Source organism: Bubalus bubalis, chromosome 15 (genome assembly GCF_019923935.1).
Source record: "Bubalus bubalis isolate 160015118507 breed Murrah chromosome 15, NDDB_SH_1, whole genome shotgun sequence".
NCBI classification, from domain to species: domain Eukaryota; kingdom Metazoa; phylum Chordata; class Mammalia; order Artiodactyla; family Bovidae; genus Bubalus; species Bubalus bubalis.
The window spans coordinates 22,503,511-22,575,599 of NC_059171.1; the positions used below are offsets into that span (position 1 = coordinate 22,503,511).

At 39.3% G+C, this 72,089-nt stretch overlaps 2 long non-coding RNA genes across 3 annotated transcripts; both read left to right on the plus strand.

Moving 5' to 3' along the window:
• Positions 1–6,883: 6,883 nt before the first annotated feature.
• Positions 6,884–23,046, plus strand: LOC112579137. 2 transcript variants are annotated; one of them, XR_006544866.1, is made up of 3 exons: positions 6,884–7,102; positions 12,400–12,536; positions 22,992–23,046. It is a non-coding gene; the product is annotated as an uncharacterized LOC112579137 (long non-coding RNA). The 2 variants fall into 2 exon arrangements; XR_003103572.2 differs by lacking the exon at positions 6,884–7,102 and adding an exon at positions 10,964–11,041.
• Positions 23,038–60,041, plus strand: LOC123329443. The gene is made up of 3 exons (XR_006544865.2): positions 23,038–23,089; positions 43,499–43,597; positions 58,744–60,041. It is a non-coding gene; the product is annotated as an uncharacterized LOC123329443 (long non-coding RNA).
• The last annotated feature ends 12,048 nt before the right edge of the window (positions 60,042–72,089 follow it).

The window sequence follows — 72,089 nt, forward strand, 5'->3', positions numbered from 1 at the left end:
TCCCAGATGGATTTGAGAAAAATCACTGAGAACAGAGAGGAGAGTCTCATGGCTCCTCTCCCTGGAGCTCTGGCGGCTCCACAGAAATGTACTGAGATGTGACACAAGAACAACTGAGCAGGGATGTCTGTGGAGTCTGGTAGAGCCGATGAGCATCCCCTGGACAGCCCAGAGGTCCTGTGGCCTCAGGTGGATGAGGGACAGAGCATCAGCCTTCCCTGTGCTTGGGAGAAAGTGTTTGGAGATTAGCCAAGATGGAGAAATAGTGTGCTTGAGCAAATCTGAGTGCACCATGGGTGTGGGGAGGATCTCAGTATCCAGCCAGGGCGGCTCAGAGCAGAGGAAGCCAAGCTGGGGGTTGCTTTGTGGTGGTTGGTGGTTTAGTCTCTAAGTCATGTCTGACTCTTGTGGCCGACTCCTGGACTGTAGCCCACCAGGCTCTTCTGTCCATAGGATTCTCCAAGCAAGAATGCTGACATGGGTTACATTTTCCTTCTCCAGGGGGTTACTTTAGAATGTGGCTATTTGTCAAATGATTGCTACTGTGGGAGAGGACACGCATAAGGATTGGACTGGAGATGGAGGTCCGCATAGAGCTGACATAGACCAAGTCTGGAGAAACAGACAGAGAAGTCTCCCAAGGTCTGTGTTCACACAAATCACCAGAGCAGAGCACCAATTTCAAGTACAAGGTGGTGAGTTTGGGGAATACTGAATATAGATGAATTTTAAAGCCAAAATGACTGAAAAGACACTGAAGTTGATGAACCTATTTAGAAATGACTAGATTAAGTTTTCTGTATCAGACAAAAGAGGGGCTCAATTTCTCGAAAAATAAGGATTAAGAATTTTTTTTTTTTTGCAGATGTCAGTTTGTTGATTGTATGACTAGGAAATTCATACTCAACAAGCACGGATTAGTCCCATCTATATAAAGTCTCCTGCTGCTGCTGCTGCTGCTGCTGCTAAGTTGCTTCAGTCGTGTCTGACTCTGTGAGACCCCATAGACGGCAGCCCACCAGGCCCCGCCGTCCCTGGGATTCTCCAGGCCAGAATACTGGAGTGGGTTGCCATTTCCTCCTCCAATGCATGAAAGTGAAAAGTGAAAAGTGAAAGTGAAGGCGCTCAGTCATGTCTGACTCTTAGCGACCCCATGGACTGCAGCCTACCAGGCTCCTCCGTCCATGGGATTTTCCAGGCACCCTTCAAGTCTGGTGTTGACCCTTGGTGATGTCTCCAGTTCCTGCCTTAAACATTTGTGTGTTCACAGACGGCATATCACTTATGTAGATAGAATGCAAGTTGATGAGCTTCAGAGTGGCCCAGACGGTGGAGGTTAGGGCCCATAGACAAATAAGAGACAAAGCCATCAGGATTAGGTGAGGAATTTGGGAAGACCATCAAGTGACTCAGGGTCTTGGGAACCAGTTACAACAAAAATAAGCAGTGCCAGATACGTAGCAAGGACTCTGAGTAAGACAGGTAGAAGCAAGACAGCTAGGAACTTTAAAAGAAGTTTCTAAGAGGCTCTAGTTAGAGGTCTTTAGACAAGTGGCTTTTTCCACACTGGGCATCTCCACTAGAGATCTTGTGTTAAGATCTAATTTCATGAAAGGAACTTTGGACCTTGGGTGAACTTCCAGGGAAAGTAGTTTTAAGGCTATAGTTGGGGAGTGCAATAGACAAAGGTGCTGAGGGATGTGTCAGGGTGTGTCAGATAGCTGCCATCCAAAGACTAAGTAGCAAATTAGCTTAATGCTGTTATGGCTCCCTGCTTCCTTTATTTCCCCAGAGTAAGAATAAGATCTTAATAGCCTGGGATAGGGACCCCCGTTCTGTGATGGTCGGTGACTAAGTCCTCTATCTTATCAGCCACCATTGCCCTGTTTTGGTGATCCATATATCTTGGGTCATATACTTGAGAAAATGATGAAAACTGTAATATTGGGGTTGGCCAAAAAGTTCATTCAAGGGTGTCCATAACCCAAATGAACTTTTTGGCTAACCCAACATTTGGCTTACTTTAGCTTCAGAAAGAACCCTAGGAAAAAATGGATACTCTTAGACAATTTCTAGTCATGACCTCTGTTCTATCAAGTCTGTACCTATCATCAGCGTGCCCCTAGAAAGTCAAGCCTGCTCTTTATCAACCCCAAAGTCCCTAAAGGAATGTGAAGGAAGGCCCTGGTGGTTCATTTATGCAATAAGTTTTGCTTATTTTAAAAAAGTCTTCCTACTCTAGGTTCATTTTCCTAGTGTCATTGAGTGGCAATAGCTTAAAAAATTGTATTAATATCTTGACTGTCAATTACAAATGAAGCTTAGCAAGAGCTTTTGTTTAAAAGCTGTGCATTCCAGTGTTAATATGGTCCTTCCTGGAAAAGCAGTTGCCTTTTATGGATTTTAAAAAGCAAAACTGAGCTTTATCAAAGATTCCTCTTTCATGTTCTTCGATTGCTAAGCTATTTGAGTTAACCAAAAGATAACTAAGCATTAACCCATGTTGCCTTTTGTTTTTTATCTTCTTTTGAAATCCCATGAGTTTAGCTAAGTACATTAAATGAAGCATAAATCTTTAGGTTGTTTTTATTAAGCCACATATTTGGAATATATATCCAAGGCTATTTGATCAATTGTAAAATATTAGCTGCTACATTGAAGATTTGTGACATGGGTTTTAACAAGTGAACAAACATTTCAGGAGCGCAGTGAAAATCATTGGCTGGGGCATCATGAAAAAGTTATGACACTTGAGTTTAAGAACATTCAGAGAGTTTTTAACGCCATAATATTTTCAGATAGACTTTGCAATTTACAATACTAAATATGAACAAATTTGCGAAAGTTTAAAGATTTAGAAATAGTTTCCATTTTTTCTATTTTAATATTCTTGTGATGATTTCCTCTCAAATTAAATAAAAAGTCCTTGGATGATTATTAAAAGCCCTGGGTTATACTGTCACAAAAGCATCCATGTGTAGATTTATATACTCTACTCCTTTTATAGATCATAAATATAATCTCAACTATTTTCTGTGTCCCAGTTTTACTTTGTCATTTCTTGCTTCTGAGCTCTGATATTATCCTTTTGCCTAGAAACTTCAATCCTCAAAATCTCATTCATTCATTTACAATTATTAACCTCCTACTATGTGCTAGACACTCTGCTGCATGTCTTTCAAGGTATAGTTTAAAAGTCATTTAGTCTATAAAACTTTTCACAATTTTATCTCTTTTTAAAAAAGCCCCACATCTCTTTCTTCATTTTTTCAGTAGTAACACTTCACTTGTATCTCTATTCAATACATTAAATATGACCTTATATGGTTGCTTGCTTTTCCCTTCTTTCAACTCTGCAATGTTGAATTACTGAGGACAAAGGCTATTTTTTTTAATTGATCATCATAACTGATGTAGCATCTAGCTCTATGCCTGCATATAATAACTGCTCAATAAACATTTGTTCCATTAACACATGAACTCCTCTAGCTATCAAGTCAGATATTGAGAATATCAATCTAATCTGTTTCAAACATTTAGTATTTAAATTGGTTCAACATTGCATGGTGCCACTAAAAGGTCAGCTTTCATAATCAATTTTCTTAACAAGTGATCAGGACATTTAATTTATGTAATGACACTTTGGAAAAGAGAATTATTAATGGATATTTTAATTTACATTTTGGAAAAAGGAGTTAGGGCCTTTTGTTAAGTTGTCTAATATATATGAGTCATACAACTACAAGGTTAAAATTCTTTAACACAACTAAGAAATTCTATTATAACATTTTTAGATTTAGATTTATTCCAAGGAAGATGCTTTACAGAAAGTTTACCTTCAGAAGACAATGTTAACAATGTTCATGATTTGAATTCCATGTATTTGGTGTTTAACTCTTACCTCCCTTCCTACTCAGACGACAAGATACTAGTTTATTTTGCAGAGACAATGTCTTAAACCATAGTAGTTCAGCCTCTGACTGCCTGAAACTCCAATAACTTGAAATAACCCCCTTGATCCTAAAACGATAAGAAGAATTTGAAAAGAGAGAGTTAAAATTCCAATGGAGGAAAATCAACAACGTGGGGGAGAATGTTACCAAACCAAACTTGGCTTCACTTGCCCGTCCTCAGTCAATCCAATCTGCTGACACTGGATTGTGGTGAAGAAGAGTACAACATCTACTGCAGGGACGGCTAGTGCTGAAAATGCCCAGACTCCCTGACGGGGTTCAGGAAAGCAGTGTTTAAAGGCCAGATGAGGGTCGGAAAGGTCTTAGGATGGGTGACGAGCTCATGTCCAATTCTGATTGGTCAATGGTGAGGTAACAGGGTGATGTCATAGTGATTAACATTATCAAGCCTTAGGCTCCAGGAGGCCTAGGGGCTTTGTGCTGATGGTCATCAGGTGGTTAACATCTTCCATTTGGTGTGGGTTTTCAGATCTGTAAAGGGTTTCCCTTGTGGCTTAAATGGTAAAGAATCTGTCTGCTATATAGGAGACTCTGGGTTCGATCCCTGGGTCAGGAAGGTCCCCTGGAGAAGCAAATGGCAACCCACTCCAGTATTCTTGTCTGGAGAATTCCATGGACAGAGGAGACTGGTGGGCTACAGTCTATGAGGTCGAAGAGAGTCATACATGAATGAGTGACTAACATTTTCACATCTGTAAAACAACTCAGGAGATGTGCCTCAGATAATATTGTCTAGGTACCTCAGAGAGGAGCCAGTGCAGAGGATATGGGGGAGGGGTCTGCCCCTGGAAGACCCATAGGGTTCTGCCTGGTTACAAAAAGGTGTGAGGGATTTTGGAGCAAGTTAACAAATAATTCCTGAGCATCTACTCCATATACTTGGGAATATAGGTTTAAAAAAAAAAAAGAATGTTCAAAATTGATGTATCTAAAAGACACAATCTGTTTAGTAAAAAGTTTACATTTAGAAAGATTTTAAGTAAGGAGGCTTTATAGGCTTTTTAGAAAACATTCTCATGAATGGAAATGTTTGAAAATTGCTAGTGTATAAGAACCACTGCTGCTGCTGCTAAGTTGCTTCAGTCATGTCCTACTCTGTGTGACCCCATAGACGGCTGCCCACTAGGCTTCCCCGTCTCTGGGATTCTCCAGGCAAGGATACTGGAGTGAGTTGCCATGCCCTTCTACATTAGTACAAGTTACTATTACAACTAATAAGAACCATTAGTACAAGTTATTAGCATTTTGTGCATGGATTTAGCCTTGCCAACAAGGTATTTTGAGAAATTCTCCTCCAGCATGGCATCAACATGCCTGTATAGTAGAAAGTGACCTAAGGCTTTCTTAATGGAAGTAGTGGTCAGTATCTCTAGTTATCCTCTGAGAAGAGTCAAGCTTTCTCTGTCACTAGTGATAGACACCGTATCTCCAGGCACGAAGGCAGTTCATCAGTTGCCTGTGATCCACACATCTATCTCTGTTATGGCCATTGGATTGTGCTACTTAATCCTGTCTGAGTGGCTTCCCAGGAAGAGAAAACAATCTCTTTGTTCTAACAACCCTGCAAAGACAATATCTCCTTATTGATAGGAGAAAGGGCTCAGAACCTTTCCAAAGTGAGGGGTGTCTGGCAGAGACTTACAGGCAAAATCTGTCCTAGGTGGAGTCCATTTTCTCCCACATAAAGATGTAAGTTCAAGAAATTACTTAGAGAGATTACTTATAAAATACCTCTTCAGGTATCTTAGAACAATTTACTAAGCAAGCATTTGAGTCTAAAGACTGAGCTGATGTTTCCTAGAGGGACAATTATCATGTACTTCCAGTGTTCACTACAGCAAAGAAAATGAGGGACACAGGTTTCAATTTGAATTTACTTCCTGGGGTAAGTAACTCTTGTTCCATATAGTTTATAGATTCTTCATCCTGTCTTATATTTTGGGGCAGAATTTTGGTTTGTTAATAACATTCTATAACTAGAGGTTCTGTTTAGGAATGAAGTTAAATAAATACTGGGAAATATTAAAGGCCTTTCAACTTCCTCTCAACAGAGCTTGAATTAATTCATACCATGAATCTATGAAGTGAGATAGAAAACTTCAGATAAATAAATACATATATATATAATAAATAAACATATAAATATGTGTGTATATATACATATATATATATAAAATTGCACTGTGCAACTAAAAGTCAGCCCATATATACATATGGGTTTCCTTGGTGGCTCAAATAGTAAACAATCTGCCTGCAATGCAGGAGACCTGGGTTTGATCCCTGGGTCAGGAAGATTCCCTGGAGAAGTTAATGGCTACCCACTCCAGTATTCTTGCCTGGAGAATTCTATGGACAAAGGAGCCTGGAGGGCTACAGTCCATAGGGTCACAAAGAGTTGGACACGACTGAGCAACTAAAACTTATATATATATATATCTTTGGCATGCTCTAAGATTTGAGATCAATACAATTTAAGGGAGAGAAAACCCCATTTCAAATTTGCTAATGTGACAGAGTAATCATTTGAAACAGAGAGTCTAGAATACTGCTTGGTATGTGGTAGATAACTGCTGAATATTTGCTCAATGTCTATTAACTATTTTTTTCCCTTACCTCTCCAACCACGGCCATCATTTCTTTCTTTTTTAAGAGACATAGGTCTAATCATTAGCCCTGGCGGATAATTGTTGGAACTAAAACCTGAAATAATAGAAAAGGCCATTTTCTCCTTGTAAGGTTCAAATGTGTGATGGTTCATGATAAGTATCGATTTGTCTGAGCCACGGCGCTCAGACATTTGATCAAACATTATTCTGGATGTTTTTTTGAGGGTGATTTTGCATGAGATATACATTAAATTAGTGGATTTAAGTACAGTAGATTGGCCTCCATAATGTGGGTGGGCCTCACCCAATCAATTGAAGGCCTGAAAAGAGTAAGAGGTTGACCTCCTCCAAGCAAAAGAAGATTATTCAACAGACTTTATCTGCAACATCAGTATTTCCTGGTTTCACAGTATACTGCCTTCGGCTTGAACTGCAACTCTCCTGGGTGGCCAGCCTGCTGGCCTTTGTCATTAAATTATGAACTAGCCAAGCTTTCACAATCACGTGTGCCAACCCCTTACAGTAAGTCTCAGTATATATACACATCTCATTTCTTCTGTTTCTCTGGAGAGTCTTTTTTAAAAAAAAAAAAAGATTTTTTTTTTAGTGTATTTATTTTTGGCTGTGTCGGGTCTTAGTTGTGGCATGCAGAATCTTTCCTTGCAGAGCACAAGCTCCAGCGCATGTGGGCTCCGTAAATGTAGTGCCTGGGCTTAGTTGCCTTGCAGCATGTGGGATCTTAGTTCCCTGACCAGTGATCAAACCAGTGTTTCCTGCACTGGAAGGCAGATTCTTAACCGCTGAACCACCAGAGAAGTCCCTACAGAATCTTAACTAATACAAAAGGTAACAGATTCAAGGGTGCAGGAAGCGGTAAGAATGATCAAAATCAGATGTAATCCATGTCCACATACCTTCCATCCAAACTCATTATAGGCTGCTGCTGCTGCTAAGTCGCTTCAGTTGTGTCTGACTCTGTGCGACCCATAGACGGCAGCCCACCAGGCGTCTCGTCCCTGGGATTCTCAAGGCAAGAACACTGGAGTGGGTTGCCATTTCCTTCTCCAATGTATGAAAGTGAAAAGTGAAAGTGAAGTCGCTCAGTCGTGTCTGACTCTTAGCAACGCCATGGACTGCAGCCTACCAGGTTCCTCCGTCCATGGGATTTTCTAGGCAAAAGTACTGGAGTGGGGTGCCATTGCGCATTTGGGTGGAGAGGAGAGAGAAAAGATAGTCTGAATGCAACAGAGTTAATATGGGAGGTTCTCCATCCTGCCCGTCTCTCGATGTAGAATTTCCCCCTTGTACCGTGTGGGAAGTGTCATAGACATTCCAACCCTCAGTCCAAGAGGAGGGAGGATCTATTTCACCTGCTTTATAAGGCCCAGAGAGAAGGAAACCACAGTATAATTGCAAGTATCATATAATAAAACTGGTAGAATTAAGAGTCTGGAAAGAAGAAAGCAAGACACAGCCTTAAATTTCCCAGAGGTATGGAAGGCATTCCAAAATTTCTTGGGTACTGAAGCATGAGAATTGAATTAAAGAGAAAGCTAAAGTCTACAAGAGGTTCTAATGCCAGGCCTCTTTAGTAAAGTGTAGTGAGAATAATTATCAAATGGAGTCAGTTAGAGATTTGGCTATTACCTCTCCAGCTGACAAGGGCTTCCCAGTGGCTCCATGCTAATGAATCCACCTGCCAGTGCAGGAGACACAGCAGATGTGGATTTAGTCCCTGGGTTGGGAAGATCCTCCTCTGGAGGAAATGGCAACCCATTGCAATATTCTTGTAGGGAAAATCCCATGGAAAAAGGAGCCTGGCGGGCTACAGTCCATGGGGTCACAAAGAGTGGGCCACGACTGAGTGACTGAGCATGCATGCACGCACACTCCAACTGGCAAAGACTCTGAAGTGCAAGTCCACTGAATTGGTATCAAAAGTTTCATGGATCTGTATTATTAATAGCAAGCCTGTCACTGCCTGAGCCACAGCCAGCAGAAGAGTGAGAACAGTCTCTCAACAGCGTCTTGTCAGCATCCTTGACTGTCTTTCAGAAATGGCATTTGCTTGCATCCTGCTGTTGTGTTCATTTCCCTCCATGATCTATTCTGAATGGACACCTTCATTAGTCTCAGACCAGTGTTCAAGGTTCTGGATGAAAAGGGAGGTGGTAGGAACAAAAGAGGAATATCCCCACACCTGGGCAAGCTGGGGTGAGAAGGGACCAGATGAAGCTACTCCAGTGAACAAAGACATGATTAGAACACATCCCTCACTCAAGAAAGAATTTTGATAAAACTAATACTTCATGTGATCAAAATGTGGGCACGCCTAGATGCCAATATTAACAGCTAAAACAGTTGAAGGAACATCTGCTTTTTCTCAGAGAATTTCCCCCTTTAGCATAGCTTCAATACTGTTTGATATCATGTAACTCAGTTTCTAATAATGGTATGTTATTATTATTATTATAAGCTGGGAAAATCATTCAACTATTTTATACTTGAGCATCACCCATCTCATAATCAAACAAGTCCTTCTTGAGTGCTTCACATTTTTAAAATATGTATTTCCTCTCCCATTAGTTTTTTTTTTTTCCAATGAGGGAGAAAGACTTGAAGTGTTTAAGCTACTTCCCCATTTTCTGATTATCTGCTCCATAATCATTTTGGAAGTAGATAGGGATATAAAACACAAAATATTAAATATAATATTTTTTCACATTGTTTTTCACATGCAGAAAGATGGTTCTCATTTTCAAGTTATTTTTAAAGGCATGTATTAAAATAAACTAAAGCCATAAAAGTGAAGTGCTAGAACCTTGTGGAGGACTGAAATTTTAGACATATGTTGATGCATAATTGGTGCAGTAGTTGGGTGAAAGTGAAAGTCGCTTAGTCACGTCTGAATCTTTGCACCCCATGAACTGTAGCCTACTAGAATCCTCTGTCCATGGGATTCTTCAGGCCAGAATACTGGTGTGGGTTGCCATGCCCTCCTCCAGGGGATCTTCCGAACCCAGGGATCGAACCCACGTCTCCTGAATTGCAGGTGGATTCTTTACTGTCTGAGTCACCCTGGAAACCCTAGAGTACTGGAGTGGGTAGTCTATCCCATCTTCAGCAGATCTTTCCAACCCAGGAATTGAACTGGGGTCTCCTGCATCTCAGGAGGATTCATCATCAGCTCAGCTACCAGGGAAGAAGTAGCTGGATGGGCAAGTGTTAATAGGGCTTCCTTTCCTGGTCACATCTTTAGAGGTCCCAGATAAAGAGGCATATATTGGGTCTGATATTTTGGGTCAATCAGCTGTTTTGCTTAGAGCAACAGGCTTCCAACTTACTTGGCAGAGGAATCATTCTTGGAAAACAGACTGCAAATTCTTGGAAAATAAAAGTCGAGATTTTTTACTTGAAGGGCAAGTGAGAAACCTAGCATCTGCCCTGATCCACTTTCTTTGATGGTCCTTGACGCATCTCAGGGAACCCAGGGTTCTAGCAGGACCAATGACAGAGGAGATTCCTGGAGATTAGGATTCAACAGGAAACTCCATAGAAGAAAAATGGCTCTGCTGATTTTCTGTTTGGTGCTGGACAGAGATTTATAGTCACATAATTGCCAACTCAATGGACATGAGTTTGAGCAGACTCCAAGAGATGGTGAAGGGCAGGAAAGCCTGATGTGCGTCAGTCCATGGTATCCCACATATAATATCTCAAGTCTCTAGAAAACAATGGTCAAGTTTTACAGAATCATTTTTATTTGAAGGTGATTTACCCTTTCTTTGCCTTAAGAGACCTCTCTCATGCAGTATAAACCAGTGGGGTTGTGTACTTTCAGAGTAAATAGGATGAGAGATTTTTCACTCAACACTATGCCTTACCCTGCCTTCTGATGTATTCTCCAGAAAGCAAATGTGTCACATGGTGGCACTTAAGTTTTCCCTGCACATCAAAGTTCCAGATGGAGAATCTTTACCCAGTGTGATATTTACTTTGCATCAGCCTGGGGAATTTTCAGTGTTTACATTTGTACTGTTTAACTCTACTAGAAAAAAAAAGGAATTCCTCTTCTGTTAATGTGCATTGCTTTAAGCACTGCAACAGAATGATCACAGTCAAATTGTTTTATAATCAGTAACACGCCATTTGGGAATCAGAAACCTACTGTTAATAAATTGTGTACAACCATCCTTCTTTGGAGATGTAGTAAGCCTTTGGAGTTAATGTACACTATATAGTCCTTCTTGTTTTAACTAAGTTGTACATTAAGAAGATAGCCTAGGTTAGTACTTAGTGATGAATTATGTGTGTTGATTAGTAATCTGAAATCTGTATGAGTCTTCTATATGTTTTTTGTTAATGCTGTGGCTAAAATGTATTCCACAGATAAAAGTCGTAAGACTTGAAAGAAAAGTGAAGACCGATAACCTTCATAGGAGAGGACTAGGCCATTAGTAAGTAAGTTGCTTAGCAGCCTAGTAAACCCTTGATTTGCTTTTTGATTATTATTGATTTATAGGGTGATATTTGAAAAATGGACAAGGAGTATGGGGTGTCTATTAGTAATTTTACTGTATAAGTACCATATAGTTACATTTTTACAAAGATTTAGACTCATCCAATGCTATTAGAAGTTGAGACTCTTTGAGAACTTCTTCAGTAAGCCTCGACTCAGTGAGGTCTTCAAACTTTTCATTAACCAATCACAGAACAAGAGTTATAAAACTGTCACCTTAACATTAACTATCACCTTAACCATCCCTGTGCTAAATATAGACAATTACCCGACATAAGTAAAACCCCATGCTTTTCATTACTTGAATAAAACATGCTACAAAATTTATGAAAAATGATGATGATAAGTCCCATGCATACTAAAGCAAATAGTAAAGAAGAAGGAAGAAGGGAATAAATAGTAGAGAAATTTTGAGGTGTAAGTGGCTGAATTGCTCTCAGAGAATCTTGCCACTCAGTGCTGGGGTGACTTTGGATTTTAAGGTAGAACAGGACCTGGAAAACAGGAAAGGGTTATCCGCTTGATTATTGACAAGGAGAGCTTAGCCAGCTTACCTGAAACTAAATGAAACTGATTTTGGCAACTTTTGTCTGTGGTCTACCTTGATGATCGTTGTGTCCCTGACCTCTGAGGAGTCCCTCATACTTATAGTAAAGAAACTTTATGATCTGGAGTCAACTTGGAAATATGCTAGTGATATGCCTTTATTAGTAAGAACAGATTTTGGATACAAAAATCAAACTGGGAACAGTCTCATCCTAGAGATGACAAACATGATAAAAAAGGGAGAAAACCAAAATATATTATAATGAATGTAAAGAAAACCCATTCATTTATAGTTTATAAAGTTCTTTCATATATTTGATTTGACTGGAACCTCTCCTGAGTCTGATATTACTGTTATCATCATTTATCTCCTTATGAAATAGAAGAGGAAACTGAGGCTCTGACTGAGAGATTTGTCCCAGGATGATTATGAGTTTGTCTTTGTGTACCCAGCATAGCACCGGACACGTAGAAGACACTCAAAAATGTTTGTTAAAGAATGAAAGTGGTTGAAGCTTATAAGATCTGAAACTATACCCAATTATTTTCTTATTATTTAAGGCTCTTTTGGTTGCAGGCAACAGAAATAAACAAAATGTAGAGGTATTATTATAAATATGTAGAACCTAAAGTCATGAAAGTTGTTCAGGTCTTGAAAAATGAAAACAGAAAAGCATTGGTCAACTAAAACAATATTTCTCTCTCTCTCTCTTTTTCTGTGTGTTTGCTTCATTTTTTATAACCTGTTTCTCAGGCCAGCTTTGTCTGAGTTCCAAACCTGTGTTCTGAAAATACAGCTGTTCTACAACTCCTTGAGTTCATGTGTTACAGATTAAGTCTCCATCTCAATTGCAGATTCTTAGGGAAGAGATCTCAATTGGCTCCACTCTGGTAAGATTCCCACTTTTGAAGTAATCAACCAAGAGATGAGGTAATGCCCTACACACATGGCTACTAGGATCTCATCCCTTTGGTGATGTAGGTAGGGGTAATTAAAGAGAACAGAAGAAGGCATTGATTTATATGCCAGGAAAACATACCAAAGCTGTTCATTACAATTTCTTTTACTCAAATCCCATGTCCTCTTTTCCATTTTTTGCATTAATGCCACTATGAAGGAAAATTCTTTGAAATATAATATTCTTTATAATTTCCTCTCCTGCATGAGAGGAAAGCCCTTAATAATTCACTGCCTTGGTATTTTTGCAGAGCAGAAAATAGAAGCTACTGGGAATGAACAGTTATTGTTGTCTTTGTAAAAATCTAACTTCCTTGTTGATATTATGCTGCCTATCTTGGAGACAGAGGGGACTAGACAGCTTTTTAAAAATTATTTATTGATTGATTTTAATTTTATTAGCAGAGTATAATTGCTTTACAGTGTTGTGTTGGTTTCTGCTGTACAACATGGTGAATCAGCTATATGCATACATATATCCCCTCTCCCTAGAGCCTCCCTCCCGTCCTTTCCCTAAGCACCTTTAAAAGAAGCTAAAGTTGAAATAGTGATTGTACTATATTATTGGTCTACAAACTGCATTAGTAGTCTTCTTTGCCAGTTGGGACTTAAGTCTGAGTCAGTCTTAAAGGATAAACCCAAACTATGCAGGTAAAAGAAGAGGATGAAGTATACTCCATTAAAAGAAACAAATATTTGAAGCAAGATATTTCCAGGAGCACATATACTCTAGAATAGTTGCATTGTAGATAATTAAGTGGAGAGGTAGCAAATGTCACTGGAAAATAGGGACCACTGGGTGATGTCTTGAGGAGGCGAACTTTATTTTGTGAGCAGTAAAAGCCATTGAAGGAGGCTAAGGAGTACTCAGAGTTTAAAATATGTTGGAAGCTTAAAACCTCAGTCTGGAAAGAAAAACACTGGACCAGAAATAAGGAAGGAAGAGCAAGAGGAGACTGTTGCAGTTATAGATATAATACAGATGTGGAAAATAAGGGCTTGAATCAAAGTGGTAGCAGTGAGAATAAAGAGAATAGGATTCAATAAGACACAATAATAAGGATGTCAGATCTTTAATTGTTGCTGAGAATGTGGGAAATAGGGAACATTTTTTACTTTCAGGTATAGTGGGACCATTCACAGAAAAAGCACAGGAAGATGGTTGAGTTCAGACATGGAAATGACATGATCATTATCCTTGACTTCAGTGAGTTCTGATGTTTATGAAACATCTAAGTGGAAATGTTCAATAGCTAACTGAAGATACAAGTCTAGAGTTTAGGGAAGAAGTTGTAACTAGAGATGATTAATTTAGCAGAAAGTATTAAAAATCATACACAGTTTGGGGAATTTCACATTTAACTTTTCATATATTCAGGCTCCAATTGTAATATAAATAGAATAAAAATTCAGTTGACATATGAATTTATAGAGCCTTCACCAGATTCTTTTGCCTTCCATAGTCTGTCTTTGTTATAACAAATTTGTTTCTTTTATCAGTGCTGTTGAAACTGAGCTTTATAAAACCTTCATTTCTAAAAATGCATTTTCCAAGGAGCAGTTCCAAAGATAGAAAAGTGTATTGGATGGATTCTATTCTGACCTAATATGGTGTTTAAAAAAATATGTTTGCATTGCTACATGTATTTTTTCAATGGTTGTAGTTTATAAATTCTTTGAATAGGATAAAATACTAGTTACTTAGTGCTCACAAGTAAACTTACTCTTAATTGGTTTTCTGACTTTTATAACGTAGGAACCATATTCAATTGCAGAGATAATCTTTAGTGTTGATTTTTTTTTTTGGTGTGAACATTTTGAAGGTCTACAGAATTTAAAGCTTCCTTCTTCTAGTCTATCAGGATTCCCCTGATACTTTATGTCAGCTCACCTCCCTCTGTGTGTGTGTGTGCATGCACGCATGTGTGCACACTCACTCATCTCCAACTCTTTGCGGCCCCATAGACTTTAGCTCGCTAGGCTCCTCTGTTGAGCTCTGGTTGGGAAGATCCCCTGGAGTAGGAAATGGCAGCTCACTTCAGTATTCTTGCCTGGAAAATTCCAGACTCCTCTGTCCATGGCATTTGTCAACCACTTGTTTAATTGATAGTTTAAAACGTCACTCTAGATCTTGCCTGTTTCTAAGTTATCTGAACACAGTTGTATCTTACAGTCTAGGCTTCCTCCCAAGGTTTGTCTACAGGGCCTGCTGCCTCTTGGTGGGCTAGTAACGTTGCAGGCTGAACCCTTCATGACTGACCCACCCTGAAACATGTATCTGGATACCATCCATGTTCTTAACCAGCAAGAGAATCAGAAGGGTGGCAGGTCTAGAAAGCAGTTGATATGTAGAAAGGCAAAACAGAATTGTCATCTTCAGTCAGATGCAATCTAGGAAAGACCTGAAGGATAGCTTCATATAATTGAAACTCTGTGATACAGAAGAAAGAGGCTTTAAATTCTGCAGACCTTCTGAAAGTAGTACAAAGACCAGTGGTTTAAAGCTAGGGACAGATTCAGGTTTCCTGTAAAAAGAAATTGCTAATATTTAGTGAAATGGAATGAAAAGTTGCAAAAGGTGAAACATATCAATCGCTGTGTATGCTATACAGAGGATATATGTTTATCTGTGCAGTGACTGAAAACAAGATTTGGGTGTCCGTCAGAGCTGAATTGAAACCTTACTCCACAGTTTTCTTAGCCTGTGGCCTCCTAAATTTTATCATCCCCATCTTTTATAAAAATCATTGTGACAGGACGAACTTGACACCAATCCTGTTGCCTTCACTATTCAGAGCATTCTCCATAAACTGCCTGTACTCCAATCTATATCCCAGGGTCTGTTTCCTGGGGGACCCTACTTAAATCATTAGTATTTTCATCTTCGTCATCTAATTCTAGCAAATTGTCAGCACCTTCAGGGCACAGAATCAGCTTTATTCTTCTTTGTATTCCAAGAGCTGTGATTATTCAATAAATGTTTTCATATCTTACCTTGTGAGAGCTTTAAATAGACTCTTATCAAGTTACCCATCTTCCCTCCAGTTGAGCAGTGCATAACACATGTCCATAAAATGCCTCTGTATGTGATAGTGTTTGCGTACTAAGTCACTTCAGTCATGCCTGACTCTGTGTGACCCTATGGACTGTATGTAGCTCCCCAGGATCCTCTGACTACCTCCTCTTATTTTCACTGAATGCTCTTCAGCATACCCTACATGCTCAAGAACATGGATTTCTAAATGCACAGGTACTTCTTGAAACAAAATGCCACTTCCTCTTGTATATTTTCAGTTAATTACTAGGTTAAAATTAAGCAACTACTATAGCCTACATTAATCTGTGTTGGCAGCATAATTTAGTAATTGAAACAAGATTTGGGTGTCAGACAGACCTGAGTTGAAGCCTTATCCCACCATTTCCTAAGTTTCATTGTCCACATCTTTAGAGGAAGGGGAGGATATTAATACCTACCTCTTTGGGTTGTGGGGAGAATCAAAGAAAATGTATGCAGAATGCCAGACATACAGCAAATACTCAAAGCAAGTCAGCTATTTTCTGTGATATTATTTTATTAATATTTCAAGTTCACTTTATTATTCATTCTCTGTAAATTTGTTTTCATACAGATCAAAATACTTACTAATTTCCCCTGTAATTTCTTCTTTGACCTATGGGTTATTTAAAAATCTGTTGTTTAATTTGCAAATATTTGCAGATATCCAAATTTCCTTCTGTTGTTGATTTCTAATTTCAACCCACTGTAGTTAGAAAACTTACTTTGTATGATTTCAATCCTTTTAAATTTATTGACAGATTCTGTGGCCTAGCTCATTTTTGTAAATTTGATAAAAGGTATATGAAATCTAAATATTGCTCCGCATCTCCTGTTCTGAATTATTCTCTTGAAAATGGACTTGTAGCCTTTCTAATATTATTGCATTTTCTCTACAAAGTTTTGACCTGCATGATAGTAGTTTTAGGGCTTCCCAGGTGGCACTAGCGGTAAAGAACTTGCTTGCCAATGCAGGAGATGTAAGAAACGCTGGTTCAATCCCTGGGTTGGGAAGATCCCCTGAGTAGGAAATGGCAACCCAATCCAGTATCCCATTCCAGGGATCCTGGAAAATCCCATGGACAGAGGAGCCTGGTGGGCTACAGTCCACAGGGTTGCAAAGAGTCGGACACGACTGTGGTGACTTAGCATGCATGCATGATAGTAGTTTTCGAGTGTTATCAGTGAATTTTTCTCCTTTGCCCCTTCTGATCAGAGTTATCTTGGTCAGTTCAGCTAGGCAGCTGCCAGAGTCATCCTTCGCTATCTTCAGAAGACAGGGCACTGAATCCATTGCCTGGAGCTCATCGTTCTCATACTAGAAGCCAGGTGCTGAGAGCAGATTCTGAAACTCAGCACCATCCGCATGTCCAGCTGGTCCGCTTTCTTTCTTTCCAAAGCCATGACCTTATACAGGGATTGGAGATGAACACACCACCTGTGCCCTAAGTCACTCAGCTTTTCTATTCAGGGCTGCAAATGTTCACAAGAAAGAAAGAAAGCAGAGACTTTTCCTGGCAGTGTGTATACTCCTGCATGATGAAGCAGAAGCTAATCATGGTTCTTGAAAAGCTATGTTAAGAAATAGGGACTATGTGGCATGAATGTTTTTGCTCGGTTTGTTTTATTTTATATTTTGTAAGATCCAAATTTCTACATTAATTCAATAAGATAATGTCACTTCCATTTAGAAATTTAAACCCAATGAAAATAAGTATTGAGTACATGATTATTTAATGATAGTAAATACTGGTTTCAATAGATTTACAGGGGAAGATGGTCTGTTATGTATATATTTTATATTTGTAGCTTTTGTATTAACATTTTGCTTTTCAATGTGGAGCCAATAAGAATGAGTCTAAGTGATAAAGAATCAAAGAATCAAACACAATAAATAAGTAAATAAGGGAGCCATCATAGAAAATTGGCTAAGATCATTGGCTTTGAATCTGAAAATATCTGCATATCAATTTATTAATACTTCTCTGAGCTTTAATTTTCCTCATCTGTAAAATATAGGTAATAGTTGTAACTGCTTACTGGTTAGGGTTTTTTTTGTTGTTGTTGCAAAGTTAGGCAAAAAGGAGTATATTTATAGGAGAGTTCATAGAATTCATGAGAAATCTGGAGAACTGAGCTCAGAAATTGGGCCAGAGCCATGTTATGCTGGAGGAGGAGCACAACTAAGTCCTCCATAGGAGCAGTCTGGCCAGGGTGCCCCTTCCACCCTTTGCATGATCTCTAGGTTGAATGGCTTCTTTGATCACACACTCCAAACCCGGAGTTCCAGGCAGGAGAAGCCAGGTGACTAAGCCTTGGTTGCATGGCCATGCTGAGATATGTCCGGGAAAGTAAGAATCTGGTCTTTTCAATTCATACAACACCCTTATGCGTAGATAATGGGCAGAAACAAACAAGCAAGCAAATAATGGGCAAAGACCACACAGAATTTTTGTGCATTAATTACTGAAATATATGCAAAGTGCTTAACATAGTCACCTCATTCATATTGGATATCAGTTATAATTGTTCTTTTTTCTTGGAGAAGCAAAACCACTATGAGTCATATATAATAAGATTCTATACATTCAATAAATGAAGAAGAAAGAAAACTACAAAGCCCCAAACCAACTATATTTGTATTTTTGGAAAAAGAAAACCAACCATCTGAGCACATTTACCCTAGATATAGTTGTTGCATGCAGTGAGAACATATTTCCTTAAATAAACTTTCAGTATTATAAAAATTAAATTATCCGAGGGAAATAAAGGTGCTTGACTTTCTTAAGCATGTAAAGAAAACACATTTGTTCCATGAGATTTCCCAGGAAAGAATACTGCAGCAGGTTGCCATATTCTTCTTCAGGGGATCTTCCAGACTCAGGGATCGAACGAGCGTCTCCTGCTTGGCAGGCAGATTCTATACCACTCAAACACCTGGGAAGCCTGTAATTCTCCTACGGGTGAAGTCAATTCTCAGGGAGGGGTCAGCTGAGATTTTTTTGCTGCCCAATCTCCCAGAAGCTGGAGGAATGAGAGGCTGAGTCCTGGAAGGAGTATGTAGTGATACATCAAGTCTACTACTGCTACTTGGCTTCCTACCATCATTTGATATGCTTGCCCACTCCTCCTTCTGAAACACTCTTCTCTTGGCTTCCGTGTTGCCACACTCTTGCTTTTTTTTTTTTTTTTTTTCCCTTCCTATCTGAAGGTCTTCCTTTTAGACCTAAATTTCATGGAGATTTCCCTGGACCTTTATTTCTCTTTACTCAACATGAGTGCATTCTTTCTCATGCCTTCAAATATTATCTGATGACTTTTAAATTTATAATTGTAACTCATATGTCTTAACTACCTCCAGAACTGTGAATCTAATGATTGCTCATTTCATCTAGGATGTCTCACAGACATCTCAACATTTTTTTTTTGAAAAACCAAACCCATATCTTTAGTATTGATCCTCATCCTGTATTCTCTAACTTAGTTGTTTATGCCAGAATCCAGAAAGCCAAGCTTAGCACGTTCATCCACATTATGTCCTCATTAAAAAATGACCGATTTTTAGTGAATTTGACCAACAACACACATCTCATGTGTATTCCTTTATTTTCTCTATTTCTGTTGCCCTACCATCTTTGATCTAAACTGCTACAATATTGCCCTCTCTGACCTCCCAGTGTACATCTTTGCTTCTGTCAGATCATTCTTTATACAGCAGCTAGAATGGTCACTCAAGAATGCAAATACTACTGTGTTACTCACCTATCTAAAATCTTGGACTTGTACACTAAAATTATTACTGTGACCTAAAGTGTCTTTTGAGGATACACTAGACTTCTGTATGTCTCTCAAATGTGTTTTTCATATGCTGTTCCCACCGCCTGGAATACACTATCTCCAGACTTTCTTGTGTTGTGTTTAGTCGCTCAGTCTTGTCCAATTCTTTGTGACCCCATGGACTGTAGCCTGCCAGGCTCCTCTGTCCATGGGGATTCTCCAGGCAAGAATAATGGAATGGATTGCCATGCCTGCCTCCATGGGATCTTCTCAACCCAGGGATTGAACCCAGGTCTTCTGCATTACAGAAATGCCTTTACCATCTGAGCCAACAGAGTAGCCCCATCTGACAATTGTTCTTTAAATTTCAAGACAGAGTCAATATATTACTTTTCCAGGGAAGTCTATTCTAACTTGGCTAAATTAGCTTTCCCTGCTAAAGACATTTTTAGCATTTACTCCTCCTCTCTCAGATGCCTTATCAGAATTTTAAATATAATATAAATTTTATTTCCTTTCTCCCACATTAGACTATTAATTTCATGAGAACTAAGACTATAATTTTTGCTCTACCACTAGGCTGTCAGTGTCTAAAAAGTATCTCTAACATAGCAGTCCTTCAGTAAATTTCAGTTGAACATTTTATCAAATTCACACACATACATATATACATACCCATATTGTCCTAGCCTGTTCAGATTGCTAAAAGAAGAATACCATAGATTGGGTGTCTTAAATAATAAACATTAATTGTTCTGGAGGCTAAGAAGGTCAAAATCAAAGTGCCAGGAGGTTTGTGTTTGGTAAGAACTAATTTTTTGCATTTGTGCTAATTTCTTTTAGGTTTCAGGAAAGACCAAATTTAGGTATAACTCCAAGTCATTTCCTGATGTTCCTGAAAATCAATGTGCTAAGGTGCTTTCAGTCATGTCCGAATCTTTGTGACCCTATGAACTGTAGCCCACCAAGCTCCTCTGTTTATGGGATTTTCCAGGCAAGAATACTGGATTGATTTGTCATGCCCTCTTCCAGAGGATCTTCCTGACACTGGGATAGAACCCTCATCTCCTGTGTCTCCTGCACTGGCAGGCAGGTTCTTTACTTATAGTGACACCCAGGAAGCCCCAAAATCAATACATTTGAACAATAATTCAGAATCATGGATTTTGCAATGTGCCTGGGAATCCTGGGTACTGCCAAGTATGTAGTAAATCTTCAGTAGGTCCTTATTGATCAAGTAAGTGATGGAGCAAAGATAATTATAACCCATGTGTGATGGTTAATTTTATGAGTCTACTTGGCTAGGCCAAGGTACCAAAATATTTAGTCAAAAACCAGTCTAGATTTAGCTGTGAAATTATTGTTTATTTTTAGAAGGGATTAACACTTAGATCAGTAGACTTTGAGTAAAGCAGATTATTCTCCAAGACATGGGAAGTCCATATCCTTAGAAAAAAGACTCAAGTCTCCTGAGTAAGGGAGAAGATTTTGCCTCTAGACCACCATTGGGTCTGAACTGCAACATCATCTGGTCTCCAGCCTACTATCCTACCCTACAGATTTCAGGCTTCCAAGCTCTCACAATTGCATGATTCAGTTCCTCAAAATGAATCTCTCTCTATATATATTTACTATATATTTACATATCCTATTGATTCTGTTTCTCTGGAGAATCCTGACTAATATGCCCTGTGGTCCTTATGTTGTGATTTTGAACTTAAATATGTAAATAACTGATATAAGTTAGAATTTGGGATGCCCTCTCATTTCATTTCAGCTCACTATGAATTATACTAAATTAGGTTACAAAGTATGATTTTTCTGTACATTAATATTAACACGTCATCTCTCTATAGTAGAGACTTTGTTAGTAGACTTTGGTTAAACAGGTAAAGTAAATGAAAAAAAGTGTGACCCTAAATCTTACTTTCTAGAACGCAAAAGAAATTACCCTTCTAATTTGAAAACTTAAATGAAAATCTTGAAAGTTTCAGGCTCTAGGGAAAATGTTTACAGTCACCATATGAACAAGGCCAGCTAGAGGGTGTCCAATGATCTATTTTAGATTTTTTGAGGCTGAATCTGCCATGGAAAGCTCGAGGCAGCTAACAAGAGACCTTCCTTGTAAAACCAGGCAGGAATTCTGAAGTAATGAACTCTGCTCCCTGTGTGGGTACCATAAACTTCGTAATGAATAACACTCTTTGAACGTCTGGACAAGAAAGATGTCTCACTCCAGGAGGGATGTTTTCCTTTCTGTAACCAAACTGAGCTTAGCTGATATTTGAAGCCTGACTTCACACTCTTTGGAGCTCCTCTTTGATCCAATACAGTTTAGTCAAATTGACTCTGATATGTTTGCAGATTGGAGTGGGGGTTAGCAAAATGTGGGAGTCGGGGTGTGAACCGTGTGTTTCTCTTCAGCTGGAAATTTGCCAATATCTTTCTCTAAGGAAATAAGATTCCCTTTCCAGTTTTGATTGATCGATAGTAAGAAGAGATTTGGATATAGCTTTTGGCTCAAAATGGATTGGGGAGAGTCCCAAAGAAGAGCCCTAAAAGTGGGATATGTTTTGGCAAGTGAAATATAGAGGGGGAGTTGAAAGAAATGTCAGCCTGGAGGAGAGAACCTAGCAGACGATTGACTAATAGTCCTCAGGTATGGAAGAAGAGGTTTGATTACTTCTCTAGGCATACAAAGGATAAAATGAGAAAAGCACCAAGCTGTAGCTCATAATGTTAATGATGAATCGGCAAAGAAAATTCATGTCACTATTGAATTAAAATATAATTAGCAATTATCCATCTTCCTCATCTCTTTTAGATGTTTTAGATTCCTTAAAATTAAAGAAAGGGAATCCTTTTACTATATGAATATTTGATGCTTGTGGTTTGTATATTATTCAGCAAACATTTATTCCTCTTCCACCATCTACCTGCCACACCTTCATGGGAAGAGTATATTTTGCCCCCACACTGGTTTTGAGCTTGGCTCTTCACTTGCTGTGGAGAATGAAATGTGGATAAAAATTAAAGGTACTGGTTCTGAGTCTAAGCCTTAAGAGACATCACATATTTTCATTTACCCATCTGGCATCTTCTGACACTTACATGGGAAAAACTTGCCCTGGGTGGCTGTTCTCCTGTGCATGTGTGCTCAGCCACTTCACTCGTGTCTGACTCTTTGACCCCGTGGACTGTAGGCTGCCAGGCTTCTCAGTCTGGGATTTTCCAGGCCAGAATACTGGAGTGAGTTGCCATGCCCTCCTCCAGGGGATCCTCCCAACCCAGGGATCAAACCCACATCTCCTGTGTTTCCTGCATTGTTGGCGGATTCTTTACTGCTGAACAACCTAGGCTGGACTCAAACTGATACAAGTATGCAGACCCAACTAAGCCCCAGTCTGAAGCAGAGGTATCCTCACTGCTCTGTAGGCCCATGGGAGAGATATCAAGACCGTGCCACTGAATTTTTTATTTGTTTGAATGGGTTCAGTGCTTGTTCATAGTTTTCTTCTTTTTTTTTTCTTTTTTGGCTACATCACGTGGCTTACAGGATCTTATTAATAATTTCTCGACCAGGGATCAAACTCAGGCCTGGCAGTGAGAACATCAAGTTGTAACCACTGGACCACGAGGGAATTTCCTCATTCAGTAAGTCTTTTTGGGTATTTACTATGTAACAAGCTTTGTGCTAGATGCAGGAGATACAAGACTCAACCTTCAGAGAGCCTCTAGGTTACTGCAGGAGACAGATATACAGTGAACCAGGTTCATATAAGAATCGGTGCTATAAGGGCTAAAATTATAGTGTCATGTGGTTGGAAAATTGAAGAAATAATGTACAGCTTGGAGGAGGTAAAAGTATATCAGGAATGACTTCATAAACAGGGATTGTTGAATGTGTTAATTGGAGACATCACTTGTATAAGTTGTATTGATCTATGCTTTCACATGTGTGTATCCAAGTGAGATATGTGCATCCCACACTGGGGATATATACCTGGGGTCATGTGTGAAACAGCTGAGAATGTACATACATACTTATGTGTGGTTCTCATTCTGTAATGAGAATGAGAACCATACATAAATATGCACAGCATAAGATAATGTTCAAAACAATTTCAAAATGCCATAAAATGCCTATTTATCAATTTCATCTGTATTCATGTAAATATAAGAACCACATTACACAAACTGGGATTTATAGTTCTTAAATAATGATAAATATACAAACTAAGTCATTGAATCTTTTTTGGAGCAAAAGTAGTCAATTCCTAGGAGACTATTTCTTGTGTAAAACTTCAAACTTCTCATCAAGTATTAGTACTTATGGAGTCATTTTCAAGGAAATCATATTTATACTTATAATAAGGATAAAATGTCAGGACAAAAAGCTTTGAGATGAGAATTCGATTTCTGATGTCCGACACTAGGTGCTTCAGCTTTCAGTTTAGTTTTTGATTAAAGGAGGGGGTCATGGCTTTCAAATACTATTTATTTATTTACATTCAAATACAAAGTTACATCCTCTCAAATTAAGAGCAGGCCGTAGATGGAAGCTGCCTGGGGACTGGATTCCATGTTCGATTTTTACCAGAAGTGTGACTTTGGCAAGTTCTAACATCTCTAAGTCTCAGAATCTCTTCCTGTAAACTGGAAGTGGTAATAATAATGCCCCGTAAGTTGTTGAGAGAATGTACCTACAGGGCTTGGCACGGTGCCTGGAATGCGCAAAGATCTCAAGAAATGGTGGTTGCTATTATTATTGTTGTTATTTCTCCAGTAGAGGAAAATAAACATTTAAAATATAGAATTTATTATTTATGTAACATTTGTGAGTGGGAATATATGAGTATAAAACCCTGAAACCTTCGAGTGTGCAGTCATGCTTTGGATTATTTTGACTTCAATTGGCAGGGGACAGACTATGAGCTCACGTGAATTTTCTAGACTTTAGGAGGTAGTATTATGACAATGGGCTTCCCAGGTGGCGCTAGTGGTAAAGAACCCGCCTAGCAAAGCAGGAAATGACTGAGACAAGGGTTCAATCCCCCGGTCAGGAAGAGCCCCTCGAGGAGAGCATGGCAACCCACTCCAGTATTCTTGCTTGGAGAACCCCATGGCCAGAGAGGAGTCTAGTGGGCTATAGTTCATAGGGTTGCAAAGAGTTGGACACGACTGAAGTGTCTTAGCATGCATACATGCATGCATTAGGACACCGCAGCAGAGAGAACCACATTCTTGGCTTTTAACCTCTGTCTTTAGGGGATGTTGATATAAAACATCAATCATCTGAACCATCTTAGACATGCACTACAGCTCAAGTCTCTCCTCATCAATGATTTTCATTTAAACTAAATCTGTAAGAAGTATTTGGGTAAATAACCTTTCTCCTTTTCTTTCTTCTTTTACTTTCCACATGTCAAGAACAGCGTATGGCCAAATTATTTTTTTCCAAATTACTCATTTTAACCAGGAGCACTCAGAAAAGTTTGGGAATGACTTTCAGAGAAACATTTTTAATTGTTTTTAATTTATCTAAAAACAGGCTAAAAAGTTTAATTAACAGGCTCCAAGTAATAGTTATACCATTTCTCCTCTGCTATCAGCTTTCACTTTTATTTACGATGGGTGTCCCCCATGTCTCTTTCACACCAAAGTCCACTATCACTAATATTTCTGTGATATGCGAGTAAACCTACATGTAAAGTTAGCACTTGCAATCAATGCAAATTAATGACTTTTTAAAAAAATTTCAATCAGGAAAAGCAGCTTTGTAGTTGAAAATCCCATGCTGGCCCTAGAGTGGGAGTTTTTCCAGCCTCTGCTTAAATCCAAAAAAATACTGCAATCTTCTGGCACAGGCCCACTGTAATGCTTTAAAAACAATTTAGCAACTGTCATTGCTGTAATTACAGTAACTAATTACCATCCTTAGCAAACAAATAGCTTAACATAATACGCAAGCCGAATCAATTTTGAAGAAATGCAAATTCCAAAAGCGAAAAAGGGCATTTTGGCAAACCTGAAAGGGAAGCAGGAAAATAATACACTTTGTTTTATCTGCACATAATTCCCAGGGAATATCATATCATAAATATTTGCATTCAGTTCTTATCAGGACATTTGCATTTGCTTCTTATCAGTGTGCAGACCGGACTCTGCCAGATAGAGAGAAGGGCGCCCCACCATGCACATATTTCTAATGAATCACGTCTCGGGCCCAGAGAATATTTTGGCTGGAACTTTATCACCCAGATGAAGAGGTCATTTACTCTCCGAGTTGGTTCATCTTGGAATTGTCTTGAGATTTTGATGTGATTCACCCGACGCCGCATTTATTTATTTCTTTATTTTAGACAAATGCTGGAGGCAGTTTTCTACTGGAACATTTCTTCCAAAGGCAGCTAGCTGTTCAAAGGACACTTCTCCCCTTGCTGGCCACCCCTTCTCCACCCACTCCCCAACTTCTGCAAAAAATGAAATCATATGTAAATAACACCGGTTCCAATTATTTCAGATTCAGTAACAGGCCTGGCCATCTTTATTTTGTAGGAATCAATAAAGAGAATAAAAGCACCGCAGAGGAGAAATCGAGCCCTACTTGACCATCATTATCTCGAAATTTAGTGCCAAATCCTGTTGTTCTCCAGAAGCACTTTTGATTAGCAGGGGCTTCCTTAGTAAAGGGAGGCAGTGTTGATGGCCAGGAAGCCACCTTACTAATGAGACCATCAGATTCCTCTAAGTGTCTATCCAGATAAATCCATTGCTCACCTTATTATAAGAAAAGTGCATCTTACCCAAGAGCACACGTAGTCAGCAAGCAAGCGGATAGCAGCTTTCCTCTTAAGCGAATAATAATTTTGTCCTTTTTAACCCTTGACTTATCATCTGACTCAGAACCCGGCACTCACTGGCTTACTGTGCTTGGACATAAAACATTCAAGCAGTCTATTTTGTTTTGGAGAGAGAAGCAGGAATATTATTCATATTGATTGGATCCTTTCTGTTGGACTTGGCCGTTTAATTAAACCAGATTTGTATTTTAGTGCCTTGGTAATACGAGGTTCAAATAGATAGGGGTATTATATCCTTATGGAAAGCACAGCCAGGTTGGTATACAAGACTCAGGGCTGTGTGAGTAAGGAGTTCTACAGGAGTGTTATTATTACACAATTTCCCCTGAAATTTTATCATCTACTTGATATTATTGCACAAATTCTGAGGTCAGACTTCAAAGTAAAACTCGGGATGGGATCAATTGGAGTACTAGGATTTCAATTTCCAATTATAAATTAAAATATAGATATAATGGGAAAATTTGTCATTTATAATAGCAAGAAAAATGCATTTAATTGTACCTCATAGTGATTTTATTCATGAATATGGTCACTTCAACTTAATTTCACCCTTTACCCAAGTAGAATTTCACTTTGGTTTATTTGTTTAACACAAAAAAGAACTTCTGGTTTATTATGATTCAAATGATTGACACATCTCTATTTGGATCCAGAAAATGCTATTTAAAAATCTCATAAGTGTGTAAACATCTCGTGAAACCTTATTCCCATAACAACAAAAGAGCTTTCTGTCAAATTATTTGTTTTAATTATCATTTTAAAAAATCCATAGTTTAAATTTTTTCCTAAATAGCCCTGTTAACATAGGGTTTTTCTGGTATCTTGATTTCAACATAAAGTATTTTGTTAAAAAACATGTAGACATAGTTACATATATTGATGTTAAGAATTTAATAATATTTAAGCCGTAAATGAACATTTTATATCAATATCTTATGAAATTATTGCTTTAAGATTTTTTCAAATATTAAATGTGAGATGAAAATTTATGTACAAATGAAATGTTACAATTATATGTCATCTGAAAAGCAATTCACATAAAATTTTCAAAAAACTTACCTTTTCCCTAAGTTCAGCTCTTATGTACATGTTTACCTTGTGTGTTATGCTCTCAATCCAGGATGCAGCCTCTGTTACATGTAAAAGAAATGTAACATCTCCTATTTAAAAAAAGCAAAAGCTAGAAAGGAATAACACTAAAACCATTTGTGAGATACAATAATTCTTCTGAAAAAGACATTATATATCTTTCATGTTTTATCATTGTTTTTCGCTTTTTCTTTGAGGTGGGAAGAGCTTACAGTTAAGAGCCCATTATCAGGGTGAAGGATGCAGGAAATCCAAAATATTTATGTTTGTTCATGGCACACGGACAAAAGACAGTTCTCAGGAAAAGGACTTTCTGATTAAGTGATTGAAAACACTCTGGTGTATTTTAATAGCTCCTTCTATCCAAGAGATAACATCATCTTCATCCTTATCGCTATTCTGAAACTTATTTTAAACATTCTCCTGTGCTCTTCCAATTAGATCCTCTGCTTTCTTGGCTTCCTGTATCCTCACTGCAACTCATCTCATTTGTTTGCTTTCTCATTTTTGTCAGCAAGTTGGGTGTAAAATGAGGCATTTAACAGATAATTGAAGGGACATGCTTTCCAGAGTCAAATTCATCTACATGGCATTCGGCCCCCATCTCTTGGTGATAAAACATGGGTGTGTAAAACATCAACTTGCACTTTGTTAAAGGTTAAAATATTGGTGATTTATTGAATGGCATGGCAGAGGACGATCAAGAGGAATCTGCTCATTTTGAAATGAAAATTGGTAATGCCCAAACAGATAAATAAAATCACGTCAAACACTTGGCCAAAATCTACTTAAGGGAAACACACGTACTGAGAAGTAGTTTCCTATTATATACACTTGCTCATCCTTCTGTCTAGAATACTTTTCTCCCAGATTTCTCTAATTCTGATGCTTACTCACCATTTTGGCTCAATCAAAATATCACCTCCTTAGAGAAGCCTAAAAACCTTTGCTGATCATTCTAGCTAAAGTAGCTGTCCCCCACCCACCCCACACAAGCGCAGTTTATTTCTGATTCTTTTTTAAATGTATTTTTGTGTACTTCATTGCATTTACTGTTGGGCATAATTTATATAATTTATAATTATATAATTATATTATTTAATAAATAAATAATATGCTACTTAATAATTAATTAATTAATATATTATTTAATTGATATAATTAAATTATATGATTTATAATTATAATATATATAATATATAATTTATATATATTTTATATATGTATTGTAGTTTGCCTCTGACTCCCTCCTGGTGAGGTCAAGAATTTTACAATACCCTTTAATACTGTTGTAATAACAATATGTAGATTATTTCTTGGCACATATTAAGCAGTTGTTAATTGTTCTTTTATTAAATAAATACCTGTGGTCAGCCTTTTAAAAATAATTTTTGCAGTCATCCTGTGAGATAGGTACTAATAATAAATCCATTAAATAGATAACATCTAAGATTTAGAGAAATTATTAAGGACACACAGCATAGGCACTGCAGCTGGGAATCAACGTCAACTCTGCTCAGGACCTCAAAGCTCCTGTTTTTTACAACTCTCTGTTTTCCCCTATGTAATACTTCAATTAATCCTACTTTCATTCAATAAATGTATGTTTTACTACAACGTGGGACAGAGATTGCCATTGGTATGGGGAACTTTCAAGAGAAAATGACAAGTGATCATTTTGCTGTTTTGTTAAAAAATATATGTTTTATTGGCCTTTGAGTTCCCTCTCTTTTGAGCATTCAAACTTTCAACAGCACATGGAAACCCAGGTGACGGCTATGACTCAAAAAGTTCTTTTCCCTTCTGTACAAAGAATGGACATTGCAAATTTTCCTCTCAGGGAGGATAAGATAAAAGAGAATTAGAAGTGATATTATTCTTGAAGTATTCTGCAGACCAACAGACCAGACAGAGGATATGGATAAAGGTTTCCGAACGCAGATTACAAAACTGGCCTTGAAGAGAAGGGAAAAATACAACCGTCGGAATGTCTGCTGAAGTCTTATTCTACCAAAGGCAGGGCATCTGATAAATTCTAGACTTGCTGACAGCTCAGAAAGATGAAGAAACAAGGAAAGAAAACAATATTCTGGACAAAATTATGAAAGAACTATTTGTGATAGAGACACGATAGGGACTTTTGTAGGAAGTAGTCAAATCATTTGAGATACTAAATAAAAAAAATCACAGGAGACACTCTATACTGTATCTGAGGCTTTAGGAAATACCTTGCCTAGAGTTTATAACAAGGGCAAGCCTCGTTCCATGGTCAGGAAAGTCAAAAGTTCACGTGGCTCGAGAGGATTCTTGGAAAAGTAGAATTTGTAACAACACAAATGAGTGTAAGTAAGAAACAGAAATGTGATACCTAAAATTAACAAATGCAGCCAAAAAGAAGCTCTCTGATAAAGTCATCTAGTACAAGGGTATCTTCAAAAATGGAGGGAGGCCTTGGCCCAGATGCACACAGGAGCAGAGTGGATCTGGAAAAGAATATCAGGAAGGCTAAAGTCCAAGGTGAAAAACAAGCTTCAATAACAGTTTCTTATAACCCAAAGGCCTTGTTTCCCTCTGGAGAGTAAGGAGAATAAGAAAAAGATAAGTGTATCTGTGAATGCTCCGATAGATATATGCCCAAGGTAATAGAAAAATTATTTTGACCCTGCTTTGATTATATATTTACCAGCAAGGAAGACATCATCAAATTTGACAAGTCAGAACAAAGATCATTAAAAGGATATAGAGGCCCACGTTAGATGAGCAAACCAATTGTAAAGAAACATTTATTAGCTTTATGTGAGTAAATATGAATTAAATTGTAGAGTACTGGGAGATCACACAGGGAACACCATAGTGCCCTTTTAGAAGTCATGGTGATTGAGAGACTTACCAAAGCACTGCAGATGGGTATATGACATGCTTTTAAAAAGGCGTAAATGGTGGAATTTCTAAAATTTTTTTTTTCAGTAAAATACCATCAAACCCTGACAATGCTTTTGAAAGAAGTGATCATGTCTAGGGTTCATTAATACTTATTTATTTTAAGAGGCACTGATACTTGGAGCAAATGTTGACTCATTTGCTATTAACTAATACTATCAGTGATACTATCCAATTAATATCCTTCTCAAATGAAGCAATTGAATGATAGTGAAATGATATAGTAAAGGCATATTTAATTTCAGAAGGCATTTATTGGACAAAATAATGCATGGAATTTGGGGTAAGATGGAAAATGTGACTTGAACCAACTTATGCTAGCAGTGCTTTATCCAACACAAAGGGTTTTGAAATTTTGATTAAATCAGTGGTCTTGACTGATACACTGCCTTTCCATTTAACTATAGTGAAAATGTGTGTTTACTACTAATAGATTTATAGATGATACCAAGTTGAGTATGATGACTTGTGCTTTGGAGAGGAATAGTTGAACTGCTCAACTGTTGAACTCTAGGATTCTATGATTTGGTGTGTAGTCTTATCTCCTCTTGTAACGTCATGCCCTGAAATCTCATGAACACAGATTATTCTAGAAACAGCTATCTAGATATTAACCTCTAATCTGCAGGTGCTCAAGAATGCTAAAACAGTGAGCGCTCAGTGAAACATCCCACAGAAAATCACTTGTTGATTTGTTGGTGCCATGTGGGTTTTTGCCTGAACAGTAGAACTTCTGTTTGTTTGGACCATTCTTGGCTGAGAAGTGTTTGCCCCTCTCTCTCCCTTTCCCCTACTTCTGTTATTCCCTAGATCTGATGCTGTTGGTGCTCCACCAAAATGTCTTATCTTGGGCTGGTGCATCCTTCCCCTGCATACTGGAAGTATTGGCTGAGTAATTCACAGCTGCTTCTTTCTCCAGAATATTATTCCCTGCTGGAAGGAACCACCCCAAACAGAGGTTCCTGGAAGCTTAAGCCCCACATCTTTGGCCCACAGATCAGATCAGTCGCTCAGTCATGTCTGACTCTTTGCAACCCCATGAATCACAGCACTCCAGGCCTCCCTGTCCCTCACCAACTCCCGGAGTTCACTGAGACTCACATCCATTGAGTCAGTGATGCCATCCAGCCATCTCATCCTCTGTCGTCCCCTTCTCCTCCTGCCCCCAATCCCTCCCAGCATCAGAGTCTTTTCCAATGAGTCAACTCTTCACATGAGGTGGCCAAAGTACTGGAGTTTCAGCTTTAGCATCATTCCTTCCAAAGAAATCCCAGGGCTGATCTCCTTCAGAACGGACTGGTTGGATCTCCTTGCAGTCCAAGGGACTCTTAAGAGTCTTTTCCAACACCACAGTTCAAAAGCATCAATTCTTCGGCGCTCAGCCTTCTTCACAGTCCAACTCTCACATCCATACATGACCACAGGAAAAACCATAGCCTTGACTAGACGAACCTTTGTTGGCAAAGTAATGTCTCTGCTTTTGAATATGCTATCTAGGTTGGTCATAACTTTCCTTCCAAGGCATAAGCGTCTTTTAATTTCATGGCTGCAGTCACCATCTGTAGTGATTTTGGAGCCCAGAAAAATAAAATCTGACACTGTTTCCACTAGCCAAAGACAAAAACTGGTAGGAAGTTACAAAAAACTGATGCCTGACCTCAAACTGTGTGTGTGATTCATGCTCTAGAGCTCCCTGTGGGGTCCAGCTGAAGCTGGACTCCAGCAGACATTCATTCTCTGATTAGCTCCTTCTCCTCCTAGCCTGTGTCCTTCACCCCTTTCACCTGCACAAGAATTCTGTGTCAGCCTCGGCCTCCAGGGAACCCAACATAAAACATCCCTGATTTCTCTCTTTGTCATTTTCCTACTTTTTTTCTCTTTCTCACTTTCATCATGGCAAATAAGATTCCATGATGACAGTTACCATGTTGTCCTCTCTATAACTTCAAAGGAGAGTTCAAACTTTCAAATCGGCATTTGGCTCAATTAACTCCATTTCTGGAGTTTGGTTTCTAGACTACTGCATTAGGCTCTCCTGGGGAGCTTATTAAGATGCAGATTCTTACTCCCCATTTCAGACTTGCTAAATCAGAGACTCTGAACGGAGGCCCTGGTATCTGTAGTTTATCAAGTTCTCCAGGTCCGTCTATGCAGGAAAAAAAAATTGAAAGTCTTTTAGGCAGGATATAGTTATACTGCTGCCAAAGTTGTGGGTTTGATCCCCTTGGAGGCCACTTAGCTGAGCATTAAAGCGTCTAACATAAACAGAACTTTTCCAAGTTTGTGAACTGTGCTCCAACATTGCCAGGTGTCTTGGAACATATATTACTAAAATCTACTCACATCTATACAGTACATTGTTTAAGCTCAAGGTCACTTCAATTTTGGGGAAGAAAGCACATCAGGGCTCTGTTGTGGAGCTTCTTCAAGTACTAAGGGTCTGAAATTTAACGCAGGTGCTCATCACCTTGACACAAGCTTCCAGATGCTCCCCTGAGAGTGTCAGTCCCTTGATCTTCTGCTGATGTTCCTTCGGCGACGAAGGAACAGGCGACAACCATTGGACACAGCAAAACTATGATAGTCAGCATCTTACTAACATGAGAGCAACAGATAAACAGAATTCCTGCTTTCTGGCAATAAACATCTTCAATCTAACAACTTGCTAACGTTAGCCTAATTAACCCTATGGTGATAAGGGGGTTGGCATTTGCTACTTTTTCCTGTTATTTGAAGGTAAAGTTTAGATGTGGAGCTTCAGCCTCTGCCTTGTCAGGCTTTCTCATCCAGTCATGGTATCTGAGAGTAAAGCTGCCTGCTTGGCATTCCTCGTGGCCCTGGGGAGGAAGGAAAAACCACAAACAGTGTGTCCTATAGGGGAAATGTTTGTTATCTCTAGCTAAGCTGCCATTTCTGAGCACTCCACACTGGCCACTTCTCCATCAGGCCAGTTGCAGAGCCTCGATTTCCGCAGGCTACACACCAGACATGTTATCTCATAAGGCCTCTTAGCTTTTGGCTGCACTGAGGAGCCCCTTTAATAAACTGGTTGAGGTTATTCTGAGATTACCATTAGTTAGTCAGCATCACACCCAGGAGGGAAAATTAGGCTGAATTAGCCATCAGTGAATACTACTAAATAGTGTGGTGGTTTAGTCGCTAAGTCGTGTCTGACTCTTGCAGCCCCATGGACTGGAACCCACAAGGCTCCTTTGTCCTCGAGATTTCCCAGGCAAGAATACTGGAGTGGGTTGCCATTTCCCTCTCCAAGAGATCTTCCTGACCCAGGTATCAAACCCTCCTACATTGCAGGCAGATTCTTTACTGACTGAGTCACCAGGGAAGCTGAGTACAATGCAGTAAAGACAATATCCCCAGTGACATGGTGGCTTTGGAAAATCAAACAAATTTGCTTTTTTAAAGAAAAAAAAAAAAAACATGCCTCTGGGCTCTACAGCTTCCAAAATTCACAGCTTAGAAGGGTGTGGAATTGTTAATATGAGGAGCTGAAGCAGGCCAGGAATAATTTCCAGAGCTGTGCTTCCAGCTCCCTGATGGCCCTCCACCTGGGTGAACCATCCGAGCTCGGCACGGTGATCCTGCCATCTGTCACATCCCTCTGGGAAGCAGCCGGCCTTTTGCACAAGTTTCTTACTGGAGGAGAAGTGTTGGCAGCTCTCGGGACCTTCTGAACCCACCTGAGGAGAGTTTGTGGAGACCCAGAGAAGAAAGTGTTTAAAGAATAAGAAGACAAGGAGACAGAGAAATGAAAAAGATATGCTTTCTCTCTTTTCTTGAGTTGCACCCTTTCCATTTCTGATTTACTCCCACGAGGCAAAGAAGAGGAAAGGGAGACCACAGAGGCAATGAGAACACAAGTATTCAGCCATGTACTTTGGTTTTATAAACTGACATTTTTCTTCCTCATGAAAATATGTAAGCCAGGCATCCAAACAGATGCAGTTCTAGAAATGAATAGGGAACTATGTGAACTTACAGTTAGGAGATTATTTAGAAAACATCTGACACTGCTTGAGGAGAAAAATGGTGAGTGTGTGAATTCACACGTGTGAATATGTGTTTGCACATGTGTGTGAATACGTGTATGTGTGTTTATGTATTCACTGGCCTGTGTGTGCACTTCTGTGCTTTGCAGGCATGCATGTGTGTATGCATATGTGTGACTTTGGGAGTGTCTATATTCCACCTAAAACCAAACATAGTCTTATTTATTTAACAGAGGAGAGCAATTAACCTTCCATGATCCAAACTTCTTTCTGCTCATATTTCTAATGGGAACTACAAACATTTCATTAGCTTTAAATGAGATAGGATTCACTTGTCACCTGCCTCATCTCAGGGGATCTCCACTGCTGAGAGCTGGAACTTCATGCCTGGTATTCATGGTCCTAAATGACCTTTCCAGCCATTCTCCTTCTCTCGATATCCATCCTCCAAAGAACTGAATTACTCACTCTTCCTGCACACACCATGCCTCTATGATATTGCTTATTTTCTACTCCTTGCTCAGAATATTTTCTGTATTATTTAGTGTAATGTCAATGGCTTCAACAAGTAAGCCCCTAAAATGTCAGTGGCTTAACAGAATAAATTTTTACATTTTGCTATGCATCATTTGTATAGGTGGGCTTCTCCTGGTGGCTCAGCAGTAAAGAATCCACCTGCCAGTGCAGGAGACATAGGTTCGATCCCTGGGTTGGGAAGATCCCCTGAAGTAGGGCATGGCAACCCACTCCAGTATGCTTGCCTGGAGAATCCCCATGGACAGAGGAGCCTGACAGGCTACAGTCAATGGGGTCGCAAAAGAGTCAAACACAACCTAACGACTAAACAGCAACAATAACAGCAACAATAACATTTGTATAGATATCCCAATCAGCATGAAGAAAGAGAATGTGGGAAAAACACAACTGCCTTGGTAACGGAGGGACCCACATCACTTTTACTCAGATTCCAGAGGGCTAAGGAATGTGGGTTGGTTAGGGAGCTCCTTGGAAATGACTGTTCTGTCACAAAAGTGGGGATACCTTTACTGGTTGACAATTGTCTTTCTAAAATGACCTCTGTCGAAGATTTCTAGTGATCTCCAATGGAAATTAATTTCTCCCTTTTCTCTAATCCCCAAATAATTTTGTTTATACCATTCTTACAATAAGCATTGTTATTATTATCATTACCACCATTGTTACTATCATGGTTACTTTCATTTGTGATTGCCATGGTTTTTACTATCATCGTCACCATCATGTTTGTTTTGGAGTGTAGCACAAAGTGGGGAGTAATAATCGAGAGCATACAGGCTTTGGATCAGATCGACCTGGTTTGAATCCTGGCTCCATGACTTGCTCTGAATCCTTGGTGACTTAGTTAACCTCTCAAAGGTTCTGGAATGTCGTGCCTGCAGATAATAATAGATACCTCCTAGTACTCTTGCCTGGAAAATCCCATGTACAGAGGAGCCTGGTTGGCTGCAGTCCATGGGGTCGCGAAGAGTCGGACTTGACTGAGTGACTTCACTTTCACTTTTCACTTTCATGCATTGGAGAAGGAAATGGCAATCCACTCCAGTGTTCTTGCCTGGAGAATCCCAGGGACGGAGGGGCCTGGTGGGCTGCCATCTATGGGGTCGCACAGAGTCAGACACGACTGAAGCGAGTTAGTAGCAGCAGCAGCAGCAGTACTCTTGCCTGGAAAATCCCATGGACGGAGGAGCCTGGTGGGCTGCAGTCCATGGGGTCATGAAGAGTCGGACACGACTGAGTGACTTCACTTTCTCTTTTCACTTTCCTGCATTGGAGAAGGAAATGGAAACCCACTCCAGTGTTCTTGCCTGGAGAATCCCAGGGATGGGGGAGCCTGGTGGGCTGCCGTCTATGGGGTCACAAAGAGTCGTACACGACTGAAGCAACTTAGCAGCAGCAGCAGCAGCAGAACTGTTATAAAAATTAAATAAAATCAGTCATTTAAAATACTTAACAAAATACCTAGTGCATAGGAAGGGGTATTTGAAAGTGACTAGTTATGGGCTCTATCTCCCCAGTAAATTAAACATTTACTGAAAATAGAAGAATCTTTGCAGGTTTCCATCACCTAGTACAGTGCCTGATGCATAAAAAGGGTCCCCTAATGTTGAAGTGATTTATAGGAGCTGGCCTGGCTTTTGCAATAGAACCCAAACAAATTCATTTTCTCTATGCTATTTTCTCTATACGGAATTAGTAGCCATCTATTTTAATTGGCCTCTCACTTATCTACAAAGCTGAAACGCACCAGGAGAGATGGTTTTACTTATGCCTCTGCAATGAAGCAACTTGATGTTTAATCCATGGATCTCATAGAAGTGAGAGTCTCTAGGTTCCTCAGTTTCCCAGTCTAGTCCTTTATCATCCAAAGTCAGGAAGGTCTTTCTTAGGTTAGGGCTACGATTCTCCTACATTATTCAAGGTTATTTCCTACATGAAACCTTTTCCTGAATGCAGAAATGAAATCAAACTTTGATTTCTGCTGTTTAGGTTTTAAAAGTGATTTAATTTTTCTCTGAAGTGAAAGTGAAAGTGAAGTCGCTCAGTCGTGTCCAACTCTTTGCGACCCCATGGACTGTAGCCTACCAGGATTCTCCGTCCATGGGATTTTCCAGGCAAGAGTACTTGAGTGGTTTGCCATTTCCTTCTCCAGGGGATCTTCCCAACTGAGGGATCGAATGGGTCTCCCACATTGTAGGCAGATGCATTCTTGTCTGAGTCACCAGGGAAGTCCCAATTTTTCTTTATGTCTTTTAATTTTTAACTACTTATATCCTTCCTTCCAGAACTCAAACTTTTTCAGAAATGGTATTCCAAACTGAATATATGTTCTAATAAATGTCTAATATTTCTTTATAGAAAGGACACCATCTCCCATTGGTGTCTTCTTTAATGAAGAAAGACTGTCTCCAGTTCAGATATTAGGGTTGGTCCAAACTGGAAGTAGAAACATAAGGGTAGCCCAGTGTGTGTCCCCCAGGCTGTGAGTTATGAGATGAAACATTTTGCTCCCTTTTGCTTGCCAGTATAGTCACAAGGCCCTGAACATATTAAGTGGTATATATCTATGATTATTGGTTGAACCAATAAATTATTTAATTAATAATAAATCAACCAACCAAATTGATTGGTGGGAGGAGGCAGTAGTTGGCCTCTAAATAAGATGAAACTATTTGTATTTCTTTTTTCCCTATCTTATTAAGCAATTTGAGGTTTTTCTTCTCCTAACACCATTGCCAAAATGAGTAGAATCATTACTTATGTTTTATAGTTTCTGTAGCTGACTTTATGTACTTTTGGCAGTTCTAAAGCTTTTCTGAGAATTTCAATTTTATTTGTCCTCTAGGAATTTGGGGGCAAAGTGAAGCACAAATGGCCTCTACTTCCTGTCCCCACAGCCCAACCCCCCCAACTCTCCCCACTCACACAATGTATTCGTCATCAACAAGGAATCTAACAGGCACTTAGCACGGTGGGAATGGCAACAGTTCATGAAACACCCCCTGGAGAATGACAGGCTTATTAAACTAATATCCCAACTGTATTTCCGGATTGTTATAGTCTGGGGAGAAATCTTTTATAGTAACTCTTTACAGGGATATCCAGTTTACAGAATGCTTGCATGTACATTATCCCATGTGATTTTTGCACCAACCTATTTGGTGAATGAAGCTCAGAGGATTTAATTGACTTGCCCAGTATCACATGATCAGGAAATCAAGAACATGGTCCTTAGAGCCTACTCTTCTGATTCCACATTAGAACTGTTAGATCTGCCTTTGTTCCTTATAATGACTGTGTTTCTGTCAGAAGCTAATTGAGTATTCTACCCTCGTTTATTTTCTGCACATGTAAAACTCACCCAAAGGAATTGGCTTCCTACAAGACTTCATTCATTGATTCTCATTGTTAACAACTACTTGTTAAGTACATTTCACCTTCTAGGCTCTGTACTAAGTGGTAAAATACAGCACTAAAGAGTATAGACACAATCATTGCCCTCTCAGGGCTCATTATCCCCTGGGAGGTGAGAAGTGGGATATAGAAAATTAAAAACTCAGATTCCATGGCAGAAGACAGTTCCACTTAAGCCCATCACAGAGGAGTGAGGGGCGTACAGACTGTTACCTGAATACTTTTGGCTGCCATCTTGTGCCTAGGACCCTGAAACATTCATTTCAGTTACTAAGTAATGACCTGTGGAACTGTCAACTCAACTGCTAAAAAATTTGCTTCTAAATTGTTTGTATAATGGGAATAGTGTAAGTTTGTATGCGTATTTACCATATTAAATTGATGTATTTAAAAAAAAACACCAAAACTCAGATTCTGATATAGTGGACTGCAAGGAGATCAAACCAATCCATCCTAAAGGAAATCAACCCTGAATATTCATTGGGAGGACTGACGCTGAAGCTGAAGCTCCAATATTTTGGCTACCTGATGCGAAGAGCCAACTCATTGGAAAAGACTCCAGTGCTGGGAAAGATTGAAGGCAAAAGGAGAAGCGGGTGGCAGAGAATGAGATGGTTAGATATCATCATGGACTCTGTGGACATGAATCTGAGCAAAGTCTGGAAGATAGTGAAGGACAGGGAAGCCTGGCATGCTGCAGTCCGTGGGGTTGCAAAGAGTTGGACATGACTTAGTGGCTGAACGACAACAACAATTTTTTTCCTTGGCTACATGAATGCTATTATCTTTGCGGCTAGATAGTTTGATGCCTGGTGACAAAAGTCATAAAAAAGTTTTAGCTTGGAATGACCAGAGAGTTAATACAAATTTAATTTCTACCCATGAGGGTGATGATGAGGAGGAACAGAGTTCACCGTTTATGTAACATTTCTGCAAACATTTCCTCAATCACATCTTCATCAGCATCTCTAAAGGTCATTGTTATTAATATCAATATCAATATCAATTAGAGCTACAGAAATTAACTTGACCACATCTGGACTTCTCTCACACACAAGGCTGCATCCCTCTTGACTCTGAACCCTCATATCTCTTTGCAGCCATTACGTTGTTAGAAGGCAAAATTGTTTGAAAGCTACCACAGATTTCCAGGTTAACACAGCCACTGACCACGTGTGTACTCACGCTTTCTCTACAAACCACATTAAATGGCAGGAAAGCCATAAAAACACAAGGGAAAGAGACTGTGAGAGGAGGTGAGCATAGATGTTTCATGTCAAAAAAGTTAGAAAGTGGAAGGCAGTTAAGTAAATGGCAAGAGACGGTGTTGAACAGAACAAGTTGACAGCTAAGTGCTTGGAGGGGTAGCATGGAATGCCCCAAAGGGACAGCACGCTGCTCACGTTATAAATCCCTGAGACTCAGGAGTTATAGATGAGGTCAGTACCGCTGGCCTTGCCTGCCTTTATTTCAATGAGGTGTTGAAATCCCTTTTTCTCCCTCCTCCACCCAAGCTGAAGACCGGAGCTTCGATTTCAGGAGATTCACAATAGAGGGCCTAGTGTCTGCAAACTGTAGATTTATAAGAAGGGATATTTAAGACTTCCCCAGAACACTTGCAGTCTGGTGAATGCCCTCTGCCCAATTTCCTTTACCAAAATCCACTATCTGACAAATCCCACCCATGAACACTGATTCCAAACAGCATTTTACTACTTTGCTGCTGTTTAAGGGGACCCAAAAGAGTACCTGATTTTTGAGATAAGATTCTAATGTAATAGACTGCGACCAAAACAAACAGGAAAAAGGAAGCCAGGGGATAAAGAGACCATACAGGGAGCTAAAGAAATCTCAGAGAAGCTTATTATCCGGAGAGATAAGAGAAGATAGTATATTCATGAAAATGAAACCAGGATGCTATAAGCAGGAAAAATTCAGTAAGAAGCATAAAAAATGATTTAGTATTAGAGAATAAAAAAGTTTTGAGAAATTAAAACAAATATGAAATAGATATTAAACTTCAACATAAGGGTTGAATAATATACTTGAGCAAATCTTCCATAAGAAGTAATAAAAAGTGAAATATATAAATATATAGGAAAAAGGAACAAAAAAGTTAGATCAGTTTAGTAGTTCTAATATTCAAAAAACCAGAAGTTACTGCAGAAGAAAACAAAGGAAACAGTGGGAAATAAATCATTAAATAAATGTACAAGGAACTTTTCCAGAATCAAAAAATACCCATTTCTGGCCTTAAAAGTTTTACCAAGTGAAATGCCTACCATGGCAGGGACGCATAAAAATATAAAATGTCCAGGACCATTTATGACATTCAGAACAGCAGGGATAAAGAACAAATCCTAACAGATTCCACAGAGAAATATACAAATGAATAGGTCACACAGTCACATATAAAGAAAGGAGCAGGGATAAAAATGACTTTAGGCTTTTCAGCAGCAGCCGTGGAAGTTCACTGACAAAATTCTGACTGTGACTGCCGCTCTTAGTCAAAACCCACGTCAAGAGGTGTGTTCACATAATGAACTCAAATGCAATTCCAAGCCTTACAACCTGGTCATAGTTGGTGTTATTGCCACTGAAGGAGGATTTTTATGCTTTTATTCCATAGATAACTGGTTGGATGGCATCACCGACTCAATGGACATGAGTTTGAGCAAACTCTGGGAGATGTTGAAGCACAGGGAAGCCTGGCATGCTGCAGTCCACGGGGTCGCAAAGAGTCAGACATGACTTAGCAACTAAACAACAATTTATTGAGGGCCTCTAATGAGCACATGCTTTTTGGACATGAGTGAATGAGCTGCAAGGAGATCCAACCAGTCCATTCTAAAGGAGATCAGCCCTGGGTGTTCTTTGGAAGGAATGATGCTAAAGCTGAAACTCCAGTACTTTGGCCACCTCATGCAGAGTTGACTCATTGGAAAAGACTCTGATGCTGGGGAGGGATTGGGGGCAGGAGGAGAAGGGGACGACAGAGGATGAGATGGCTGGATGGCATCACCAACTCGATGGACGTGAGTTTGGGTGAACTCCAGGAGATGGTGATGGACAGGGAGGCCTGGCGTGCTGCAATTCATGGGGTTGCAAAGAGTCAGACACGACTGAGCGACTGAACTGAACTGAACTGAACTGAATGAGCTTGTAGTGTGGATGTAACCAGTGCACTGTATTACATAAAGTAATTACATAAAGACTTCATAAAATAACATCAAAGAAACAGATAAACACCAGACTTAGCTTTTTTACTTGCATCTTTTACACATTGAAGGGGTTCAATTCATGATGCATCCACACATCTTCATTGTGTTCTTCTCTCTTTCTTAATTCTGCAGTTAGGGAGCTTTTCAAACACCAGACTTTAAAAATTCTCCCCCAAACCCAGTCCAGGAAGCTTCTCTGTTACAACCCTGGTTACCTTTCTTCCTCAAGTCTGTAGATCCGTTTAGGTCCCTTGGCTCAATTCACTTGCTTAGATTTTCAACAACAAAAGAGAACTCAGTATCTGGCTCAGTAAAGAATTTGTTTTCCATTTTTCTCTTCTTTAGAAGAGAAGTTTTTTTATTTAGCCTCATAACAAGTTGGTAAGAACAGAGCAGAGATGGGCTTCCCTGGTAGCTCAGATGGTAAAAGAATCTGACTGCAATGCTGGAGACCTGGGTTTGATCCCTGGGTCAGGAAGATCCTGTGAAGAAAGGAATGGCAACCCACTCCAGTGTTCTTGCCTGGAGAATCCCATAGACAGAGGAGCCTGGCGGGCTACAGTCCATGGGGTCACCAAGAGTCGGACACGACTGAGTGACTAACACGCACAAGCAAGCAAACCAGACCTTAGAAAACAAGGACAAATCTCGCTGATCTTTGAAAGACAAAGTTCTTTCAGGTAAAGAGGGAAGTACACATGTAAGCTAAGAACACCTACACATGAACAAGTTGTTGTTGATCGGTAGGGAAAAGTTTTCATTTGAGGTTCTAGAAGTGCTGTAATTTTTATATCTGCTGCTGCTACTGCTAAGTCGCTTCAGTTGTGTCTGACTCTGTGCGACCCCATAGACGGCAGCCCACCAGGCTCCCCCGTCCCTGGGATTCTCCAGGCAAGAACACTGGAGTGGGTTGCCATTTCCTTCTCCAATGCATGAAAGTGAAAAGTGAAAGGGAAGTCGCTCAGTCGTGTCCGACTCTTCGCGACCCCATGCTCTGCAGCCCACCAGGCTCCTCCGTCCACATCAGCTCAGGCATTTAGATACACAGGAAACCCCAGCTCTACCATTGTCAACAGTGCTACCCATCGTCCTATTTTCTGCCATCTGAACCAATGAACGAAAGAACTTTACATTCAGAAAATACACTGATTGAAATATCATCTTTGGGAAGTCTGTTCTAAAGACACTAATTGATATTGTGTGAGGAAGTGTAAGTATCTGTCATGAAAACCATTTTAACGGCCAACTTGTTTTCTTCTTTAGTTTGCTTAACTTGGCACAGTGTTAACTTCCCTCTTAGAAAACCTCCTATTTTGATTTATGAATGTTTTCAAATTTTTAAGATTCTCCAAACCGTTGTTTCACCTGTAAGTAGAGAGATAGCTTGTTTGGCTAACTGCCTTGTATGACTCTGTGCCAGGCAATGAATAATGCCATGTTCAATATTCTAAATTTGTGTTCCAAATTCTGAATTTCCAATGAGCTGCATGGAACTCTACTGATAACTGACTGATTTTCCCTGGAAGGATTGTCTTATTTTAAACTTCAAATTTAGTTGCCTTACTTTATGCAAGGCAATTTTGAATGTGTTTTAAAGAGAGGATGAAGACTATTCATACCTTTCTAAACTTACAAGGGAGAAGAAGAGAGCTAGTGAAGGTAGGCATCTTATCTAAGAGGACTGAAGGTCTTAGCAGGAGCACACAGGGAAGGCTCTTTCGTTGGCAATGGTACTTACCCAACTTTAACAGAAACCTCGGATACACAGTATCACCCAAGTTGCTAGAATCCACCCCACAGGATTTCTCCATGTTTAAAAATACAAACATATTTATATGCATGGAACCAGAGCTGAGAAAAACCATAATCAATCATATGAGTGACCAGATATTTCTTTAGCTCGAAAGTAGACTGATTGGGAATTTCAAAGTTTGGATGAACTTAAAAATATTATTTACCCATTTTGTCTTCCTCTGCACATTTTTCTAGGCCATAAGGACCAGGATAATGTGGCAAAGCTTTTCTTAGAGCTTTTTCCAGCATCAGGGGAAGAAAGCATTGCCAATAGTCACCTCTCAAAGAATGTCTGTGAGTAGTCCAAACCAATTTTGTGAACTTGAGCATCATTATGTTTCCTTTCTTTTTTGTTTCCAGGATGCAAGTCAGCCAAGGCTGTCACTAACTGGACCTGAGCTTGCATTGATTATCCAGCTCATTTAAGTAGTGTAGGTGGTTTGAGTACAAGTGCTAAGATGATTCACACAGCTGTCTAGACTGACCTGGGTCGACCAGATTGGCATACACTCCCCCAGGTCTCATTAGCTTTGTAAACCTGTCAAGACAATAAAAACAGCAAAGACTCTTTATTTCCCTAATTCATTTTTAAAAAAGATTCACTATCACTCGGAGAAGGCAATGGCACCCCACTCCAGTACTCTTGCTTGGAAAATCCCATGGACGGAGGAGCCTGTTAGGCTGCAATCCATGCTAAGAGTCAGACACGACTGAGCGGCTTCACTTTCACTTTTCACTTTAATGCATTGGAGAAGGAAATGGCAGCCCACTCCAGTGTTCTTGCCTGGAGAATCCCAGGGATGGGGGAGCCTGGTGGGCTGCCGTCTATGGGGTCGCAGAGAGTCGGACACGACTGAAGTGACTTAGCATAGCATAGCATATCACTATCACTAGTCCTTGGTTTTGTATACTACCTATTTTGACTTAAAGGTATAAGATTTGTTTTGGATTTAGGAAATGCTTCTATGGGAGAAGTGATCATGCTAATGTCTTTCTTGAAAAAGAAGGGTCCAATCTCTTTGTGGCTAGAACTGTAACTGAACAGACAGGATTCCTCTGTTGTCTGTAGTGATATCATACTGGCAGTTGATATTGGTACATTATTGGAGGAACAATACAAAATCGACAATAAAAATTTTTAATAACTACTAGACTAGGAGAAAAGCACAACATGGGGCAGCCAGGATATCAGTCAAATTCTGCCCATTGGGATTAGAAGTGTGTTAGTGTTGGCATATATTTTGAGTGAAGAGCCCTCTTGAGAAGCTTTTGTATCCTCAGCTAATTAAGTATGTGTACTTGGTATTGCTTCCTGTAGTGAAGACAGGAAAAAGGTGTAAAATCCAGCAAATAAGGTCAGGGGACCACTTCATATTTTGTTCTGAACTTGAATGTGGAGAATGTGTTCAAGACTGATGAAGACTCTGACATGAACCTGCAGGATAGGGGTTAAGGTTGCCAACTTTCCTGCTTGTTACTTTTTATTTTGAGAACCATCTTATATAAAACGCATGCTCATGAAATATAATATTGAGTTATCAAAATAAAGGAATAGCTGTATTAACATCGCCTGCGCCCACTGCCATCCAAGAATGCTCATTGAGGGGAATTATATGGTTTGTCCCAGAAGTATAGGGAAGTGCTTTGAGTGCTGGCAGTAGAGTGGTGACCCCCGTGGCAGGGGGCAGGGGTAGGGGGTCTGTTTCTCCAGTCTGGGGACAGAGGGTGGTATCACAAAGGCCAGAGGCACAAAGAGCATCAGAGGATCATCTAAGAAATGGAGTCAACAGTCGGGCAGGCAGACCTCTGAGAGTCCATCTAGAATGTTGGTGATTAAGTCAGAGAGTATCGGCAAATATTCACCTGTGTGACACATGACATGGACCAAAAAATATGAGAACTGCAGTAATTATGGGTAAAAGCAGTTTCTTCTCATCCAGTTTTCTGGTACTGCATGTGTTCAGTTGATTTGCCTGGTACAAAATAAAACCGTGGCAGTGCCCTGATGACTAAGATGGAAATCCTCCTCAGCCCAGAGGTTGGAGGCTTGGAGGAGATACAGTTTATTTCAGAGAAAGAAAAAAGTGACACCCTTAAACTCTGATGTCTTACCTTCATACATGTTTTGGCGGTGAAAGTACAAAGCACCCAGTTCAGTGAATGGCTAATGACAGGCATCACTATTCCTTCAGCATGTGTCTGTTGAGTACCTGCCCTGTGCCAGACCCCATGGTAGATGTCAGGCATGGTGAGGCAAGATGCAGCCCCTGTGCTTGTGGAGGTTACCTAAAGGGAGAGAGACATATTAGATAGTAAATACCCAACTGATTTTTAGTTTCATGAAGGGAGCCAGCCTTAGGACACACCTGACTCATCAATGATGAGGTCCAAGCCACGGAAATTGTAGGGAGGGGGAGCCAGAGGCCTGATGACACTGTGACACTGTGAAAGTCTGGATTAAATTCCCTGGATTTCCAGCTACAGGAGGAAAGAGATCTTCCTAGACACACCACACCACACACACACACACACACACACAGGCACGATCACTCACTTATCTTTTCTTTATTTAAACCAGTTAAAGAGTTCTGACACTAATAACCAGATGGATTCTATACCAAGGGGGAAAAAAATAAAAGAAGAGGAAGCCAGATATATATCCGATTTTAGGATGGTTGCTGTTGCTGCTTAGTCACTTCAGTCACGTCCGACTCTGTGTGACCCTGTGGACTGTAGCCTGCCAGGCTCCTCTGTCCATGGAATTCTCCAGGCAGTAGTACTGGAGTGCGTTGCCATGCCTTCCTCCAGGGGATCTTTCCAACCCAGGGTTCAAACCTGGGTCTCCTGCATTGCAGGCAGATTCTTTACCATCTGAGCCACTAGGGATGGTAAATTAGAAAAAATAAATAAATTAATAACAGGAAATGAAAGCATGTTACCATAGCCTAACCTGAAAGGGAAGTGGCAAAAAAAAAAAAAGAGTCTCAGTGACTTTCACATAGTGAAACAGTGGTTTCATTGAAGAGAATTAAATTTACCAGTATTGGAAATCTGCTGCTATAGTAAACAGGATACCTTTTTCACTCAGTTTTATTGAGAGTTGACACATACATTGCTGTATAAGCTTAATGTGTACAGTGTGATGGTGTAATTTACATATATTGTGAAATGATCATCACAACAGGGTCAGCTAATATCCATCTGGCTCAGAGGGTAAGGAATCTGCCTGCAATGCAGGAAACCAGAGTTCATTCCCTGGGTCAGGAAGATGCCCTGGAGAAGGGAATGGCAATCTACTCCAGTATTCTTGCCTAGAGAATTCCATGGACAGAGGAGCCTGGCAGGCTGAAGTGCATGTGGTCTCAAAGGGTTGGATAGGACTGTGGAACCAACACTATCACTTTCATATAGATACAATATTAAAAAAAGAAAGAAAAGAAAAGAAAAGAAAAATATTTTTCTCCTTGTGATGAGAACTCTTAAGAATTTGCTCTCTTAACAACTTTCCTATATATTATACAGCAGCATTAAATATCATCATCATGTTGTAGATTAATTCCTTAGTATTTATCTTATAACTGGAAGTTGCACTTTTGGACCACCTTCCTCCAGTGCCCCCTCCCCTCATCCCTTCTGGTAACCACATGGCTGATCTCTTTTTCTATAAGTTTTTTTTTTTTTTTTTTAAGATTCCATGTATAAGATCATGCAGTATTTGTCTTTGTCTGATTTATCTCACTAAGCATACTGCCTTCAAGGTTCATCCATGTTGTGACAAACGGGAGGGTTTAAGAGGACATTTTTAAGGAAGATGAGATGATTGCTATAGGAAATTCTCAGTCTTTAAGCATTCATAGGAGAAAGGAGCAACCACAGCCCAGAAGGAAAACAACAAACAGTGTGTAAGCATTCTATTATAATATAGAACAAAGCTCTAAGAGGCCGAGGTTTGTCAAAACTGCTACGAGTCATCAAAAGGAGTTTCTAAAAGTTATAGAATAAACTCTCCTAACTGACCTCTGCCTAATGGCATGTCAGATTAACAGACACTCTCCATCCTGTTTTTAAAACATCCCTGATAAAGACTGCAAGCCACTGAAGGCTCATGGTTTCGAGGCTCTTTCTAGGACTATGAGTACCAGGCAAAACCTGCCATTGGAGCTGTGTCTATCCCAAGGCTCAATTGTGTTTCTCTTCAGTTTATGTCAGTTTTATACGCTGTGGTAGTTGAGCATTGTGCAAACTCATGAAATGACTGGGAAAGGTTTTTTTTAATTAATACATAATTAAATATTTTATAGAGTCTATAAAGATGAATTGCTAAAAATAATAATTAGAAATTATAACAGATTGAGGAAAATGTGAAATTTGGAAGATTACTGCATTCAGATGCTTTTACCAGTTCTCTAAATTTTTATTGCACTTTAAGGAAACAAAAGTGAAGATTGTAGCCTATGTTTTAGAGGTACGTATATGCACAAAAGTAGTGCAGAAATCTAAACAGGGCATTCATACTCAAAGAATAAGCCTTTACCTAGCAATGAAGAAATGGTGAAATGATGTACACTAGAGGCTTTTAAGTGTAAAACACACACATTTAATCCATCAACTACTATAGCTGAGTCACATTAATTAAAGGGGTTTCTACACTATATTCAGAGGAAAAGCATTGAGAAGGAGCAAATTTTCTCTATAGGACAGTTTGTGTTAGGATAACTGATGAAGTGGATAGAGCAGCACTATTTTTGTTCTCTCTCTCTCTGTCAAGAACAGTGAGTACTCTTTGCACCAAAAATAATAGAGCAATCCTAGTGAAGAGGAGGTTAAACAAACAATGCAATGCAAAACATATGCCAAGATGTTGTAACAGTCAACTCTTTTGGCTTTAATGAATTCATCCTAAGCATTGCAAGAGTTCTTGTTGAATATTAAAGGATAGGGAAAAATAGAAGAATTGGTATAGCACTTTTTCCAAGTTTCCAAAAGGGAAGAGTTCAGATTCCATGTATTAAAGGTCAGTATGTTTGATTCAGTGCCTAGGGAAACAGTGGAATAGGTTATTAAATGTATTATTTATGATAATTTAGAAACAGAATCAGTGATCATTTAGAAATCACACCAAAGCAACCTCACATCCTTCCTCTTATTGTTGTGATTTTCTAACATGATTATGAAACATAGGAAATGATCAGGGAAACTCTAGCATATCTCTTATGATATTCTGTTGGACAAAGTGAGGAAATATGATAATACGGCTTGAGGAGCTGACATTGATGGAAGGGCTGTGTTCAGAGCAGAGGATCCAGGGGAAGAATTTCAGTCTGAGGAGAGGTCTTCAATGGCTCAATTGGGTTTTCCTCTTTGGCTTGTCCTAAGTCAACTTGATTATCAAAGTGAAGTGAAGTGAAGTCAAAGTCGCTCAGTCCTTTGCGACTTTTTGCAATCCTGTGGACTATACAGTCCATGGAATTCTCTAGGCCAGAATACTGGAGTGGGTAGCCTTTCCCTTCTCCATGGGATCTTCCCAACCCAGGGATTGAACCCAGGTCTCCTGCATTTCAGGCCGATTCTTTACCAGCTGAGATTCCTTACCAGCTGAGCCACAAGGGAATCCCAAGAATACTGGAGTGGGTAGCCTATCCCTTCTCCAGCAGATCTTCCCGACCCAAGAATCAAACTGGGGTCTCCTGCATGCAGGCAGATTCTTTACCAACTGAGCTATCAGGGAAACCCATATTATCAAAGAATGCTGATCAAATTTTCAGGTGACAAGAGACTAGAAGACAGCTTTAGTACAAAGGATGATAGAATCAGGATCAAAGGGAAAACCACCAAATAGAATAATAGGCTGAAGTTATTAGACTGAAATCTAACAAGATTGGATTTAATTGGATATAACTCATGCTGTTATGGAGAGTTGGATTTGAAACTAATTTATTCAGATTGGTTCAACAGGAAGTCTTATAGCAGGCATGGAAGCACCATTAAGGGATTTTATTGTTGATGGCATGCAATTGGCAATGTCTGCCTTATAAAATGTTGAGGTTAAAAATTATTAGCCATTAGATATCATCTCTGGAGGAGGTGCAGGTATGTGTGAAATACCGTAGTCATAATCTTCATTCCAGTCAGTTCCTGGGCATCCTGACTAGAGAAGAGCTGTTAAAGAAATCTGGCCACTGTGTGCATATTCAGAATAACCAGAGAGAGCATCAGTTCATGATTCTGAGAAATCTTTCCTGCAGAGAGGATTGTTGAGTGAAGCATAACAAGAGGACATACACTGAAAACTAGCCAGCATACAGGTGCTCATGGGTGGGATTAAAGTACTAGAACTGGGAGTGCTCAGTCACTCAGTCATGTCTGACTCTCATGACCCCATGGCCTGTAGCCCACCAGACTCCTCTGTCCATGCGATTTTCCAGGCAAGAATACTGGAGTGTTGCCACTTTCTACGCCAGGTGGATCTTCCCAACCCAGGGATTGAACCCATGTCACTTGCGTCTCTTGCATTGGCAGGCAGATTCTTTACTAGTAGCGCCACCTGGAAAGCCCCCTAGAAACTAGGATCATGGCTGAAATAGCAGAGTGAGTTTTAAATACCTCCTTCATTGATCAACTCAGTAGAGGCGAGAGAAAAGGGTTAGGGGTTGACCAGTCACTACATGATGAGAGTAAATATAGGGAAGCACTGTTTGGATCTTTCCTTGGAGAACAGCTATTCTTTTATTTGCCTGAGCCTAAACTTGGAATTTCCAGTGATGAACAGCAGTATTCACATATCTCGTCTGGCAGCATTAATCTGATTTCCATTTGGGAATTTTCTCTCACACACTAGAATTCAGGCTACCTTCCCACCTCTAACCTCTATGAGCATGTGACCCAAGCCAAGCCACTGGACTTTGTCTAAGTTTTGAATTTTAAGCAAGATGAGATGAAAAAATAAATAATGATACAGTTAAATCACTTTCTTTTTTTCATTTTTGGTCCCTAAAGAGGTCTAACTGAAGTCCTTACTTTTCTGAACCTAATTTTCCTGACTTCCTGTTGATTGTGTAACCTTCCGAAAGGAAGTTATTTTCTGCTGGGAGAAAGGAAATTTGGCGCAAAATTGTGGCATAACATTGTCAGACATGTGCTTGGGTAGTTATTTGTATACTGAAGTAGACCTCAAGCTGCTTTCTGAAGAACATTTGACTTTTCCTATGGGTTTCCCAAGAGTTCACCTCAGGGCTGCCGATCTCCACCAAATCTTGTTAACACATTTGTCTAATATTATCCATTGTGTTGGGTGCCCCATGAATGATTTTTTTCTAGAAAGCAGTGATGTTTATGAATGATTTATGTTTTCTTACAAATTAAATCAGATCCAAGGCTCTCTCTTATAATAAGGTCATTCACACTCACATAGTTGGAAAAGGCTTTCTTAAGTGGGGGAGAAAAGTCTGGAGTGACTGGTAGTTATTATTCAAACTCTGGTACAGGCAGATGGGAGTGTGTCATGCATGGGAATTTCCCATGTATGGACTGACTGCTTTCTAGAGGATAGTGAGGCTATCACTTCTTATTACAAGGCCAGCCGTGAGGTTACATTATCTTTAGGAATCTAAATTTCAACTTGGGATAAAGTTTCTCATCCTGTACTTGAGGTTATGTATCTGGACCATAGTACTTCAGCTGGTTGTGGAGTCCCCTCTACTGCACTGTAACATTTTGCCCTGTGTGTTTTTAATTCTAAGGAAACATGAGAAAAAAATCCCCCAAGTTCTTACTGCATATGCTGTATGAATATTGCTGAGTATTCTTTGAGCATTTTCTGCATTTTAGATCTCCTGATAATCTCTGGGAACACAATGAGAATAAGGACAGAAGCACTCGCTGAGCTAATGGAACCCATCTTAGAAGACAGACAATCATTAATCAAATAACGACAAAAAATAAATATTTGATAACAAATTAATTAGTAGGAACAAAGACATGCTCAGTATTTCACAAGGGGCTCCTCCTTAATCCAGGAAGGGGAAGCCAGGAAGGGCTTTTCTGGAATTTGTAGGGTGATTTGCGAGTTAGAGGATGAATGGGAGTTAAGTGGGTATAGGGACCTATAGTTGCTGATTTGCTGGAACTTGGGTATCATTATTATTTCTTTACATTTCCTTAACTCCCATATGTAATCTCGACTGGATAAGTTGTGTTCTTTACCTGGGAAAATTGGTCCGAGGCACGAAAAGTCTATCATTATAACTTTTTGAAAAATGGAAGAGTTTACCTCTTTTTCAGTAGGAACAATCACTTCCTAGTTTGAATTTAAATCTTTTTTAAAATTGATCTGTCTTGTAAATTTTGGTTGCTATGACAATAAATTGATTCACTTTAAAGGCTATTAACAACAGCTTGGCTATTCTGTTTTCTTTGTTGAGAATATTAGCATAGGTAAAATGTCAGCAATAATGAAAATTTCAGGGACAGGAGAAAAATGGTACAGGAATTTGGCAAGATGTGGTATACCTTCTGATTCATTAAACATTATAGAATTTAATTTCTGGTGAATGAGAGATATTAATTCACTTCATATGAAAAACCAGAAGAGTAGGTTTAAGAATGATAACCTTTCTTAGGTTTTCATGTAATTTCTTTCATTATTTCAAATCAATATTTATTGAGCTTCTACTATGAGCCAAGAACTGTGCTAGGTACTAGAAACAAAAGATGAATAAGGCAATCTCCATCAAATGATGAAGCTATAAACCTGAAGTTTCACAAGCATAGTGGAGAAACACCAAAGCCAGAAAAAAATGTGTTGAAGCTATGAAGTCAGGCATGTTTCTCCACTCGTAGGCAGCATATCCTAAAAAATGGCACAAGCACATTTGGAAAATAACATTATTTTTGGTGTGTTTTTCCACTTTTAACAACAGTGGATACGAGCTAAACCTATTACTCAAACATATCACCACTTGATGGAGAAAACACCATCCCCATGGACCCTCAGTCCAAACCCAAGAGGTCCATGAGAAGAAGTGATGTCAATGAATTAGCAACCAGCAGTTTTCTGCCTGAGTTAAAAACGAGTCTGACTCTGGAGCCAGAATGCCTGAATGTGAATTCCAGCTCCACCAGATAATGGATGTGTAACATGGGCCAAGCCACCTATTCTTTTCTAGCTTTGTTTCCTCAAGTGTAAAATGAGAGCAATAATAGTTACCCACCATGTGGGGTTGTTAGGATTAAATAAGTTAATGTTTATAAAGTTTTTACAATAATGTCTAACATATAGTAAATTGCATGTGTGCGTTTGGGCTAAATCAACAACTATATAATATGGCAGAAATTCATACTTAATCGAAGGAGGAACCAAGGGCAGAAATACAAAGGCCACACTCAGAGCTCACTTTAGACCTTATCTTCATCCTTCTTTTACATTAGAATTCCTTTAGAATTTTGAATAAGAATATTCACTGGTTTCTAACTTCTGCATTTCCCCACCTAGGAAACTTACTAATAAGCCTTTGGATATATGAAAAGCAAATAGTATGAAAGAGAAAGATCAATAAGAAGCACGGGTAACTTAGAAATTGAAAAATAGATCCTAGATAATTGAAAGGCAATGGTAGACAATGAGTCCTGAAGTCAATCCTTTTCCGCCTTTAGGAAGAGCAGAGAGAGCGATTTGAGGACAGTGACTGAATCTGTCACATTGGGAAGCATGTGGCCTCTGCAGTATTGCAGATCAGAGCTCTCACATTGGACTTGCCAATGACTAGTTATTTGAATGTGAACATCCTCATCTATGAAACAGGCATACATATATGCCTGCATATATTTAATGTTACATATTATATGCATTTAAATTCCATATTATTGTTTTCTATTCAATACCCAAACTAACTGCTATCATGTGTGTGTTAGTTGCTCAGTTGTATCTGACTCTGCAACTTCATGGGCTATAGCCTGCTAGGTGCCTCTGTCCATGGAATTCTCCAGGCAATGTCAGGTTCTTATAATGGCATTCAGTTCAGTTCAGTCACTCAGTCGTGTCCGACTCTGAGACCCCATGGATTGCAGCATGCCAGGCCTCCCTGTCCATCACCAACTCCCGGAGTCTACCCAAACCCAAGTCCATTGATTCGGTGATGCCATCCAACCATCTTATCCTCTGTCATCGCCTTCTCCTCCTGCCCTCAATCTTTCCCAGCATCAGAGTCTTTTCAAATGAGTCAGCTCTTCGCATCAGGTGGCCAAAGTTTTGGAGTTCCATCTTCAACATCACTCCTTCCAATGAACATCCAGGACTGATCTCCTTTAGGATGGACTGGTTGGATCTCCTTGCAGTCCAAGGGACTCTCAAGAGTCTTCTCCAACACCACAGTTCAAAAGCATCAATTCTTCAGTGCTCAGCCTCCTTCACAGTCCAACTCTCACATCCATACATGACCACAGGAAAAACCATAGCCTTGACTAGACAAACCTTTGTTGGTAAAGTAATGTCTCTGCTTTTGAATATGCTGTCTAGGTTGGTCATAACTTTCCTTCCAAGGAGTAAGCATCTTTTAATTTCATGGCTGCAATCACCATCTGCTGTGATTTTGGACCCCACCCCCCCAAATAAAGTCAGCCACTGTTTCCACTCTTTCCCCATCTATTTCCCATGAAGTGATGGGACCAGATGCCATGATCTTCATTTTCTGAATGTTGAGCTTTAAGCCAACTTTTTCACTCTCCTCTTTCACTTTCATAATGGCGTTGGCTCAGGGTAAATGTTTAAGAAATTGTAGCTGTCACTTTTCTTATTATGAGTTTCTTACTATGAGCTTGTAAGCCAGCTAGATATATTGACTGGGAGTTTTTAAAATGGTAACATGTTAGAAATTTGTTTCATTTTTAAGGTTAGAGGACTAAATAATACAATGTAATAAATAGTTTATCTAAGGAAAAATATCAACAAAAAAAACCTTGAAATAACATAAGTAATCATAGTAATGTTTTAACTTGTAAAATGAGACAGCCTAAAATGTTAGATTTAAAAATGAAAAAGAACCTGATATGTGCAACTGTAAAAATAAGCAAGTAGACCCTTTCCTTACTAAAACATATTTGTCTTCAAATTTACATGTAAACAGTCACCAACAATGTAGGAGAGGTTGGAAGAAGACTATGAACCTGCACTGTCGCACTTATTTTACTGACTATGGCATGCCACTCCTTGGTCCATATAGAGGCTGGACTAAACCAGTGGCCAGGCAAACAATTTCATAAAGGGACTTATTTTCAATAATGAATTTTTTGTTCTTAGCGGACTGAGAGCTGATCAAATGCAGCATCTCCTGAAAGTGATCATGGTTTATTTGTACTCTGCTGGAAGCTAAAGCTGCAGAGAAGCACCTAATAATTTCTACAGCTGCTAGACATCTTCGAGAACGTTTACTTTATGTCTCTGTGTGAATGTGTGTACATAGGCATATATGTGCATAGATTTAATGTTACATATATGTTTAAATCCCATATTATTGTTTTCTATTTAATACCCAAACTAACTGCTATCATGTGTGTGTTAGTCGCTCAGTCACGTCCGACTCTCTGCAACCTCATGGGCTATATAAGCTGCTAGGCTCCTCGGTCCATGGAATTCTCCAGGCAAGAATACTGGAGAGGGTTGCTATTTCCTCCTCTAGGGCATCTTCCCGATCCAGGGACTGAACTTCGGTCTCCTGCATTGCAAGCAGATTCTTTACCACGGAGCCACCAGGTAAGCTGGTTTTGCCTGGATCTTTGCTGTTAAAGTCGCCAGCATGTTATCTTGTTTCAGTAGATTCTGAAGTATGTGCCCCTGTAAAACATGTAACAAATGTTTTGAAGAATGTTGTTTTTAGAGGCTTTATGTTTTCACAAGTTTCACAGATAGGCTTAGTATGCTTTGTACTCCAATAATCCCTCTCCCCTAGTCCAGTCTTGGTTTCTTTTATAATTTGTATAGCAAGATTTTTTTTCTTTTTTAAAAATATTTATTTATTTGGGAGCACTGGGTCTTCAGTGTGGCGTGTGGGATTTTTTTCAGCTGTGGAATGCAAACTCCTAGTAGTAGCATGTGGGATTTAGTTGCCTAACCAGGGATCACACTTGGGCCCCTGCATTTGGAGGTCAGAATCTTAACCATTGGACCACCAGGGAAGTCCCATGCATAAGAAAGATTTTTCTTAATCTATAATCTGGCCCAGAACACAATATCACAAATTATGTGTTAGTGGAAGCCCAATTAATAAAATTTTACCAGACTAAATCCCTGTATTATTTTTTTCTACTATTCTCAGGTTTATTCATCTTATTTTTGGTAAGGATTAACCCCCTTATTGGAGAAGGAAATGGCAACCCACTCCAGTATTCTTGCCTAGAGAATCCCATGGTCAGAGGAGCCTGGTGGGCTGCTGTCCATAGGGTCGCTCAGAGTCGGACACGACTGAAGTGACTTAGCATGCTTGCATGCATTGGAGAAGGAAATGGCAACCCACTCCAGTATTCTTGCCTAGAGAATCCCATGGACAGAGGAGCCTGGTGGGCTGCCATCCATAGGGTCGCACAGAGTTGGACACGACTGAAGCAACTTAGCCGCAGCAGCAGCAGCAACCCCTCATTACAGCAGAAAATTACTTAACACATGGCCTTCCCAAATGACAGAAATATCAGCATATGCAAAAAAAAAATGACTGTAAACAGTGGTGGCTTCCATTGTTCTTAACTTTATTGAAAGCATCATTGCATTCCTTTTTTTTTTTTTTTCATTGCATTCCTTGGCATGAGCAAAAGTAATACTTTAAATCTTTCAAATGTAATAATAAGAGGCTGCAGTGCTTTAGGAAATTGGAATCTGAAAGCCGTAGGATGGGTCAAGAGACCAGTTCCTGTTCTAAAGATCCTGGGTAGAACAAAAAATCGCTGCATTGTGCTGGAGGTCTAAGGAGACACCACCAGCAGGGGTCTCCTGCTGAACTTCCATGTCACTTTCTGAATGCTTAAAAAAAAAAAAAATTACACTCTTAGGTAATTCTACAGCAGTGAATTGGCAAGTTGGCAAGAGTCTTGAATAGCCTTGAATTTAAGGCTGAAAGGAGGAAAAAAAGGATATTTTATCAGGGCTTGTAAACTTGGTTTTTCCTCAGAGACCAGATCATCACAAAATACCCATTTTGACTTTGAATATGTGTCTCACACAACCTCCAAGAGGCCATTGAATTCTTATCTATTTATATGCAGACGGAAGTGTGTGTGTGTGTGTGTGGTGTGTATGTTGTCTTTTGCAAGTGCAGAATGTTTTACCTTTTTTTGGGTGATTGCAAAATAACTTAAAAACAGTTATACAGAAGTGACATAAATTTATTAGCTTGCCTTCCCAAAATGATTCTTTTTTTTTCTTTCCAGAATAAGAAAGCTTGGGAAAAAATTAGCTTTGGGTTGATATACACCCTTCCCCCAACTTTGGTATTGCTTTTTTGTTTGTGTTTTTGAGGTTGAGGGTTATCTCTGACTCATTGGCAAGCTTCAGTTCAATCAATTTAGAGGGAACTTTTAGGGCTGAGTTATTTTTAAATGCCTGAAAATGAGGGAGCTGTAAATGGAAATCTAATCACAGCTTAACCTGTAGTCATGCAAACAGTCAACTATGAAATCAAATGAGTTTCCAACCCTCTTAACCCATTAATGGTTACTGACTAGCTGTGCCGCCCAAACTTGGTTTTTCATAAAGCAGGAAAAGGAAAAGGCACATATCTGGCTGGGATGCAGAGGATAGGAAGGGAGGGGTGCTGTGGATGCAAAGAAGGAAATCTCTAGGATACAACAATTTCCTCATAGACACAAGCATGTGCGCTTACATAAGCACGGATCTTTCTCTGTCACACATTGTTCCTGGTTGTTTATGAAGCCTCTCCCTGGCAAATAAATACTAAGCAAAGGACGGTATTGTCCTTGTTAAACTGCATCTGATTTTAAATACTTCATATTACAAAGGCTCAGTCCCTCCCATCCTCATGATTGAAAATTGCTGAAATACACAATCTCAGGATTTCTTTGGAGCTGTGTGTCCATTTGAAAACCATGTAACCTTGACTGGTTCGCTTCCCGCCGCCTCCCATCACCTTTCCTTCCTTTGCAGGTTTCCATCTACTTTTCACTTCTATTTTCTTTCCTTGGCCTTTGACTCTACTTTTTCCTGCCACATTTAAGAATTCCCTGCTTTTTTTTTTCACATGTTCAGCTCAACTTCTATTTTATTATTATCTATCCTAAGAACCACATCCCAAAATAGCAAAAAAAGTATCCTGAAAGGCTAATTTTGGGGAAAATCCAATTGTCTAAACACTCAGGTATTCAAATTAGTGTACAGTATGCAAGTTGCCATGCCCTCCTCCAGGGAATCTTCCCAATTCAAGCCACCATGGCTCAGACAGTAAAGAAACCGCCTGCAATATGGGAGACCTGGCTTCGATCCCTGGGTTGGGAAGATCCCCTGGAGGAGGGCATGGCAACCCACTCCAGTAGTCTCTCCAGAACATGGACAGTAGAGCCTGGTGGGCTACAGACCACGGGGTCACAAAAAGTCAGACACAACTGAGCAGCTAAGCACAGCACACATGCATGTAAGAAAGGACATGTATGTGTGTATAAATGTATCTGTATGTGACATCTTTAAATGCCAATACATGTAGTTAATTGATATGTGTTAAGTGTCTTAGTTTCAATGTTGTATTTAGTCTGCTTCAGAGAGAGTAGGCATTCCTATATAATGGCAAGCGCAGCAAGTATGCAAAATAGCAGTTTGGGATTGTTGAATTAATATTCTCAACTCTGTTAAATTACCAAGTCTCTTTTCTTATCTCCTGAATTGCCACCTCAACTAATCTGAGCCAAGACCAATGTAAAAAACCTTCTCAATCAGGAAAGTCCAGTTTGGCATTCAATGAAAGCCATGCTTGACTATTTCATCTCTCAGTAGAAAAAGGCAAGCTTGTAAAATGCCACTTTAGTGCCAAGTGGTAATTACCCCCAAATGATTTCCTGGGGTTGGACCAAGGCTTTTTCATGAACATTTACCTCCAATGTCAGAGTATGACTGAGAGGAAAAACAGTCTTTCTTTTTCTTACACACACATTCATAAAGATGAAAAATAAAAGCCAGAGTAAACAATTTTTTTCCTTTTCTTTTGTTAAATGGGGAACCTTGAGTAATGCATCCTTCCCAGTGTGTTCTGAAAAAGGTGACTGGGAACATGGCCCTCAGTGGAACTTACACAGTGGCACATATTTAGTCCATGAAGTAGCCTGTTTTTAAGCTATTACATTTGTATCCAAAGGCCTACTCCCAATGGCAGGAAAGAAAGAATAGTGTCCTGGTTTTAGAAAAGTTGAAATTGAATGGAAAAAATAAAACCTCTCTTTCTTTTTCACAGCGATCATTGCTCATTTACCTAAGACCCTGTGTGCTGCTGTGCATCAATCCATTATGAAGACGCCACCACCTCCGCACCACCAAAGGAGTGAACACTGGAAACGAAGGGAAACCGCCTGCTTTCATGGCTCTCATCTCATACATCCATGAGCGATGCTCACGGGCTTACGTGGCCCTCCTTTGAGACATGTTATCACAATATTTAATGGGTCCTCCAAACTGTATTCCAAAGGATCTCAAAGTCCTTTCAATATTGTGAACGTACAACAAAGTATTTTGTCCTAAGTTTTTAACATTTGTGAGAGTTATAAGCTGCTTTGTCATTAATATCCATCAAATGGAGGACACTTGGCTGAAAATGAAGAAAAGATTTATTAAATTTAGTTTCAGTTCCATTCATGGGACTGAAATATATGCAGGAATATGAAAAAGACTAATGTCCCCATGTTAAAGAAATCGATTTCCAGGGTGCCAAGCAGAAAAGTGTAATTGAAATTGACCCATTAAATGATTGCATTATTTGTGTACCAAATCTAATATATTTCACAAAACTATAGAGCTGTTTCAGTAACTACCTGCCAAACTGTATATATTGTTCCTAATTAAGTTTTATAAATGTACTTATAGAAATGTGAGGTAGCAGAATTATCCAAGTAATATGTCTCTACATTTATGAAACCTGTTCCAGAGAATTAAGACAAGGTAGTGCATTTCTAATCTCATGACTACTTCAGGACTAGTGAAAGCTGTAATAAACAAGGTGACTAAATGAATATTTAAGGGAAGCGTCTCAGTTAAATTTCTAAAACATACTTGGAAATACACCTGCTTCTGTTTTAACTTCTAGCATTGCCCCTGGTAAATCACACTGTAGTAAACACTTGACCTCTTACATATTTAAAGCTTATTTTCTGAGTACCTACTATGTGCCAGGCACATGCATTTTCAAATCTGTAATTTTCCTTAATCCTAGCAACAACTCAGTGAAGCGGCCATTATTCTTGTTTGGCTGGTGAGAGATGATGAGCAACTCAATTAAGGTACAAAATATTTAATTTTATGGCTGCTTTTAATCTTTTTCCCTCCCTTCTTTATTAGACTGTATGTTTCTGAAGGGCAGAAATAATGCCCTATTCATCTTTTTGTACTGAAAGAATAAAAGAAAAATCTGTTATTTTCCATATGACTTAAAGATCCTTTCCCCTTCCAGTTTTGTTTACATTCCATTTTCATTGAAAACAAATAAAAGACTCTAAGATATTGTGCATTTTTCCATTTTACCAAATTGAAGTATATATTTTTTAAAGAGGATTTGAGACTGAAGTTTTAATAAGCTTATTTGGATTTAATATGGGTATACTAATTCAATGACAAAGATGACATTTTTTTCATTTAACTACTACATTTAATAAAATCAAGAAGAAATCATTTAGGCCAGTGAAGAACAGATAAAGTATACAGACTAGCAGGAAAGATGGTGCTTGCTGTCAAGAAGCTGAGGTCAGAAGAAGAAGCTGTGGATTTGGGAGTGAGTATTCTTTGAAGGCAGAAGAGTGACCTGAGGTGCAGCATGACTCCCAGCCATGCTAGGGGTTCCCTGTTGCTTATTGTAGGCTCTTTAGAACCGTGCCATAACGAAGCATCAGTGGAATGCTGAGCATCAGCCTTTGTAACAGGGAATGTCAGTAGCTTCTTATCAATGATATCCATCCAATGAGGAGTGAATCTGGGACATATGCTTTTCAGCATATGTGTTGCAGACCCAACCGAGAGGTTTAACATCACCTACAGATATTTCTGGAAGTCCTGCATACACACTGATGTCCTTTTTGGTAAATCTACAGTATATTCCTAAATATTACTCTGGCTTGAAATTTGGTTTTCCTTAAAGTATGTCATCTTCCTAAAGCCAACCCATGTATAGCAATGCACTGTGATTCTATTATATGATACTCTCTCCCAAGACCAATCTATTAGTTGGTTTAAAAGCCTCATCCACATCTTCCTCCTTTGGTTGGTAGATTCCATCCCACTCTTCTAGTGAATCTCCTTAGGGTCCTGTATTTTCTCTTATAGGTGGTACTCTTGAGTTCACCCTATTCCTAAATAAGGCTTGGCAGTGGTTCCAGTTATCACATTTATTAAAATGCTTGCTTTAAGCCCCAGGAGATGAGTTTTTTTCCTCCAAATCTAGTTTTTCCCATAAAGATGCTGCACGTGTGCTTAGTCATGTCTGACTCTTTGCGACCCTATGGATTGTAGCCCGTCTGACTCCATGAGATTTTCCAGGCAAGACTACAGAGTGGATTGCCATTTCCTCCTCCAGGGAATCTTCCTGACTCAGAGATTCAACCTGCATTTCCTGTGTCTCCTGCATTTGCAGGTGCATTATTTACTGCTTCAGCCATGCTGAGCTTCTCTCAAAATTTGCCTCTGCATATGATGCCGATGCATCAGTCCCTGTCTCTGCAATAATTGGTCACCTTCAGATGTCGGGCTTCACCTGCCTGGTTCAGAGTGCTGTTTCATAGTCAAGTTTGAACTCAGTTTCTAGGGTCGACTAATCCAATGAATGCAGGTTGTAGTGAGGGGCTGACTTCAGAGGGGGTGTCTTCTTGGATTAGACATATCCCAGGAAAGAGGCATCTTTGGTTTCCTGAAGAAAAGATCAATGTTTTCTTCTGACTTGGAAGCCAAGGTCAAAGTGACCCTCTAAAATCTCACACAAAGACTCCTTTCTAGGACTCCCCCATTTGCCACAACTTTGGCTCAGGTTCTTCTCCAGAAAACAGGCTTTGAAGGCAGCAGTATCTGGTGCTGAAAGAACACTGATCTATGTTTCTAGACTGAGAAAAGCTTTGTTGTAGACAAAGGACTTCACTTCTCTAAGCCTCAATTTGTTTCTCTGCTGAGTAGCGGGTTCCCACTAGATCATTACAAGTAATTTTCAGCACTAAGATTCTAATCATCTATGTTAGGTGATAGGGAGCCATGGTAGATTCTTGAATATAAATTATTGTGATGATATATTGACAAGGTGGGTTTCCCAGGTGGTAATAGTGGTAAAGAACCCTACCTGCCAATGCAGAAGATAAAAGAGACATGAGTTGGACCCCTGGGTCAGGAAGATCCCCTGGAGGAGGGAATGGCAATCCACTCCAGTATTCTTGCCTGGAGAATCCCATGAACAGAAGAGCCTAGCGGGCTACAGTCTGTAGGGTTGCACAGAGTCGGACACGACTGAAGCGACTGAACATGCACACAGGCACGAACAAGGTTGGACTACTGCCACAAAGCACAGCTTTTAGTAGATCAAACTGTCACTTCCCTCCCACATTTTCCCATTGTAGGTCTTGCTTTCACATAGTTCCTTACACTCATACAGCAAGCAGATCAATGAGGACCAAAGAGAAAATGGAAGAAATAAAATGGTCACACAAATGGGAAGACTTGATTTCGTATATTAGGACAGTTTATCTTTCAAGACAGATCTAATGAGTATCAAAAGGTAACTTGGTGAGGGTAGAAAAATAAGATGAAGATATAGTGTTAAACTGAGAGCTGAAGAACTGATGCCTTCGAACTGTGGTGCTGGAGAAGACTGTTGAGAGTCCCTTGGACTGCAAGGAGATCAATCCAGTCCATTCTAAAGGAGATCACACCTGACTATTCATTGGAAAAACTGATGCTGAAGCTGCAGCTTCAATACTTTGGCCACCTGATATGAAGAACCGATTCATTGGAAAAGACCCTGAGGCTGGGAAGGATTGAAGGCAGGAGGAGAAGGGGACAACAGAGGATGAGATGGTTGGATGGCATCACCAAATCAATGGACATGAATTTGAGAAAGCTCTGGGAGACAGTGAAGGACAGGGAAGCCTGGGGTGCTGCAGTCCATGGAGTCACAAAGAGTCAGACATGACAGAGCGACTGAACAACAATAAACTAAAATTTAAAAAATCAAGAAAAAGCATTCTTGCAATTGGAGGAGGAATAGGTGTTGGTGATGACAAAAATGATAACACAGTTATAAAATCTGTTGCAGTCAGGTGGTCATCATATATCAATACTACTTTCTCCCTTTTATGTAAGTTTGAAAGTTTTCATAATAAAAAGTTAAAATAGAAAAAAGGAAAAAAAGAAAGAAAAGGCTTTCTGATGCATCCATTTCAGAGTAAGCAGTTTACTGTGAATGGGATCTGAAATCTGTTGAATCTTTCGATTTTTAACTCCATGTATTCATCCCCATGCTCGAGATGGCCTTCAATACCATCTGGAGAGGGCACACTGATCCAAAGCTCCCTTTCTTTTGGACGGTGCTTAAGTAGGCACAGCCAATGTTTGCTCTGTGATTCTCCTCTTTTATGTGCTCTTTGCTGACTGAATCCTTATTAGTTGATATTTTATTTTTCAGATATTCTTGTTTATTCAAGCAGGACACAGTCCAGTCTTGCTGACTTGTGAATCACTTTTCTCCTTGGAGTGACTTTACTCATCTCTGCTTTGCTCCAGGGTTGATATTACTCTTGATTTTTGGGTGGGAAATCCTATTTCGCTCTTTTCCTAGTGCATGCGAGGTAAAAACCTCACTGACTTTCTAACTACTAGCAAGAAACTTATGAGAGTTTCATTTTCATTCTTAGCATGACTTGTACACAATCTCACAGGAAGAAATTAGGATGTATTTCAACGTTATGTTCTAGTTCCATAAAGCTTTGTGGGATTTTATTAGAATCATATTCTATGAGACTCTCCTTTCCCAGTTATGGAACCAATTTTTTAAATGAATAATTACCCTCCTCCCCGCTGTTCCCCACCCAGTATTACTTACTCAACTTTGCTGCCTGACTGCACCATGGGGACATGCATTTATTTGATCCACAGATCTGTAGGGCATCAATCAATATACCATGCTACACATCAAAAGCAATAGTCATATATGACTGAACCTTCACCCTTCTCCATTACCTTTCCTCTCACTTCCCTTCCTATCTCTTGAGAAAACGGCATGTAACTTTGCCCAGAAGTATGTGTCTAGCTGAGCACCAAAGAATTGATGCTTTTGAACTGTGGTGTTGGAGAAGACTCTTGAGAGTCCCTTGGACTGCAAGGAGATCCAACCAGTCCATTCTGAAGGACATCAGCCCTGGGATTTCTTTGGAAGGAATGATGCTGAAGCTGAAACTCCAGTACTTTGGCCACCTCATGCGAAGAGTTGACTCATTGGAAAGGACTCTGATGCTGGGAGGGATTGGGGGCAGGAGAAGAAGGAGACCACAGAGGATGAGATGGCTGGATGGCATCACTGACTCGATAGACATGAGTCTGAGTGAACTCTGGGAGATGGTGATGGACAGGGAGGCCTGGTGTGCTGCGATTCATGGGGTCACAAATAGTCGGACACGACTGAGCCACTGATCTGATCTGATCTGATCTGATGTGACTTTATTTGAAAATATTATTATACTTGAAAAGATTACTTTTTAGAGTTGTCTATTTTAACAAGAATTATTTGAATGTTTGATGGAAGAAATGTCATAGCTGGCCTAAGAAATTGTTTCCAATTGTGAACACCCAACACTCTCCATATCTTCTTTAAATCTAAATTGACCTTTATCTAGATCTCTATCCCAACACAGTATTGCCATCAGCACTGCACAATTTCACTTTGGCAGAAGTCATAAACTTTCCTGAATTTACCCAGATGATGGTTTGCTATTTTTGCAAGAGAACCCTGCCATTTTGCCAAAACTTTTCTATCTTGCAGCAACTGCCAGTGCTATTTTCTTGGGCTGCAAATAGGGCAACAGCTGTCCTTTCTGTACCAGACTGTGGACACAAGGCTGCCAGAGGCACTGTTCTAGAAACCCAGACACTCTGATAATCAGCTCAGCCATCTAGGTGAACTTAAGTGTTTTTAATGTCTTGGAATAGCAGGGAAATTAGGACTAAAAATAGGTATTATTTAATTTTTCAAAATTTTTCTAAGCCTCTGAAGTTCACTAGTTTGAATTGTACTTTCTGCAGTGCATGATGACAATGTTGTGTAGGGGGGAAAATAAATCTCTAGATTGAAAATGAGAATTTTAGTCCTCAGAGTTGTTCTGCATTACTGGGATATATATTCTAATTTCCTTTTGGGGAATTTGGTTTCACCATATTTAAAGTGAGGTTATTGTACAAGATGATTTTTAAACCATCTAAATTAAATTTTTTTTTACTCTTCTGAATTAAAATTATTAAATCATCTGAATTCTAAAATTATCTGTAAACATGTACCTCTAATTTTAGAAAAGGGCAGCCTTTTGAATGGGAGGTCTGTTTGTGTTCTGTGTGCTGTGAAATTTGCAGGTAAGTATTTGCTAAGCCAGTAAATCTACCTTATAAATCTCCATGTCTAATTTACAAGATGAAAAGATAAAATATTATTAGAGGAGTTTACAATCATATTTTACCTTGCCACTCATTCAGATTGTTTCATTTAATTGGATAGCAATTGCAAGTTCAGCATGGGGAAACTTCTTCTAACTGAGGCATCTTCCCCTTGCATAGAGGCCTCCATATTTTCTCTCTCTATTGCTTTATAGCTTTGTGTTTCTCTCTTTTTGTCTCTCTCACCTCCCTTCACTCTCTGTTTGGTAGTTTAACAATTTGGAAAGAGGAATCTTCAGAGTCTTAATCAATGCTCTTTATTATACAATTTAACTATATAGAGGGTCATTTAGTATTTTACAATTTGTGACTGACTTCCATATAGAAACCCAAAATATATGTCTTTCACAAAGAAATGGAGCCTTCATATACCTTTGAGTCAGCAAAGATCTCAGCTGGGCTTCCTTGTTTTTCTCACAGTGTTTCTGCCTAAAAACAGTGCCTCTCTAGAGCCACTCTCATGCCCCCACATTTAAGAGTCAATGTCATGGTCTCTCTCCAGCACCCAGGATTGTTCTTTCCCGTCATATGAATTTTGTGTTAGCAGGCAACAGCATAAATCATTTATTTGCTCTGCCTGAGAGACGAAAGGAGGAAGTGTAGAGTTCAAAATTTCTTTTCAAAGGCTCGCAAGATGTAGTTTTTATTAGATTATATAAGATTTTTGCTTGCTCAAGCCAAAGGACTATGGAAAATAATAATTAGCCCATAGTAAAGCTACTAGAGGGCTTTTTGAAGAGTTAAACCATGGTATTATTTATAGACAAAAAAGGTAATATTTTCTGTGTTTTCTCGCCTCAATTTGTCTTGTTGCTTTAACACATTACACGTTATAATGTAATCTATGAGATAGAAACAATACCAGGAGTCCTAATTAAATTAAAAGTAATTACCAGTTGTACAGATAGGGCTTTCAATTGAGCAGCAGGAAGTTGATATTTTGTCATCCCTAGTTTATCTCCATGCACCGAGCACGATTCTTTGTACCCGTTATTAATGGCGTTTTCTCAACGGTCATGAAGAGTGTGGGAAATAGGGAATGAGGAAGAGAACAAAAGGAAGAGAGGAATTGGAGGAGGCTTGGAGGGCGACAGAGACAGAGAGGAAGCTTTCTGTTGCTGTTCTTCCACCAGGATCCAGGGGGATTTTTCATACATCGAGGGATCTAATACTGTCCTTTACTCACCTATGAGAGAAATATTTGCCCAGCCCATATTCGTAACATATCCTAATTTTTCTTGACCACAAACAGAATTTTAAAAAGAGAACCTCACACATTCTATGTTCAGGGTTTGGTTTATGATGTGACAGATTTTCCATTTTCAGGAAGAAAAAAAATTGTTCCAGCTCCCAACGGGAATTTAATTTGAGAGAGGGAGGGAAATGGCAATATATAAAGATTTCCTACTGTCCAATTTCTTATTCTGCTTTTCAGCTGGGCATCTTTTAACAATTGGAAGCATTGCCATTCTCCCACCAGGAAACACGGCACAGGCTTTTAAAGAGCATTTACAGGGTGATGTCCGTTTGATTGACCGTTATCTTGCTGGCATGCTGCTGCTACAAATATGAGCAATTATTGGGAACGCAGTCAAATTAAATTTTCATAACTATAAAACTGCATTTTACCTTAGGGGCACAGCTTCCTTCCTATTTCTACAATCTATTTTCTATGCTTTATATTAAATCTAAACAAATGAATGTTTATCAACATGAATATTTTAACAGAGTATGCCAGTCTGTGCCCTCTCTCCACAAATTTTTTATCTTTTTTCAGGAATGTTCTACAAGAACAACTTTTCTAGTATGACAGGGGTCACTTTGTATAGGCTCTTGTTAAGGGGTTCTTTATCCTCCACCAAAAGTTATCTTTGACTAATTCTTGCCTTTAATAATCAAATAAAATTAACAAATGCCTTACAAGGAATCAAGTTTAATTTTTTTAAGATTATTCTTACCAAGATATTAAAGCCTGGTTAACTTAAAAGCCTCCTGATTAGAGTGAAAGAAGAGAGTGAAAAAAAAAAAAACTGGCTTGAAACTCGACATTAAAAAAATTAAGATCATGACATCAAGTTCCATCACTTCATGGCAAATAGAAGTGAGAAAAGTGGGAGCAGTGACAGCTTTTCTTTTCTTGGGCTCCAAAATCACTGTGGATGGTGACTGCAGTCATGAAATAAAAAGATATTTGCTCCTTGGAAGGAAGGCTATGACAAATCTAGACAGCATATTAAAAAACAGAGACATCAATTTGCTAACAAAGGTCCATATAATCAAAGCTATGATTTTTCCAGTAGTTATGCACAGATGTGAGAATTGGACTGTAAAGAAGGCTGAGTGCCAAATAATTGATGCTTTCGAACAGTGGTGCTGGAGAAGACTCTTGTGAGTCCCTTGAACAGCATGGGGATCAAACAATTTTATCCTAAAGGAAATGAACCTTGAATATTCAATGGAAGGACTTAATGCTGAAGCTGATGTTCCTATCCTTTAGCCACCTGATGTGAAGAGTCAACTCATTGGAGAAGACCCTGAAGCTGGGAAAGACTGAAGGCAAAAGGAGAAGAGGCAGCAGAGGAATGGATGGTTAGATAGCATCACCAACTCAATGGACATGAGTCTGAGCAAACTCCAGGAGGTAGTGAAGGACAGGGAAGCCCAGTGTGCTGCAGTCCATGGGGTTGCAGAGTCAGACATGACTTAGTGACTGAACAACAGCATCAACAACCTCAATAGATCCATCCAATATGAATGACAAATGTCAGTGTTGGGTGGCATGCTGTGTTCTCTTCTCATATGCACAACTGACATTAAACGATCACAGCCCAGTTCTTTACTGAGACCAGATACTGGTTCTTGGCAGCTATTTGAACTGACTTAAGTTGACAGAAGTGTGAAATCTATTTTGCATCCCAGATGTAAATGGTTTTATCTTTATGCTCTTACTGTCCTCCCTGGGATCTTCCCGTATCTCTTCATCTTAAACCACAATGGGAAACCCAGCCTCACCATGTATTACTCTTACGTGAACCACCAGATCCCGTTACTCCCAATTTTACTCTTCAGATCTAGCTCAAATCCTATCACTTTTGTGAAACATGAAGTTTCCCCAAATTTCTCTGAATCACATTGATTTTTCTTCTCTGGTGATTATACCTTTGTTGCTAGAGTGATCATCTATCTCAGTAATATGACAGCAACGAAGAAAAATCCCTGGAAATGTAAATCTAAGCTAACACCTCATTTAGGGAGGCAACGAATCTCAAACTTCTATTCTTGAGTATATATCATCTGGATATAAAACTGGGCAGATCAAAATTAAAAATACTGTCAGGTCTCCCATTGCTTGATTTCTGAAAGATGAAATTTTCATTTGAGGAAAGGAAAAAAATTCCGGGTAACAACAGTGGGAAAGGATAAAGAGAGAAGGAAATGTCTTAGGAAGAAATGATAGGTTTTTTTGAGAATCTGTAGAGCTGCTGGATCTGAGGGAGCATTTATAGCTAAGCTCATTGACTTTGTTAACCATTAATAAGTATCAACAGTGAGTATGTTAAGGTGAAGGTTTATTTATGACTGTGACCCTGATTTTGTTCAGTGTTGCTACTTGGCTGGACTATTATCATCCTCTTACTTTATCTGTAGCTCTGTTTTTAAAAGGCAAGAAAAAGGAGGAAATAGTAGGAAACAAACTTTTATTATCAGGAGGAAATTAAGTAAAATATTGTTTAGAATATAGAATGGTGAGGCATTAGAGAAAACTCCTTTAGCTACACACTCTAAGGCATTGGTGCACCAGCCCATGTGTATACTACTTTCAAGGAGTTGAAAAATGAGGGAGAATAAAATATTAACTTTGGGAACTACAAGCTTTATTGTACTACAGACTATGTGTGCAAAAGAATGACAAAAATATTTGCTTTTCCCATGTTTGTTGTTCACCATCTTTTTTTTTTTCCATTCATTTCATACTGACATATCTTTGTGATGATTCTCTTAATTTTTTTCTTTCTCAAAACCTTTGTGCCAAAGTAGGTGAATGTCACCAAGGGAATAACTTTTTGAAGTATCTGCCAGTCTTCCAAATCATAAATATTTGAGTGGACTGAAATGGTTTTAGTAAATAGAAAGAAACAAAAGAAAGAAATGTGAGAAGTGATTCATCCCTTCCCCATCATAAAATGTGGGCAGTTGTGGACTGAACATCTGTATTTCTCAGGGGAATCAGTTCTACAGTTTCAGGCAGTGAATGACATTTTTGAATCCTTTCCAATGGCTGCCCACCTTTCTTGGCCACATAGAACTGGGCTAGGCAAATAATCAACAGCGTTTTTTATCTCTTTCTGTGTTGAACATTACACTAGGTGCTTTGGGGAAGGCTGCCAGGAGGTGTATATATGGTGCATTGATACGGCTGCACACTCTATTCTTGCTCTCAACTTATTCTCAAAGGTCTTCTTTCTCAGGAGAACAGCTGGATGAGCTTCTTCTTCTTTCAACAAAGTGATGCCAAATATTGGTTTCTGAAACTGTCCCTCAATATGTGCTTTTGTTTCCTGAGAGACTCAGGTTTCAACCACCTAGGGAAGACTACAATATCCTTCATTGCTTCAATTGTTAAGTTGCCAACTGATGTTCAGGATTTTCCAGTGTGGTTACCAGCACCAACAAACCACTCTGAGTCTCCCTTTTAGCATCATTTTCTTAATTAGACTTTTTTGGGAAAATCATTGAATCCTGATTCAGGAGGTACATTCAACTATGCAATTGAGATGCTTCGTGTTGATTTAAAATTATTCAATGATTCATTTTAGTTTCCCACTTTAATTATTGATCTGTTCATTCATTCCATCAGTCATTTATTTAACAACTGTTTGGCTATTATTTGGCAGGTGGTGTGCTCACTTCTGGGAATTCAAACAATGGGGACACAACAAACAGGTTCCCTGACCAGCATTACACAGTCATTTTTGACTTTCAAGGTCAAAAGAATAAGGTTATTTCAATTAAGTGTTTAGGAGTTATCTACTCAGTAATCTCATAGGCAGTGCTAGATACAATGTTGAGTGCTGTGAATGGAATGCACTGGGGTTCTTCCCTTCTAGGCAATCATAATGTGATCTCAGATTCAAGCGTATTAACATTATTCCTAAGCTGACATTGTAGTAATAAATAAAGTGTTATGGGAGCTAAGGACTGGGGAGAACAAGAAAGAGAATGAGGGAGAAACAAAATTGGAAAGACTTCTGGAAAGAGGAAGGGTTGGAGCTGGAACTAAACTAACACACATTGAAATGGTGGAGGGGAATTGGGGAAAGAAGGCAAGTCATCCCTAACAGATTAAAACCAACCAACCACCAAGATGTTAGGATAATCAAGTAAATTCACATTCTAAGAACAGTGAGAAAAATTGTTGTAGATGGAGTTCAGTCTAGAAATGCAAGTAAAGGCTGTGCTGTGAAGGAATTTAAATAACAGATTGAGCAAATGGGACATAATGGAGCTTGTGGAAGAGACCTGATGGAAGCTTTCCCAGCAAAGGAGTTACACTGGTATGCTCTGTTTTAGAAAATAATGTTGATGATAATCCTCAAGATGGATTGAAAGGAAAAGAGACTGGGCATAGGTTGGGCAACAACCTTAATTGTTTGGGTGAGAGATAAAGAGGAGTTTAACCAGGACTGAGAAAGTGATCTCTAAAAGGAGGAGATAGATTGGAGAAAGTGAATTGAGGCAAAACCCAAAGAGATTTCACACCAATCAGAGAGTAGTGGTGTGTTAATGGTGGGTTTTTATTATTTGTGAATGAAATGAGAAGGAAGCATGAATGGTGCATTTTCTAATGCCTATATTCTATGACTAAGTACTACATTCTATTGCATATTAGATTTGCAGGTAGTAAGTTTTTGATACCTTTTAAGAGAGCTGTTTTAGTAACTGTTAGAGATAATACCACCAGAGAAGGCAATGACACCCCACTCCAGTACTCTTGCCTGGAAAATCCCATGGGCGGAGGAGCCTGGTAGGCTACAGTCCATGGGGTTGCTAAGAGTTGGACACGAATGATCAACTTCACTTTCACTTTTCACTTTTCACTTTCATGCACTGGAGAAGGAAATGGCAACCCACTCCAGTGTTCTTGCCTGGAGAATCCCAGGGACGGGGGAGCCTGGTGGGCTGCCGTCTATGGGGTCGCACAGAGTCGGACACGACTGAAGCGACAGCAGCTGCAGCAGAGATAATATCACAATCATAATAAATTGATGGCAAAGTAGAAAAGACAAATTTGAATTGGAAGTGAATTCCAAATTTAAAAAAAAAAGGAAGTGAATAAGGTCAAACCAATTTGTCAGTTACAGAAATAGAAACTGGCTCCCCAAGTTAGATTTCTTCAAAATCAGATTTGTTCACTTCTTCAGCCAAATATATGTTTCTCTCATGCAAGCAAAGATTATAAAATTATTTCCTTATATTAATAATAAAAATGACAACCAACATTTATGGAGTCTTTGGTATGTGCCAGAGACTGCTCCAGACTGGCTTACATGCACCATGAGAACGCCATATTGATCATATATATCAATGCCATATATGATCATATAGTTCATACAGGAATTGATGATTAGTACACATCAGCAGCAGCTTCATTATCTGTTAAAAAGTATAAATATGTCAAAAGGTTGAATCTTGATATTTACTTTGTAAAATGTTTTTTTTTTTTTTTGTTATTGCTGTTGTTCAGTATTTGTTTTGATACCTGTCATGTAGAAATCCTGATGCTGAAACAGAAAATGAAATATTCTGCAATTTCTAGCTGGCTACTTGGCTCTTCTGAGCCCTTAGCTTCAAGGATTTTTCAAAATATGTTTTTCTGCACCACAGCTCAGAGTTGCTAAATCCAGAAATTGAAAC